General features: G+C 37.7%; 1 protein-coding gene across 1 annotated transcript; it reads right to left on the bottom strand.

Moving 5' to 3' along the window:
• Window positions 1–51,267: 51,267 nt before the first annotated feature.
• On the bottom strand, window positions 51,268–60,898 carry LOC131636849 (uncharacterized). The gene is made up of 4 exons (XM_058907437.1): window positions 60,811–60,898; window positions 58,822–58,885; window positions 57,225–58,248; window positions 51,268–51,553 (listed from the first exon to the last, which is right to left on the bottom strand). Exon 3 carries the CDS (start codon window positions 58,242–58,244, stop codon window positions 57,384–57,386), a length of 861 nt encoding a protein of 286 aa, XP_058763420.1. The 5' UTR covers window positions 58,245–58,248; window positions 58,822–58,885; window positions 60,811–60,898; the 3' UTR covers window positions 51,268–51,553; window positions 57,225–57,383.
• Window positions 60,899–72,089: the final 11,191 nt, after the last annotated feature.

Raw genomic sequence — 72,089 nt, 5'->3', positions numbered from 1 at the left:
CTTATGCTCCCAATCATCTACATGTTACTATTTGTAGCATGGGTTATCAATCGTCATTCTTAAAATTTGCCGTATTTCTTATTTCTTAAATGTACCGTTTATTCGTCGTACTGTTCAATATAGTATGTAATATTTGTACTGTCAGTATTAAATGTTGTACTATTTGTCATAATATTGCTTAATTACTCAGATAATATTTTATGTGTTTTCTGCCAGTCAAATATTTATTTTTCTGTGCATTAAATGATTTTCAGGGTTATTATCGGTAATTTTGCCCGCATACAGTAAATATTAGTTATTTATTATGTCTGTGTTTTTCTAACAAGTCATGTAAATAAACTTTCATTTTTCACATAAAACATAAAACAAAAACAACAAAAAAAGAAAATTAACTTTGACTGTTGATTTTTCACTCTAACTGCTACATCAATACCTGGACAGTCAGTTGACAGCCAAACTGCTGGCAGTACAATTCTCAGTGTTTTGTACCATCAATCAAATCAATCTTTCACAATTCAAAATTCCAAGATTTTTGTTCTAGAAGTCTTCTGAATATCACGCGATTAGCAGAGACTCAACACTGCACAAAAATCAGGTACGCTTAACTGTCTCCTACATAAACAGTCCCTGACTAGGGTTTTCTTGTTTTTACAGGAGAAACAAGTTTTTGAGAGCTCAAATGGATTTCATACACATCCATATATCTCAAAGTACCATCATACAAATTTTCAAACTTCAATTCATTCAGACGCACCGTCAGCAGCTCAAACAGTCAACAGACGACCCGTTTGACCAAAAAAGTCAACAGACAGTCAAAAATGAAATTTTTTGTCAAAGTCCATATTTTGTCAAAGGATTCATCATTTGATCATTGGATGATCATAATTCATCAAGGAAAGATCAAAAATCAACAAAACCCTAAGATTCAAAATTAGGGTTTTTGCCTGAAAAGTCAACTCAACTTTGACTGATCATAACTCTCTCATCCTTCATCCAAAAAATTCAAACAAAAGCTCATTTTGAAGGAAATTCAATTATCTTTCAAATGCCATTGATCCCATGGTCATTGGATTCACCATTTGAAAAATATGATCAAAGACATTACAGGTCATTTTCAAAGTCAACAAAAAGACACTTTTTTCAAAAGGACACACAAGGAGCATCAAAAATCATTTTGACATGAGACCAAAGACATTGGTTAGAGGACTCTTTGAGGTTTCCAAAAAGTGCAAGATCTCCTTCATATGACAAAAATTGAGGGATTTACACCTTGTTTAAGTTGGCTAAATTTTGGGAAAATGCATGAAATCAACATTGCTCAAAAATGTATTTTTTCCAAATGGGGCCAAGTTTTCATGGTTCAAACATCTTTGCCATGTTATTATGGGCCTCCCACGACCAAGACAAGGCCCACACCTTTTTTATCCATTTTTGGCATAATTTTATCTTATTTTAAGATTAAATTAAAAGGAAAATGAATGGATAAAGAGTAGCTTAATTTCTAAGCATGACTCATCAAAGGAATCAATTAAACTCTGCCCCAAGCCAAAGTACAGCAGAAGGAGAGTTGAAAGTCAAGCCATGGTAGCTTGAATGCAAAGCCATAAGTGTTGAAAAAGTCAAGAATTCAACAAAAGCACTTAATGCTTTTAGCTTAGTTTTTAAGCACTACAATGTCTATATAAGAGCTATAGAGCTTCAGTAACAAGGGGACACGAATTAAGAACCATTCTATGCTTGTAAACACACTTGTATCAAGTTGAAATTTTGAAGGAAATTTAAAATTCGAATTTTAAATTCCAGCTTGTTTTAACATAAACTAAATATTCAAACACGTTCCTTGAACTTCACTGAACCTGTCCAGATCAATTGCAAGCATTGAAACCTCAAGAACACACGCCTAGAACCCACGGTTTGTTCAAATCGAAACCCACCAAAATATAATCATACATGCATGTATAACAAGATGTAATTGCATATTTGTGTTTGGTTTGATGCTCTGGTCGTTTCTGGAGCTGGAATTAGGTTTTCATGGACGATTGAGACATGTGCCATTTTAGGGTTTTATGACCTCGAAACGGGGTTTTTCTTTTAAGGCAAAATCAAAAGAAAATAAGGCCATGGTTGTGTTCAGTGGATCATTTACAATCGATCCATGGTCTCATATGGTATTTATATTGCATATCTTGTGATTTTCAATTTGCAGGAGCTTTAGTGACGGAAAAAACCGTGGGTAAAGGCTTTACCTACGGTTGCAGAAATTTCAAATGAAGAAGATGAAGCGTGGCAAGCTCTGGTTGGTCAGAACGCGCGCGCCAGCTTTTTCAAATTCTTTGGATCCTGTGCTACGCTGTACACGCTTTTGCCATGTGCCTCGTTTCAGTGACCACACGATCAATCCAGTCACTCCATCAAACGCACCAGATCATGCAACCACACCATAGACCACACTTATCCACCACACCTGATCGTATCCTTTTAAATTTTATTTCTATTTTAATTTCTTTACAAAATTAATTAAAAATAGTTTTAAAAATCCAAAAAATATACAAAAAATATTTTTAGACTTCTAAAATAATATATTATTTTCTGAAATAAAAATATTTTATTTTTCTTCATAATTCCAATATTTTGCATAATTAATTAGTATATGTTTGTATATTTGCTTTTTAATTACTCTAACCAATCAAAAAATCATAAAAAAAATTGTTCTTTATGTTAAATATTGTTTATATATTATAAACTAATTTTGTACATATTTTGAATAATTTTATCTTTAAGTTTTAATTATTTGTATAATTATTTGTATAATTATGTTTTAATTAGCTTAAATCAATTTCAAATCAAATTTCAAAAATTCCAAAAAAATTAGTTTTGTTTTAAAATTAATTAACAAATATTTTGTACATATTTTAAACTTAATTTTTAGGTTTAAATCTATTTTCATCTTTTTTCTTCATTTTAATTTAATTAATCATGCATTAATTATAATTAAAATCAATCATAAAAAATCCAAAAACATGCCTTTTATTTTTCTTGCAATTTAAATTCCTAGATAAATGTATAGGATGTCAAATTCATGTAAATAGGCTAGTTTACATTTCCTGCACAATCGATGTAATAGCGTAGATTTACTTTCCGCACTTTACATTTCCGCATTTTAATTTCCAGCAAATATAAACTGCGTGTATGTCAAAGATAAAATTGAACCGTTAGATCACTAACTTCAAAGATAAAATATCTGAATCCAATCACAATCACACTTGCACCTTTTAAGGTAATCCCTTTCTCATTCTTTTCAAAATCAAAGTCAAAATTCTACTATTTTGAGTACAAAATCGAACCTTGCGTTTATATCCGGTGAAAGGATAGATTTTTAAAGGAAATAGGATAAAGAACTTACAACTCAGGGTAGACCTCCTAGTTTGCTTGCTCAAATCAAAACAAACAAAATTCTCATACACTGTTGTTTTTTAAAACAAAACTTTCAAAAAAGACAATACTTTGTATACATCCAAACACGGATTATTACAAAGTTAACGTTCTTTTCAAAACATCTTTCGAAAGATAAACAAGCATTTTGTATACATCCGCACACGGATCATTACAAAATTCAATTTACAAAAGTATTTGAAACCACATATGAGCATTTTAAAGCAATTGAAAAGTGATCGAAAAACAAGTGAGCTAAGCAAACTTAAGAGCCCATGGATAACCATGGATACAAAGGGTGCTAACACCTTCCCTTTGTATAACCTACCCCCTTACCCAGAATTTCTTAAAGGTCTTTTTTCTGTTTCTTTTATAAACCTTTCCTTAATTGGATAAAATAAAAGGTCGGTGGCGACTCTGTGAATTTTCAAAATGCGAAAGCATTAAGCGATAAAAAAGAGTCAGTTCACGTATCTCTCCCGAACAGAGGTATGGCCCGGATTAAAAAACGGAGGTCCACAGAACTGGCGACTCTGCTGGGGAGATACTTTCAAAAACAAAATGTTTGCAAAAGGGGTTACCTTAAGAGAATAGATCACTTCGATGTTTTCAATTGTTTGACTTGATTGCTCTATTTTTCAAAGGTTTGTTTGGGTATTTTGCTTGTGTGAAAGATTCTAACCCGAATCTCGAGATACCTTAAGTATATGACAATAGACCAAGGAAACTGTACGGCATGTACCGATACGGTTGATCTGGTAGTCATCGTTAGTGCGATACTTTGGTTTATACTGATGTCCCTTGAAAACGATCAAGGAGTATATTAGGCTTCCGAAATGTCATTAAACACTAATTTGTCTTAGAACCTTTTTAGTTGAACTTGACTTATGGCCTATTAAGTGGCTAGCTTTGAAATTGATCGAAGTTAGTTATCCTCGAGGAATATTTTGATCGGCCGCTCGAGCGCCGTATTGAGATGTTACTTCCAAGGATCATAGAACCCGAATACTATTCTAGGACAGGTTTTAACCAACTCAACTTCAGTGGGGAGGGTATCACCTATCAGCTCCATGCAAGCCTTTAAACCTAAGGCTATTGTTTGATTTGTTTTTGTGTGCCACATGTTTGCATCATAAGCATATCATTTTTTGCACCAGACACTTCAAGGATCAAAGAGTTTACCTTTGTTTTTGCAGGTAATGGCTCCCGCCACCAAAGATTACATCCGAATCAACATCTCAACGGTACCATCTGAACTAAAAGACTTAGTGTCAGAATTCCCCAGGAATGTTCAATTCACTGAAAGGCATGGTCACCTACTCCATTTGGTTACCTCAAAATTTGAAGAAGACATGATACGGGTCCTGTTCCAGTTCTTCGACCCTGAACATCATTGCTTTACCTTTCCTGATTACCAGTTGGTACCCACTTTGGAAGAATTCTCTGAACTAATGGGATTGCCTGTTCGAAATCAATTACCGTTCACTGGTTTAGAAAGGATTCCAAAACCTGAAGTCATTGCTGCTGCTTTACATCTGCGGAAATCAGAAATCGAGTCCAATTGGGAAACAAAGAGTGGAGTTAAGGGTTTGCTTGCCAAGTTCTTGTTGGAAAAGGCTAGACTACTGCTAGAAAACAAAAGTTATCCAGCTTTTGAGGAAGTTATGGCACTTTTAATCTATGGGTTGGTTTTATTCCCTAATCCCGACCAGTTCATAAGTGTACACATCATCAACCTTTTCCTAATCCATAACCCGGTACCAACCTTGCTGGGAGACATTCTACATTCTCTACACACTCGTACCATAAAGAAACGAGGAACTCTCATGTGCTGTATACCACTACTGGCTAGGTGGTTTACATTTCATCTTCCCCGATCAGTGTTGAGAAATGAACAAAGAATGCAATGGTCTCGCAGGATTATGTCTTTGTCTCATTCAGATATCCGGTGGAACAACTTCTTTCAAAGAGACATTACTATCATTGATCATTGTGGAGAGTACCCTAATGTACCACTCCTTGGCATCAAAGGAGGCATCACTTACAATCCCTCTTTAGCTCTACGCCAATTCGGATATGCAAGGAGCAACGGTCCTCATGACATGATTATCCATGGCATTGTGTTTGATTACGAGAATGATTCTCATAGACACCGACGAAGGTTCATACATGCATGGGGCAGTGTCTATAGAATAGAAAGCAAAACTCTGGGGCAATGGAATTCTATTCCTATGGAACCTTACCTCAGATGGGTCCGCACTCATGCTCAGAAACTCCTTATGCCATGTCTTGCTGTTCTACCTGTGACTATTGAACCAGAGGTCGAGGGATATGAACCTCAAGTTATTCTACACCCGGACATGCCAACTGACCTAGAAGAGTTGCAAAAATCTTGGGTTCAACTCAAAGAGGAAAGAGACACCTTCAAATCATACTGTCAAGACTATGAGAGAAGGATATTGGAGCTCACCGGACAGTGATCAGTGTATTTTGATACATGATCCTCTATGTTTATACTTTTACATTTCCATGTTTTAGTTTGGTTATTTTTCCCTTTTAATGTGTTTTTATAATTTAGTTTATTTTTATACTTATTTGATTTTCGTACTTAATTTTCAGCTTTAGCAGCTTTCACGAAAACGATCATAACTGGAGTTTCAGGAATCCGATTGAGGCGTTCTAATAATCGCCGGAAAGCTAAGAGAGAGAGCTACGACTTTCATGTTGGAGTCGAAATCAGATTCAGAACCTATAAATCCCAGATTTTCGTTTGAAGCTGCAACACTATTTTATTTTCAGTTTTTGGGGTCGTTAAGTAGTGGGTCGGATTCTGGATGTTTTTGACCCAGTTGGGTTTTTATGACCCGAATTTCCTTTTGTCTTCTCTTTAGCTAGGTCTGGCCGTACAACTACTATTCACTTTCACCATTCACGAAAAAATACTCTTTGCTCTATACGCTTGAATGGAGAACTAATCACCAGACTTATCTACTGTAATCGGTTTCCACCGCAACTTTGAGGTTCTATAATTTTCAGTAATCAATTTTCCCTTTCAATACTATGCTATATATCTTGTTTGCTTAATTCAAATTATTTAGAACAAGTATTGATTAATTTCGATTGTACCTAATATTCCTTTACTTTATCGCGTTTGCTTAATCCGCGTATGTTTGATCGTGTTTGCTTAATTCACGAAGGATTTAACCCGTTTGCTTAATTCGGGATTTAGGAATATAAGTCTTTTAGTGTCAGTTTCGCTTGTAAATTGATACTATTATCGAAAAGGGAATAGAATCCGCTTAGGACATGGAAATTATATGAATCAATGATAAGTTGGGAAACCGAAACAGTAGATTAGTCGTTTAGCTTATTTGTAGAATCAATTATTTTAAGCACTTTTTATAATTCGAACACCAAAAACCCCCAATTTCATTTATATTAGTTAGTAACGAAACAAGAATCCTTGTGAGAACGATATCCGAGTTGTCGTTACCGCTAAACTACGTTTTCAAAATACTCGTTTTTGATCCGTGCGCGACAGCGGATCAAATTGGCGCCGTTGCCGGGGATTCTTGTGAATATTAACTGATAATAGAGTCTTAGGTGTAGTGTTTGTGTGTTTTGGCCATAGTTTCCTCACGGTTTTGGCCAATTCGCGTTTAGAGTCGAAAAATTCAGTTTTTGAAAAAAATTGTGTTTGATTGTAAAAAGTTTTTTCTTACTGGAAGAAGAAAAATCGTACGATTAATACTCCCTTACTCTAGAAGAGTAAGGGAATTCGAGGCAAAATTGCCAAATTCATCGTTTTTCTATTTTTAATGAATTTTTTACTGTTTTCATAGAGTCAAAAAAATCCAAAAAAATTATCAAAATTCTTATTTTTCTTAATTAGTTTAAATTTCGTGTTTTTATATTTTTCTAAATTTATTTTAATCGTTTTCCTTCTTTCTATTTCTTTCTGCCTATATGAGACATAATGGGTATTTCTGTGTTTGTTGAAACCATGGCTGAACAAAGAACTTTGACGCAGTTGGCTGTCCCTAATGTGAACTATAATGGTTTATGTATTAACTATTCTGCGGCTGATGCACCTTTTGAATTGGAATATGGTTTAACACATTTGTTGCCTAGGTTTAATGGTTTTGCAGGCGAGAATCGACATAAGCATCTGAAGGAATTTCACTTTGTCTGCTCTGCACCTTCCGAACCTTCACTAGAGGATATTGTCAAACAAATGGCTGAAAATAATCTTCAGTATCAGCAACAGATAGATTTTACTCTTCAGACTTTACAAACACAAATTGGACAGCTTGCCACTTTGGTGAATGCCATGCAGCAAGCTCAAGGATCAAACCAACAATCCTTGGAAGAGCATTCTGTTTTTCAAATAGAGTTGCTTTCTGAAACTGTTGATGTTACTTGTACTGATTTGTTTGCAGATGATTTTCCATCATTGTGTGATTTTGATGATGTTTACTCTTGTGATGTTTGTACTGACACTAAAATTTGCTCTGTTTGTGCTGAAATTGAGGTTGCCTTGCAAAATAATATTCTTACTGCAGATGAGGTTGCAAATGAAGTTGTTCATGTAGATGAAGCTCTCGACATCCCGGATGCCAGGAAAAAATCATTCATAGAACAACCACATTCCCAAGAGCTGAAACCAATTCCTGAAAATCTTAAATATGCTTATTTAGAGATGAATGAAAAACTTACGGTTATAATTTCTTCTAAACATTATTTTGATCAAGAAAGTAAGTTTTTGCAGGTTTTGAAGAAGCATAAGAAAGGAATTGGATGGACCTTGGATGAAATTTATGATATTAATTCGTCCATGTATGTGCATAGGATCTCATTTGAAGATGCAACAAAAGTAGTGAGGCAGCCCCATAACCTTTGGTTCCTTGATGTTGTGAAAGATGAGAGCACCTTCACGTGCCCATTTGACACTTTTACTTTTAGAAGAACATTCTTTGATCCTGGAATAAAAGGCGAAGGAGCTAAACCACTTTTTAAGGACGATGAGCATTACCGAAAGCTACTCCATGAGAGCTCCACTTTAGAAGAAGAGAATATAGAAGACCTCTCTTTGGGAAAGGCAGCTTATGTGATCACTTATCCTCCTTGACTACTCGGGTGTGTTCTTTCCTTTCTCTCCCTCTTACTTTAATAATTATGTCCTTTCATTGAGGACAATGCTTGTTTTAGTGTGGGGGAGGGAATTCTTTGTTTTATTTTCTTTTGTTTTCTTGTTTTGTTTTCAGTTTAAAATAATAAAAATAAATATGCATCGTTTTGAAAGTTTTAGGCTATAGACTGATTTGAGTCGAGTTTGCGGAGACTTGAAAAATTCATAAGATCGGTATCGTTCTAACACCGTGAGTCTCCTGCATATGGAAATTGATTTAAATTTGTTATTATGTTTTAGCCTTAATTCTCATTCTCTGACAACTCTTGAGTAGTTTATTTCAGCAGTCGGCACCATCTCTCACACACTTTACGCAGGGAAGCCGATGAATATAAGTGAATGTTCCGGAAAAAAAAAAGATAATACACCTTCTAAGTTTGGTGACCCTCACCCGGTCACTTAACCCAACGGTTGTGTAATCTTCAAAAAAAAAGATTTCAAAACTCTTTGTTAGTTGGTTTAGCGGTTTCTGGTGCTGAACTTGGTAGGGAGGATTACGGTCCGATCCCCCGCAACTACATCTGAGTAAGCAAAAGGGTTATGCCACGTAAGTACCGGAACCCCATGCAAAAAAGGGATCAGAGTCACTAACCGGTAGCCTTGCTATAAGTGTGTGGAGATAACGGGCTTAATGTGATTGCGCCTGAATGAAAAAGAGCAAAAAGGATGAGTAAGTTAGGCTATGGTATAATAATATGATTTGAATTGGTTTGTGTATTTAGGAGGCTTATGTCTGCATAACTGTGGTTAGTGTTCTTACGATGTCCTTATTGTGCAATATTAGTACCTATCGATGCAAACTTAACCGAAGATGAGTTGTAGCCTAGGATGAGTAACTAATGATGTATTTGTGTGTTCCTTGTTTTGTTGTTCAGTTTGCTCGGAGTGCAAAAGTTCAAGTGTGGGGGAATTTGATCAGTGTATTTTGATACATGATCCTCTATGTTTATACTTTTACATTTCCATGTTTTAGTTTGGTTATTTTTCCCTTTTAATGTGTTTTTATAATTTAGTTTATTTTTATACTTATTTGATTTTCGTACTTAATTTTCAGCTTTAGCAGCTTTCACGAAAACGATCATAACTGGAGTTTCAGGAATCCGATTGAGGCGTTCTAATAATCGCCGGAAAGCTAAGAGAGAGAGAGCTACGACTTTCATGTTGGAGTCGAAATCAGATTCAGAACCTATAAATCCCAGATTTTCGTTTGAAGCTGCAACACTATTTTATTTTCAGTTTTTGGGGTCGTTAAGTAGTGGGTCGGGTTCTGGATGTTTTTGACCCAGTTGGGTTTTTATGACCCGAATTTCCTTTTGTCTTCTCTTTAGCTAGGTCTGGCCGTACAACTACTATTCACTTTCACCATTCACGAAAAAATACTCTTTGCTCTATACGCTTGAATGGAGAACTAATCACCAGACTTATCTACTGTAATCGGTTTCCACCGCAACTTTGAGGTTCTATAATTTTCAGTAATCAATTTTCCCTTTCAATACTATGCTATATATCTTGTTTGCTTAATTCAAATTATTTAGAACAAGTATTGATTAGTTTCGATTGTACCTAATATTCCTTTACTTTATCGCGTTTGCTTAATCCGCGTATGTTTGATCGTGTTTGCTTAATTCACGAAGGATTTAACCCGTTTGCTTAATTCGGGATTTAGGAATATAAGTCTTTTAGTGTCAGTTTCGCTTGTAAATTGATACTATTATCGAAAAGGGAATAGAATCCGCTTAGGACATGGAAATTATATGAATCAATGATAAGTTGGGAAACCGAAACAGTAGATTAGTCGTTTAGCTTATTTGTAGAATCAATTATTTTAAGCACTTTTTATAATTCGAACACCAAACCAACCCCCCCCATTCGATTTCAGTTAGTAATAACTAAGAGTCCTTGAGAGACGATACTCGAGTTACCGTTACCGTCGTTACTACAGTTTTGCAATTTAACTCGTTTTTGACCCGCGCGCGACAGCGGTTCAAATTGAGCTTCAAGAAGAACAGCAGATCAACACATTCCTGGGGGCAAAGAGAAAGCGTCCACGGGAGACCTGAAGGATCATTTATTTTATATCTGTCTTGTAAGCCCAAATGAGGCAAAGAAAAAGAAGCAAAAAAAAAGAAATAAATTGATTAACTAACGTTTGTTTCTTCTTTAACAAATCTAAACTCTAAGATCCTTGAAACATTGCACACACATTTCACTTCATGCATTGCATATACATTTCATACATTGCATTCATATACATTGCACATACATTTCATACATTGCATACACATGGCATCCAGTCATACACATTGCATAACAGGTTCACATGACGGATTTCTCATCTCCTCGCTGTTTATTTCAGTCAGAAGAGATGGAATCCGAGACAAGCATCAAGAACCTCGAAGCACAGAATGCCCAAGTTCAAGTGGCAATTCTGGAACTGGCAAAGGGGCAGCAAGAACTGAAAGCCCTGATAATCAAGAAGAAAAAGAAGCCCAAAGGATCTGTAGGCTTGAGTCACCTGAAAAGGAAGATCAAAATCCCAGTCAAAAAGTTCAAAAAGCCACCGATCCCTGAAACAGTCGGTGATGATGAACAAGAAGACAATCAAAGCAACCAGGGTTCTGCTAAACCCTCTCTCTCTTCAAATGAAGAAAATGATCATTCTGGGGACGAACCGGATGATGAAAAATACCAACAGCTGGAAGACCGTATGAAAGCTATGGAGATACAAAAAATACCTGGCTTAGATTTCAATGATCTAGGGCTCATCTCGGATGTTGTTATCCCTCCAAAATTCAAAGTTCCTGTCTTTGCAAAATATGATGGAGTTTCTTGCCCGAAACTACATCTGAGATCCTATGTGAGGAAGATACAACCTCATACAACAGATAACAAATTGTGGATTCACTTCTTCCAAGAAAGTCTGTCGGGTACACAACTCGAGTGGTAGTACCAGCTGGAAAATACCAAGGTTCATACTTGGGAAGAATTAGCTGCTGCTTTTTACAAACAGTACCAATACAATGCTGATCTTGCGCCAACCCGTACTCAACTAAGGGGCATGTCTATGGGACCAAAAGAAAGTTTCAAAGGATATGCACAAAAGTGGAGAGATATGGATGGAAGGGTTCAACCACCCTTATCTGATCGCGAACTAGTTGACATGTTCATGGGCACTTTAACTGGCCCTTTCTATAGCCATTTGCTGGGAAGCTCATCATCAGGTTTCACTGACCTGATACTGACCGGAGAACGTGTCGAAAGTGGCATTCAAAATGGAAAAATTCAAATAGGTTCCTCCTCTGGTACTACAAAAAGGCCCATCAGCGGGAGAAATGAGGTCAATGCAACACAAATTCAAAAAAGTCGCAAAAGTGAGCAGCATCAATCTGTAGGGGCAGTTCTGATCTCCGCATCTGCACCTCAAAAAGATCAACAGCCAAAATATACGCATCGACCAGATGCACCAAGAAGAAATTTCACCAGAATCAACATGCCAATCTCTCAGGCATTGCAGCACTTGCTAAAAGCAGATTTGATCACATTAAAAGGTCCTCCAAAGAATGTCAACACTTCCTCTCCGAATTATCGCCCTGATGCGACATGTGCTTATCACTCAAACTGTCCAGGACATGACGCAGATCACTGCTGGGCCCTGAAAAATAAAATACAAGATATGATAGATGCTGGTGAAATTGAGTTCGATCCTCCAGAAACTCCAAATGTCATCACTGCACCTATGCCAAAGCATGACAAAACTGTTAACGCTATCCTGGACACTGTTTACATCTATGATGTGAACGAATTATCAACTCCACTCTGCGAAGTCAAAGGAAAGCTAATCCGAGCTGGTTACTTCCCAGGATGTGACCCCGACTGCTTTTATTGCTCCTGCCTGCCCAATGGTTGTGAAAATCTGAGGATGGGAATTCAAAAGTGGATGGATCGCCGTATCATTATGTTTGAGAGGCTCCCTTCTATGGACGTGCTGTGCGAAGTCTTTGCAAACGGGATGAGAATAGAGGATGCCTCAGTGATCTCCAGCTTACCATTCAAAATCTCTGCCAAGGCTCCGTTCAAAATTTCTGCTACACTCAAAGTGGCATCAGTAGTCATTGCTAGTCCAACTCCATTTCCATACTCCTCAGACAAAGCTGTCCCATGGGGATACGACACTAATGTTTATGTCCAGGGAGTTAAGCAGGGTACCTCGACTGAAGAGGCCGCAAAGTTAACTACTCCAACTGTGGGTAATATTGTGGGTACCAGCAAAATCACGAGAAGTGGAAGAATCTTTTCACCAGAAATTTCTCCAAATGTTGCTGCTGGTCCAGTCCGAGTCCCAGTTCCTAATCAAAATATCAACGCTCGAGGCAAAGAGCCACAAGTTGAACAAGTTCAAACCCCGGTGGAGATCACTGCTGAGGATCCATCAAAGCAAGAAATGGAGGAAATATTGAAAATCATCTGCAAGAGTGATTACAATATTGTTGAGCAACTGGGGCACACCGCTTCAAAAATCTCAATGCTATCTCTGCTAAAATATTCAGAAGCTCATGCCAAAGCCCTGATGAAGTTCCTGAAAGCTGCGCATGTGCCTCAAGAGATCTCAGTCGACCAATTTGAGAATTGTGTTGCCAATCTAACCGTGAGCAATGGTCTCGGTTTCTCCGATGTGGATCTAACCCCTGCTGGAAAAAATCACAACAAAGCCTTACATATCTCCATTGAATGTAATGGCACCACTCTATCTCATGTGCTAGTAGATAACGGTTCTTCTCTGAACGTGTTACCGAAAACAGTACTAGAAAAGCTTGACTTCGAAGGAATTGTGTTACAACCAAGTGATGTTGTGGTAAGAGCCTTTGACGGTTCAACCAGAACGGTATACGGAAAAGTGAATCTCCCAATCAGAGTGGGTTCTCAAATCTTTGATTCTATCTTTTACGTAATGGAAATTCACCCAGCCTACTCCTGTTTACTTGGACGCCCTTGGATACATGGGGAAAACGCTGTAACTTCTACCCTGCATCAGAAGTTAAAATATCCAGTAAAAGGAAAGATTGTCACAGTCTATGGCGAAGAGGAATATGTGGTTAGTCACCTAAGCAATTCCAAATATGTTGAGTTGGAGGACGAATTCATCGAAACTCCATGCCAATCATTTGAGGTGGTCTCCCCAGATGTCTCTACCACCAAGCATATTCCTGCTACTCCAACTACAACTATGGCTTCTCTCAAAGATGCCAAAGCCATGATTGAACAGGGTGATTGCACAGTATGGGGACAGCTTCCCGATATACCCTACAAGTCTGACAAACTAGGTCTGGGCTATGATAGTGAAAATCAAAAGAATGATCAAGGTCCTCGTTATGGAGGATTAATGTCACACTTCGTCAGCCAAGAAGTAAACGCTATTGAAGATGAAGGAGTGTTCATGAACCATATCATTCAGCCATATCCAGATGAAATTCCACCTATTTCCATGGGAATGTGGGATGCTGTGGGAGAACCAAACGGCGGGTATAATTATCAGTATGCCGTACCTCAGAATTCTTATATTGCTATGGAAGACCTTACCCCGACTGGATGGGGTGATCAAATTGGAAATGAAGAAAGTTTCACAAGTCCCGTCACTGAGCAATATCAAAATCCACCCAAAGAAGTATGGGACACGCTAGGATAACCCAGCGGCAAATATGACTATATGGTGAAATATTCTGCTCCTCCGAGCTCACAAATTGCTATGAAGAACATTGTCCCAACTGGATGGGATGAACATTGCGATGACAATTTCGCTTTTGAAGAAGCCAGGGAAATACCAAATAACGAGGGTTTCTTTTTGTCAGCATACACTCCTCATCAGGATGCACAAGTCTCTATTCAAAACATCATCCCGACTGCGTGGGACGGCCTTATTGAGCATCTTGCTCAGCCAGCAGAGATATCTCAGCCTGGGCTCTCGTATCCAGCAGAGTATATCACTTATCCCGAAGGATCACCGGCTCGTTTTCCCACTAATGAAATCAATGCTGTGGAAGATGAAGAAGACAACTGCAACTGGAACAGCTGGATACCCCCTGCTCACAACAGTGGATTGAACAACTGGAAAGCTGAGGATGTGATCTCCTTTGACCAGGAGTAAATGCCATTTCCTGTTTTCTTTGTGTATATTGTGCAAAGATAAAAGTGGTTCCTGAACAATCGAACCATGAGCTTGAAAGCCGTGTGCCTTAGCACACCGGTCCTTCTATAAGGGCTTATCATATCATGATCATGTGCATTCAATAAAATAATGGGACGCTTGCATATTTAAATTTTGTGATCCTTTTTCCTTCTTTCTTCGCTTTCAAATAGCTATGTTTTTTCTTCACACACACTCACATAACTAACTTGCAGATTCACATACACTCTGGATCCAGTCAACAACGATTCTGCTATTGCCCGTCATGACTTTGAGAATCCGATCTACCAAACTGAGGACGAAAGTGAGGAAGATTGTGAAGTGCCAAGAGAACTTGCAAGGCTGCTAGAACAAGAAAACAAGGCCATACAGCCTCATGAGGAGCCAATTGAGGTCATCAACTTGGGCAGCAACGAAGAAATGAGAGAAGTCAAAATAGGGGCTGATTTAGAACACAGCGTCAAGCAAAGACTGATTCAAATGCTGCGAGACTACGTCGAGATATTCGCCTGGTCCTATGAGGATATGCCAGGCCTTGACACAGACATTGTAGTTCATCGCCTGCCAATCAAAGAAGGTAGCATTCCAGTCAAACAGAAACTACGAAGGAGTAGACCTGATATGTCAAAAAAGATCAAAGATGAGGTTGAAAAACAGTTCAATGCCGGATTCCTAAAAGTTGTAAGTTATCCTCCTTGGATAGCTAACATCGTGCCTGTACCTAAAAAAGACGGGAAAGTCAGAATGTGCGTGGACTACAGAGATCTGAACCGGGCAAGCCCCAAAGATGATTTCCCTTTACCACACATCGATGTACTGGTTGACAATACCGCACAATGCAAGGTATTCTCCTTTATGGACGGATTCTCAGGGTACAATCAAATCAAGATGGCACCCGAAGACATGGAAAAAATAACCTTCACAACACCCTGGGGAACCTTTTGTTACAAAGTAATGCCCTTTGGTCTGAAAAACGCAGGAGCAACCTATCAACGTGCAATGGTAGCGCTATTTCATGATATGATTCATCAAGAAATAGAGGTGTATGTCGATGACATGATTGCAAAATCCAACACCGAGGAAGAACATCTGGGTCATTTACACAAGTTGTTTGACAGACTCAAGAAATACAAGTTGCGACTGAACCCAAATAAGTGTACCTTTGGAGTAAGATCCGGCAAACTCTTAGGTTTCATCGTCAGCAGCAAAGGTATTGAGGTTGATCCCGCCAAGGTTAAAGCCATTCAAGAAATGCCTATACCTCGTACCGAGAAACAAATCAGAGGATTCTTGGGACGTCTAAATTACATCGCCCGATTTATTGCCCACATGACTACTACTTGTGTGCCGATCTTCAAACTGTTGAAGAAAGATCAAGTGGAAAGGTGGAATGACAAATGCCAGTTAGCCTTTGACAAAATCAAAGAATATCTCCAAAAACCTCCAATCGTGTTGCCACCTGTGGAAGGCAGACCTCTGATAATGTACCTAACTGTGTTAGAAGACTCAATGGGGTGTGTACTAGGACAACATGACGAATCCGGCCGAAAGGAGCACGCAATCTACTATCTTAGCAAAAAGTTTGCCGATTGTGAAACAAGATACTCACTACTCGAAAAAACTTGTTGTGCCTTAGCTTGGGCGGCTCGCCGACTAAAACAGTACATGCTAAATCACACCACTTTCCTAATCTCCAAGATGGATCCCATCAAATACGTGTTCGAAAAACCTGCTCTCTCTGGAAGAATAGCGAGATGGCAAATGATCTTAACAGAATATGACATTCAATACACTTCACAAAAAGCAATCAAAGGAAGTGTGGTAGCTGATCATCTGGCTCATCAAGCAGTGGATGATTATCAAGCATTGAACTTTGACTTCCCAGACGAAGACATTATGCTAGTCAATGACTACAAACAATCAGGACCAGAAGAAGGACCCGAGCCAGGATCCCGGTGGACTATGGTTTTTGACGGAGCTTCTAATGCACTTGGCAATGGCATCGGAGCTGTGATCATTTCCCCCGCAGGAAGTTACACACCGGTCACTGCCAGATTATGCTTCAATTGCACTAACAATATAGCTGAATACGAAGCATGTATTCTGGGTCTCAAAGCTGCAATCGATCTAAGAATCAAATTCCTGGAAGTCTACGGAGACTCGGCCTTGGTAATCTACCAAGTCAAAGGGGAATGGGACACGAAGCACCCGAATCTAATTCCTTACAAAGAATATGTGCTGAGTTTGATTCTTTACTTCGAAGAAATCACTTTCGAACACATCCCACGCGAGGAAAATCAACTAGCTGATGCTTTAGCTACCATGTCATCCATGTTCAAAGTCAGGTGGGACAACGAGGCGCCTATGATCACCATTTACAGGCAAGATGAACCATCCTATTGCAATGAGATCAATACCGAAGGAACCGAGGAAAAACCATGGTTCCATGAAGTAAAAAGATATCTCGAAGCTCAGGAGTACCCTGAAGGGGCATCCATTAACGACAGAAAGTTTCTAAGGAGATTTGCTGCCAAATTCTTTCTAAGCAATGGAACCTTATACAAACGCAACCATGACTCGACTTTACTTCGCTGTGTAAACAAGAAGGAAGCAGAACAGATCATGGAAGAAATACACAATGGTGCCTTCGGTACTCATTCCAATGGACATACAATGGCTAAAAAGATCCTGAGAGCAGGTTATTACTGGTCTACCATGGAAACAGACTGCCATCATCACTCCCGAACATGTCACAAATGCCAGATATACGCTGACAAAGTACATGTACCTCCAGTTCCATTAAGCGTCCTGACGGCTCCTTGGCCTTTTGCAATGTGGGGTATTGATATGATTGGAGAAATCAAACCTACTGCCTCCAACGGACATCGCTTTATCCTGGTCGCTATTGACTACTTCACAAAGTGGGTAGAAGCAGCTTCATTTGCTTCTGTTACCAAGAATGTGGTGGCCCGGTTCATCAAATACAATCTCATTTGTCGGTACGGCATCCCTGAACGGATTATCACGGACAATGGCACAAATCTAAACAACAGAATGATTACTGAACTTTGCACACAGTTCAAGATCAAGCATCATAATTCCTCTCCATATCAACCAAAGATGAACGGCGCGGTGGAAGCTGCCAACAAGAATATCAAGAAAATCATACAAAAAATGACAGTAACCTACAAAGACTGGCATGAGATGTTGCCTTTTGCTCTTCATGGTTATCGCACATTTGCGCGTACTTCAACAGGGGTAACTCCATTCTCCTTAGTCTATGGTATGGAGGCAGTTCTTCCAATTGAAATTCAGATTCCTTCCCTAAGGATATTGAAAGAAGCCAATCTAGACGAAGACGATTGGGTTCAAACACGGTTGGACCAGATAAACTTGATTGATGAGAAAAGGCTCGCAGCTATTTGTCATGGTCAGCTATACCAAAAGCGTATGATCAAAGCCTTCAACAAAAAAGTCAAAAGTCAAGCATACCAAACTGGTGGCTTGGTTGTCAAACGCATCATCTTACCACAAGGTGATCCCAGAGGCAAATGGACTCCCACCTACGAGGGACCATTCATAATCAAGAAAATATTCTTCGGCGGCGCCATGTTGCTTACCACCATGGATGGTGAGGATTTCCCACACCCTGTGAATGCTGACGTAGTCAAAAAATACTTCGCTTAAAAAGAAAAAAAAACAGCTCGCTAAGTTGAAAACCTGAAAGGGCATCTTAGGCAAAAATGAGCGTCTCGGTGGATTGAAAACCCGAAAGGGCGGTCCAGGCAAAAATTAGAGACTAAACAAATACTATCCCGGTAGGCTGAAAACCTGAAAGGGCAGCGTAGGCAAAAGTTAGGGAATGAAGCATACAACTGTGTTCCGTTCAGCTGCCTACTCACCATCAAGATTCAACACCTCAAAGACACCGATCAGTCCAATCACTTTCTTCCAACAAGTGAGGGATGAGATGCTCGAAGACAGATTGGCAATAGCAGAGTTGAAACTTGACTGGATCGTTTTCACATAGCTATTTATCTTTATAAACATTTTCCAAAACTTTCTGACAGTTTCCTACTTCTAGGATTGTTGTCTCCCTGTGCTAACCAGCCTATCATGGCTCTTTTTCAAAAATCAATGCAGCTTAGGCTCAAAAATCACCATTTTCACTTTTTCTGTTTAAATACGTAAGCATCCCAATGATAATTTTGAATGAGCATGTGCATTTGAATATGATTGATGTTTACCAGGAAAAACAGGAATAGCATTCAGGAAATGTCCCCAATTATCTGGACATCATCCCATCAAAAGAAAACCACCAAGAGAAACGCATTTCTCAGCAAATTCCTCAAAAAGATTTTCTCCTCAAAAGAAGTCTTATCCCCCAGCAGGGTTGTTCCAGATTACTATCTTCAGAAGGTGTGATCCCCGCACCCGGACTTGGTCAGATAGTGCATCGGAGGATTATGCATCTTCCTCATTCCCATTTGAAAGGGCATCAGAACTTCCAGCTACCTTTCATTCCCAAGAGATATTCAAAGATCCTTCAACAGAGTACCAGGGTTCTCAAAGAATTTCCCCAGCCGAGGGTACTCAAACAAGACGAAAGATCATCAAAAACCACAATACATTCATGTCCAGATGACTAGTGGGAATTTATTTTTCCAACTAAAAGCTTGACATCTCACATTCACATTCACATATTCACATTCATACATCATACATCATACATCATACATCATACATCATGCATCATGCGCATATTCATACATAACATCACATGCATATTTCTCCGGGAATATCTCACATTTACATGCATCATAATCATTGCATATCATTAACTTGATTTTTCAGGTAGACGGATATCTTTAACAAAGATGTTCTCAATCACATGCAGTGTTCACCTGAATTCCATGAACGGTTCTCTCAGATATAATCAAGCCGAAGATTCATTCTGATCACTTATCAAACTCAAAAACAGGCATCGCAGAGCTAAAGCGATACCTCAAACGGTTCCACAATGATCAACTTCCAAAATCTAAATCGGAAAAACTTTGGACAAGTTCCGTAACGATTATCTTCCAAGACTTAAAGCGGTAACCTTGGACGGTTCCGAAACAGTCAACACAAAGACTTTCAAATCCTTCATCAAGATATAATCAATGGATTCATTCTGATGAACAAACCATCAACACATTTACCAGGTGGCATCTGAAAGCCCATCTCAAGTAATGTTTCAATCTGCCAACAACATTTCGCAGACGACATTCAAATGCAACTTCCAACATCTCTTCTGATCAAGGTAAGTGCAAATTTTCAGGGCATCTAAATATTCAATCATCTTCTACCTTCAGATTTCAGACAATCTCTTCAGGTTTAAGAAGATTGAATAGGGGCAACTGTTATACCCCAAAATTTGCCCGCATCTTTTTTCAAGAAAAACTCCAATCTGAAAATTAAGAGTCTCATATAATCATGGATTTTTATTTCAACAAATATCCTGACATATGAAATACTTAGTTTTTAGAATTTTTCTTATACAGTAATTTGGCTTGCAGTTGAATTTATTCTTACGCAAACGCCAAATGCAGTTTATTACTTCACACATGCTATTTATTTATTTACAGATAAATAGTACTGACACAATTGGTGCAGAGTTAAATCTTTTTGCAGGCGCAGAATCAGGAAACTTAGACTGTACTAGTAACAAGTAGATTATTATTATCTTTTGTTTCCCACTAATTTTTGTACTATATTCCATTATTTTCAAAAAATCTTTTCAAATCTCTTTTTCAAAAATCAAATCCTAACTTTATTCTCCACATCTCTCTTTTTCCCAACACTATCATACACTTTCTTTCAAATCTTACTTCCACTCAAATTTTCCTTTTGTACGGAATCACATCATTCCCCAACGTCTCTATCCTTCTTTCCATTCTATAAATACCTCCCATTTTCTTCCATAAAATCTCACATCAAATTCTAATTCATCTCTCAAATTTCCACTTCATAATCCATCCTTTCTTCTTCCCCGACAAAATGGCGAAGCGGTGGGAAATGTGTTTTCTTATGGTCATCACCATTGCTACGGTGATCATGTCTTTCTTCTGTCTACATAGCCCGGAACACTGTGGACCTGGGATGCTTATGCTCCCAATCATCTACATGTTACTATTTGTAGCATGGGTTATCAATCGTCATTCTTAAAATTTGCCGTATTTCTTATTTCTTAAATGTACCGTTTATTCGTCGTACTGTTCAATATAGTATGTAATATTTGTACTGTCAGTATTAAATGTTGTACTATTTGTCATAATATTGCTTAATTACTCAGATAATATTTTATGTGTTTTCTGCCAGTCAAATATTCATTTTTCTGTGCATTAAATGATTTTCAGGGTTATTATCGGTAATTTTGCCCGCATACAGTAAATATTAGTTATTTATTATGTCTGTGTTTTTCTAACAAGTCATGTAAATAAACTTTCATTTTTCACATAAAACATAAAACAAAAACAACAAAAAAAGAAAATTAACTTTGACTGTTGATTTTTCACTCTAACTGCTACATCAATACCTGGACAGTCAGTTGACAGCCAAACTGTTGGCAGTACAATTCTCAGTGTTTTGTACCATCAATCAAATCAATCTTTCACAATTCAAAATTCCAAGATTTTTGTTCTAGAAGTCTTCTGAATATCACGCGATTAGCAGAGACTCAACACTGCACAAAAATCAGGTACGCTTAACTGTCTCCTACATAAACAGTCCCTAACTAGGGTTTTCTTGTTTTTACAGGAGAAACAAGTTTTTGAGAGCTCAAATGGATTTCATACACATCCATATATCTCAAAGTACCATCATACAAATTTTCAAACTTCAATTCATTCAGACGCACCGTCAGCAGCTCAAACAGTCAACAGACGACCCGTTTGACCAAAAAAGTCAACAGACAGTCAAAAATGAAATTTTTTGTCAAAGTCCATATTTTGTCAAAGTATTCATCATTTGATCATTGGATGATCATAATTCATCAAGGAAAGATCAAAAATCAACAAAACCCTAAGATTCAAAATTAGGGTTTTTGCCTGAAAAGTCAACTCAACTTTGACTGATCATAACTCTCTCATCCTTCATCCAAAAAATTCAAACCAAAGCTCATTTTGAAGGAAATTCAATTATCTTTCAAATGCCATTGATCCCATGGTCATTGGATTCACCATTTGAAAAATATGATCAAAGACATTACAGGTCATTTTCAAAGTCAACAAAAAGACACTTTTTTCAAAAGGACACACAAGGAGCATCAAAAATCATTTTGACATGAGACCAAAGACATTGGTTAGAGGACTCTTTGAGGTTTCCAAAAAGTGCAAGATCTCCTTCATATGACAAAAATTGAGGGATTTACACCTTGTTGAAGTTGGCTAAATTTTGGGAAAATGCATGAAATCAACATTGCTCAAAAATGTATTTTTTCCAAATGGGGCCAAGTTTTCATGGTTCAAACATCTTTGCCATGTTATTATGGGCCTCCCACGACCAAGACAAGGCCCACACCTTTTTTTATCCATTTTTGGCATAATTTTATCTTATTTTAAGATTAAATTAAAAGGAAAATGAATGGATAAAGAGTAGCTTAATTTCTAAGCATGACTCATCAAAGGAATCAATTAAACTCTGCCCCAAGCCAAAGTACAGCAGAAGGAGAGTTGAAAGTCAAGCCATGGTAGCTTGAATGCAAAGCCATAAGTGTTGAAAAAGTCAAGAATTCAACAAAAGCACTTAATGCTTTTAGCTTAGTTTTTAAGCACTACAATGTCTATATAAGAGCTATAGAGCTTCAGTAACAAGGGGACACGAATTAAGAACCATTCTATGCTTGTAAACACACTTGTATCAAGTTGAAATTTTGAAGGAAATTTAAAATTCGAATTTTAAATTCCAGCTTGTTTTAACATAAACTAAATATTCAAACACGTTCCTTGAACTTCACTGAACCTGTCCAGATCAATTGCAAGCATTGAAACCTCAAGAACACACGCCTAGAACCCACGGTTTGTTCAAATCGAAACCCACCAAAATATAATCATACATGCATGTATAACAAGATGTAATTGCATATTTGTGTTTGGTTTGATGCTCTGGTCGTTTCTGGAGCTGGAATTAGGTTTTCATGGACGATTGAGACATGTGCCATTTTAGGGTTTTATGACCTCGAAACGGGGTTTTTCTTTTAAGGCAAAATCAAAAGAAAATAAGGCCATGGTTGTGTTCAGTGGATCATTTACAATCGATCCATGGTCTCATATGGTATTTATATTGCATATCTTGTGATTTTCAATTTGCAGGAGCTTTAGTGACGGAAAAAACCGTGGGTAAAGGCTTTACCTACGGTTGCAGAAATTTCAAATGAAGAAGATGAAGCGTGGCAAGCTCTGGTTGGTCAGAACGCGCGCGCCAGCTTTTTCAAATTCTTTGGATCCTGTGCTACGCTGTACACGCTTTTGCCATGTGCCTCGTTTCAGTGACCACACGATCAATCCAGTCACTCCATCAAACGCACCAGATCATGCAACCACACCATAGACCACACTTATCCACCACACCTGATCGTATCCTTTTAAATTTTATTTCTATTTTAATTTCTTTACAAAATTAATTAAAAATAGTTTTAAAAATCCAAAAAATATACAAAAAATATTTTTAGACTTCTAAAATAATATATTATTTTCTGAAATAAAAATATTTTATTTTTCTTCATAATTCCAATATTTTGCATAATTAATTAGTATATGTTTGTATATTTGCTTTTTAATTACTCTAACCAATCAAAAAATCATAAAAAAAATTGTTCTTTATGTTAAATATTGTTTATATATTATAAACTAATTTTGTACATATTTTGAATAATTTTATCTTTAAGTTTTAATTATTTGTATAATTATTTGTATAATTATGTTTTAATTAGCTTAAATCAATTTCAAATCAAATTTCAAAAATTCCAAAAAAATTAGTTTTGTTTTAAAATTAATTAACAAATATTTTGTACATATTTTAAACTTAATTTCTAGGTTTAAATCTATTTTCATCTTTTTTCTTCATTTTAATTTAATTAATCATGCATTAATTATAATTAAAATCAATCATAAAAAATCCAAAAACATGCCTTTTATTTTTCTTGCAATTTAAATTCCTAGATAAATGTATAGGATGTCAAATTCATGTAAATAGGCTAGTTTACATTTCCTGCACAATCGATGTAATAGCGTAGATTTACTTTCCGCACTTTACATTTCCGCATTTTAATTTCCAGCAAATATAAACTGCGTGTATGTCAAAGATAAAATTGAACCGTTAGATCACTAACTTCAAAGATAAAATATCTGAATCCAATCACAATCACACTTGCACCTTTTAAGGTAATCCCTTTCTCATTCTTTTCAAAATCAAAGTCAAAATTCTACTATTTTGAGTACAAAATCGAACCTTGCGTTTATATCTGGTGAAAGGATAGATTTTTAAAGGAAATAGGATAAAGACCTTACAACTCAGGGTAGACCTCCTAGTTTGCTTGCTCAAATCAAAACAAACAAAATTCTCATACACTGTTGTTTTTTAAAACAAAACTTTCAAAAAAGACAATACTTTGTATACATCCAAACACGGATTATTACAAAGTTAACGTTCTTTTCAAAACATCTTTCGAAAGATAAACAAGCATTTTGTATACATCCGCACACGGATCATTACAAAATTCAATTTACAAAAGTATTTGAAACCACATATGAGCATTCTAAAGCAATTGAAAAGTGATCGAAAAACAAGTGAGCTAAGCAAACTTAAGAGCCCATGGATAACCATGGATACAAAGGGTGCTAACACCTTCCCTTTGTATAACCTACCCCCTTACCCAGAATTTCTTAAAGGTCTTTTTTCTGTTTCTTTTATAAACCTTTCCTTAATTGGATAAAATAAAAGTTCGGTGGCGACTCTGTGAATTTTCAAAATGCGAAAGCATTAAGCGATAAAAAAGAGTCAGTTCACGTATCTCTCCCGAACAGAGGTATGGCTCGGATTAAAAAACGGAGGTCCACAACGTGACATGTGTGTGAAACACTGTCGGTACTTGTTTGCTTTGTTGCAAGGATTGGTTTGATTCCAAGTGGGGGAGAAGTTTTACTTCTCGAAGATGTTTCTGTTGTAAGGGATGGTCAGGTATGTTATTGACAAGCAACGATGCAAGTGTTGTTGAGAGTTTTGGATGCTAACCAGAGTCGAAGACAATGTGAAGTTAAGGATAATTTTGGGAGACAGAAGTTAGAGAGTGACGATATTCAGCACGGTTGAGGACTGAGAGCTTGTCGGTGTGGTTAGCCTTTGCGTCTGATGCCGGTGTTTGACAAGTGTTAAGGTGATAAAGTTGCGGTAGACTTTTTGTTGGACTCGCATAAGTGATTAACGGACGTAGTCGATGTGTGAAGTGTTGTGAATCGCAAACCCGAGTTGGAACTCGAGAATGCGCGTAGCTTGAGTTTTGGATATCTGATTTGAACTCCGTTTGAAGCGTCAGAAAGATAACAAGATGAAGTGTATTATAAGAATGATTGCCGCAGCCGTAATAGATTTGATTTTGACGTGATGATGTTGGGATGGGGTGCAATTTATCGTCGAAGTTATTTGAGGAGTTTGGGAGATAACATAAAAATTATCGATGCTTGACGTCGATGTTTACAATTCAAATTAACGTCAGAGATTTGTATCTTGAGTTTCGAGTATCGGTTGGAAGTACCATTTGAGCCTACTAAGAGGTGAAGTTGTATTATACATTATGGAAATGTGTAAGCGTGTTGAATAAGAATGGTTATTACCGCAAATGTCTGAAGCGAAGTTAAGCAAAACTTGTTGATGATTAAGATGAGATAAACAGTTGTTCGGTATTAAATATGATTTGAGTACTGATGATTTTTAAGGAAGAGTGAAGTAGTAGCAAAGAAAAAGTCAGACTTAGGGATGATAGAAGTTGTATTTGGGATGCCAAAAGTGGCGGTGTGTATAAAAGAAGGACTGTATGGAATTTCTATTGCCAGTTTATCGTGAGGAGAACTTTGGTTGAGACGAAACGAATTGTGTGATGCTAAGTGATTATGAATCAGACTTTTGTATTATGTTTGGACATCGGTGTCTCATCGACAAAATCGATTAATAAGGTAAGATGTTGTGGGAGTTGTGAAAACCCAAAGTGAATCATTGGATTACGTCGTGTTATTGGATTTAAGTGGAAATTCGGAAAGAACGCTATTATGATGTAACAACGATTTATACTCCATTAAGGTTGTCGGATACTAATTGGCAAATTGGGGAACTGATCACCCTCAATCTATTGTTAATGGTAGACGAAACTCGTGTTGGACGTTATAGATTTGTCTTATTGTCTTAATAGTGTAGAAAGAGTATCTATATTTTATTGTAAAGATAGTCGCCCATCAGTTTGTGTAGCTTGGTAAGAGGGATGGTTGAGTTAGAATTAGATGAGATTAACAATCGGTGTGGTACGTTTTATGCAAGAGAGTGTCGCAAAGTGAAATATTGGAAATTTCAAATGAACAACGATGTGAGGATGAGTATAGAAGGAAAGTCTATTTTGGATTGAGAAATTATGAATCATATAAGTTGACAGTATTTAATCAAGAATGGTGACTTAAAAGAGAATTATCAGAGTTGAGCAACGAAAGCTTTAGGTGACACTGTTGTTGTAATGCTTGAGGGAGTAAGAAACTATACGTCAGGAGTCGGTAAGGATGAGTTATCTTGATATTTGGATTGATGGACTGTTGGAATAAGTGTGATGCTCCAGAATACTGCATTGAGTCGTTGATTATTGCAAAACTGGTAAGAACTGCAATGTGTTTGTGTTCATGATAATCGTTGTTGTGACGAAGAGGTAGTGATTGAAGTGTTACCAAGCGCGATTTGGAGATTTGAGATTCGGATACGAGGTTTGTGTTTGGATGGTGTTGAGCGAATTTTCGAGGACGAAAATATTCTAAGTGGGGGAGAGTTGTAACACCCCGAATTTAATTAAATTGGCTAATTAAATTATTGAAGGATTTAAATACTTGATTTAGTCGAATTTGGGTTGTCGATGTTATTTAAGGGCGTATTTGGAATTATATAAATCGAAGTCGGATAATCAGAAAATAATATTAAGAATAATATTATTTATAAGTCGGAATTATTATATTGAAGGAATTATTATTATAAGTGATATAATTGATTATTTGAGTTATATCTCTTATTGGGCCTAAATTGATTTTGGAGGATATTAAATAAAGAGAGGATTTAAACACTAAGCCCAATTGGTTTTATATTAGGGTTTTAGAGATTTTGGAAAGAGGGAGTTGTCATAACGAAGAGACAAGAATAGAGGAGAAAGAGGCAAGACTATGGAGAAGAAGAAGGGACTTGAAGATTTTTCATCCATGGTGTCAATTAAATATGCAACTAGAGACCCATTGAGTGCTTCCATTGAATAAGGTAAGGGTGGGGTTCTCTTCCTATAATGGAGCTTATGAACAATTGTATGTGGGAATTGGGTGTGTATATTTATTGCATTATCTTGTGTTGATGGTTGCTTAAAAAGAAATAGAATTTGTTTATGAAAATCTGGAAATTAAGTTGTTGTTCTGTTAACAATATTTATATATATGCTGTGTGAAACTGTGGATGATTCATTGCCAGTCGGAAGCTTAGAAACAATGTATATGCTGCGCACAGTGTAGTGACGGTCAGCGTTTGGCAATTGTGCCTTGACCACTTAGCCTTCATTTTCGTTTCATAGCCATACCATTATGTGTGTTGTGATTTTGTTTAGTTCATGTTTTCAAATTTATATTATGTAATTTATTTTATGTTTTCTAGTGCTATTTGAAATGAACATATATACTGACATGATGTAAAATGGAAATGGAGTACTCACTTAAGCTAGGATATTTGTGTTTCATTATATTCTATGGTGTTCTGACACTTTGTTTTAATTGCTACGTGTATACTACTTTTGCCTTCTATGCTATCAATTATGTGTTGTTCTTTTATATAATGCAAAACAGTCCCATTTGATCGAAATAGCCGAATTAAGCGGTATAATTAGTTGACCGAAATTTGATGAAAATTTACGTGGTAGCTAAATTTAATTAGTAGATTAACATGGTGGTGTTATTTTGTTAAAATTGTGATATTTTACGAATCGACTGAAATTGTGTTTGGTTTAAATATTCTTTATAAATAAATTATAATAATTTAATAGAATTGTCAATAGAGTTGTTAGAGTTGTCAATAGAGTTGTTAGAGTCGACAATAAGTTGTTAGAGTTGTTTTGAATTATTAAGAGTCATATTTTTATTTGTTTTGAGTAATTTTGACATGTTTAGAGTTGTCAGTTTATAACGTCGGTGTTTGTTTTTTTCATTGGAACCTAAACAATTCATATCTTTTGAACCGTAACTTCGTTTGAGTCTCCGTTCGAGGCGTTAGAAAGCTAGCGTGATATTCTTTTCAATAAAAATGGTTTTGAGCAATAGAATGCTAGAAATTGGAAATGGAGTAGAAATTGAAGTGAATTAAATTAATATAGTTTGATATTAATTGGTTAAATTAATAGTTAAATTAATTGAAATGAGTTTAATTGATTGGAATATACTTGAAGTTGGATCAATTATTCGGTTTGTCGGTAAATTACGGTATTTTGAGAATTCGTCCGTAATTGTGTTTTGGCTTGAATACGTATGTTGAAAATAATATATGTATATGCCATGATGTTGTGCTAATATTGATTCTCTGTGGTTAGTTGGTTAGCATTAAATTAATGATTAATTGCTCGATGTTGAAAGTGTGTGTTTATGTATAATTGGCAAAAATGAGAATTAACATGAGATAGTATGGTTACTAGTGTTAATTGGATTGTGTGAATCGTAATTGATTAATTGGCCTCTTATATGTTAATGATGTGTGTGTTGCGAATGTTGTGTACAATTGGTGGATAATTCATAGAGTTGAATTATTGAGATATGCGGAAAGTTAAGATGGTAGAGATGATCTTAATTGCATATATTTGTGATATTGTACATACATTCATATCATAGTGTGCCTTGAAACACAGGTGGATTTGCTTTGAAACACAAGCGGGCTTGGATTCTAGAGTGAATCGGAAGCCGTAAACTATATGTTTACAATTGGTGGACTTTGGTCTTGTCCGGATCGGAAGTGTGGCTTAGATTCTAGAGTTATGATTCGGAGGCCGGTGAAACTTAGAATTTCACATTGGTACCACATGCATAGTGTCACATGTTTCATTGAGTCACATTAGAGTTATGTGATAGTTTATTATGTGCATTATGTTGTGATAAGTGTACGAGTGAACAATTGATTATGTGCATTGATGTTGTGATGCTATGTGTATGAGTTTGGTAATTGATTATGTACACTTGGTGTTGTAGTGATAATTGTATTAGTTGATAATTGAGAAGAGGTGATGTTTGAATACGTAATTGGTTAAATGCGAGAATATGTGATAATGATGGATTGTGTATATATTTGGAATAATAGTATTGAATCATGTGATTATTATACGATTGAACTTCGTGCATACTTGAATATGTGAAATTTATTGGATGATACTATTTACATAATTATGACTTATTGTGCGATGAAAAGTATGAGAGATTAATGAACAGTGGAAGTATGATGTGTAGGGTAACTGTTGATACTTGCGATGTAATGATTTTATATGCCTGAATCCTAATATACAATTTATCAATGCGCCCACTTATATGATTTGATATCTCACCCCTTTCTCTTGTTTCGCCGTTGCCTTTATATTGGTAATGTGCATGTATTCAAGTATGAAGATTTAGTTGTCGTTACTCGAGTCGGTTGTCGCTCTGATACGTAGCACTCTGGGGGGAACGATTTATGTCATTCATGATGTTGTTGTTTAATTGTGTTATCTTGGTTGAACAAAATGATAAGTTAACTGAAGATATTTTATTGAATACTTGTTTAAGTGATTCCGCTGTGTTTTAATAAAATAAGTTATTTTGTTTCAAAGGTGCTATGTATCCGCTCTATGCGACGAGTTGATTTGTTTTGTTTTTAAAATGTGACGCCTCATTTGTTTATTGAGAAATTTTGAAAACTCTGATTTATATATATTTGTCGGGTAGAAATGGGGTGTTACAAAAGTCCTCCAGAACAGAGGACAACGGTCAAAGATGATGACCACTGAGTCAGAATATCTGGCTCGAATAACGGCTTACTTGGCCGAAAACAACGAAAGAGCGGCTTTAGAAGCCGAATTAGAGAAAGAAATGGCTGCTGAGGCCATGATGATGGTAAAGAATGAAAACAATCAAGAAGTCAATCACCAAGTCGAACGACTCGACGGGATATACGATGACGAACCTTTGGGTTTCGAAATGGATCCATCTGGATCGGTAAAAACGATGCAAGTTCAAGACCCTCTTGAGGAAATTGATTTAGGTGATGGGATCATTAAAAGGCCTACTTATGTAAGTACAAGGCTTACAAAAGACCTAAAAGCCAAGTTGATTCGAATTTTGAAAGAATATAAAGATTGTTTTGCATGGGATTACAATGAAATGCTTGACTTAAGTCGACAGGTGGTGGAGCATCGACTACCATTAAACCCAGGGAAGAAACCTATCAAGCAGCTTCCTAGGAGATTTGCGTCGAAAGTTATGGAAAAAATCAAAGTGGAAATTGAAAGATTGCTGAAAAGCAAGTTTATTCGAACTGTGAGGCATGTCGACTGGTTAGCTAATATAGTACCTGTCATAAAGAAAAATGGTAGCCTTCGTGTATGCATAGATTTCAGAGATTTAAATAAGGCTACTCCTAAAGATGAATATCCCATGCCAGTCGCTGAAATGTTAGTCGACTCTGCAGCCGGATTTGAATACCTCAGCTTATTGGATGGATATTCAGGTTATAACCAAATTTTTATAGCTGACGAGGATGTACCGAAGACGGCGTTTCGATGCCCAGGTGCTTTGGGAACTTATGAATGGGTAGTAATGCCTTTTGGTTTAAAAAATGTTGGAGCTACATACCAACGAGCCATGAATTCCATGTTTCATGATTTTATTGACAAATTTATGCAGGTTTATATTGATGATATTGTAATAAAATCTAACTCTGAAAATGGTCACTTGGACCATCTTCGACTGTCTTTTGAACGAATGAGGAAATATGGACTCAAAATGAATCCTTTAAAATGTGCTTTTGGTGTACATGCAGGGGATTTCCTGGGTTTCGTGGTTCACAAGAAAGACATTGAAATAAATCAAAATAAGACGAAAGCGATCTTGGAGCTAAAAGCGCCAGAAACAAAGAAACAACTCCAGTCATTGTTGGGGAAGATTAATTTCTTGAGGAGATTTATCTCAAATCTAAGTGGCAAGACGAAGATCTTTTCACCACTTGTGAAGCTCAAGAACCAAGATCAGTTCAAATGGGATCTAGAGCATCAACAGGCATTCGACCAAATAAAAGCTTATTTAACTAAGCCTCCTATTTTACTACCCCCCAATAGGACAAAAAGTATGAAATTATACATAGCTGCATCAGGCTCGACAATTGGGAGTATGTGGACCCAAGAAGATGATAATGGCGTCGAAAGAGCTATATATTATCTAAGTCGAACCCTAGTAGATGCTGAGACTAGGTATAATGATATCGAAAAATTATGCTTATGCTTGTATTTCTCATGTAACAAACTTAAGCAATATATAAAGCCTGTTGATGTGTATGTGTCTTCTCATTTTGATATCATTAAACATATGTTGTCTAAGCCAATTTTGCATAGTCGAATTGGTAAGTGGGCCTTAGCGCTAACTGAATTTTCCTTAACATATGTTCCTTTAAAGGCTATGAAAGGACAAGTTGTGGCTGATTTTATAGTCGACCATGGGTTAGTCGAATTGTCTGTAAATCAAGTTGAACAAACCAACTGGAAATTGTTTTTCGATGGTTCTAGTCACAAAAATGGTTCAGGCATTGGAGTCCTAATCATTTCCCCTAAGGGACTTCCAACTAAGTTCCATTACAAAATGAAAGAAGTATGCTCTAATAATGAAGTCGAATATGAAGCCTTTATTACTGGTTTGAAGGCCCTAATAGATTTAGGGGCAACCCAGGTTGAGATTCGAGGTGATTCTGAGCTAGTGATTCGACAAATCAAAAAAGAGTATAAGTGCATTAAAGAAAATCTAATAATGTATTATGCGATTGTGATACGCTTATTAGAAAGCTTCGAACATGTTGAGATCTTGCATGTACCAAGATCCAATAATTACATTGCCAATGAATTGGCACAGATTGCTTCTGGGTATAGAGTTTCTAAAGACAAGTTAGAAGATATGGTCGAGATCAAGAACAAAGAAACTCATGAAGTATTAGACAAATTGGGTCAATTGTCGACGTCAATATTCGAGGGGGTAGATGATGATGTTAAAATTGAAATTGAAAATTTGTATGCCTTGGAAATTTTTGCCATCGACAATATGACTGATGCTGATTGGAGAAACCCATTGGTCCACTACCTAAATAATCCAGTCGGAGGAACTGATCGAAAGATTAAATACAGAGCTCTAAACTATGTGATATTAGGGAATGATTTATACAAGAAAACAGCTGAGGGTGTGTTGTTGAAATGCTTAAGCGAAGCTGAAGCATATTTGGCTGTGTCAGAGGTTCATAATGGTGTTTGTGGAGCTCATCAATCAGGCCATAAGATGAAATGGTTGTTGTTTAGACAAGGTTTATATTGGCCAACAATGCTAAAAGACTGTATTGAATATGTAAGAGGATGCCAAGAGTGCCAGAAATTTTCAGGCATTCAACATGTTCCAGCCAGTGAATTGCATGCGATTATCAAACCTTGGCCTTTTAGAGGATGGGCTTTGGATCTAATAGGAGAGACCAAACCTGCATCTTCTAAGCAACAAAGATTCATCTTAGTAGGAATAGTTTATTTTACTAAATGGATAGAGGCAATTCCACTAGTTAATGCTGATCAAGAAGTAGTGATTAGTTTCATACAAAAACACATTATCTACAGATATGGGATCCCAGAAACCATTACTACTGATCAGGGATCAATTTTTGTTGGTCAAAAAATGCAAGCTTTTGCAGCAGAAACAGGATTTAAATTGCTAACATCTACTCCATATTACGCCCAGGAAAATGGTCAAGTCGAAGCTGCTAATAAGGTTATCATAAATTTAATAAAAAAGCATGTGGGGAAAAGGCCAAGAAATTGGCATCAAACGCTCGACCAAATCCTTTGGGCTTGTCGAACGTCACCAAAGGAAGCAATAAAAACTACCCCATTTCGTTTAACATTTGGGCATGATGCTGTGTTACCTGCAGAAATTCACCTACAGTCAACAAGAATTCAACGACAAAACAGTCTTTCGTCTGACGAATACTGGAACATGATGTTAAATGAGTTAGTCGAATTAGACGAAGAGAGGCTAATAGCGTTGGATAGATTAATAAGACAAAAGGAAAAAGTGGCGAAGGCCTACAACAAGAAGGTCAAGGAGAAGACATTCATGGTAGGTGACTATGTATGGAAGGTTATTCTACCCATGGATCAAAGGAATAAGTTATTGGGTAAATGGTCCCCAAGTTGGGAAGGACCGTTTAAAATTTTGCAAGTGTTTTCAAACAATGCATATGAAATTGAAGAACTAAATTCAGATGGTCGAATCTTGAGGATAAATGGTAAATATTTGAAAAAATATAAACCTACACTTCAAGAAATTCACGTAAGAGAATAAAACTAAGGAATTATATTAAACTGGCTAGAAACCTTGGCCAGTCATTACAAAAGCTCCTTCATAAAAGGCGCAGTCATTACAAAAAAAAAAAACTGGCAAACCCTAAAGCCACTAAAATTTCCAATATTAGTGAACTCTTCGGTCGATGTCCTCCAAGGATAGCAGAGGCAAACTTTCGGCTTCGAACATATCTATGCGCCCGGCCTTGCGCATTTTCCTCACTACACCTTGCTTGAGAAATAGGTAGGACAAGAATCTTCCATAAGGAAGACAAGTCACCATTCCTTGACGAGAGGCCGTCAAAGAGACAGTTTCCACGAGTTGTTTAAAAATCAATAGAGGAAAGTTGATTTTCTTCCCCTGAAGAGCACAAAAAATGAATTCCAAGTCTTCCACCATGATGTTGTTTTTATTATGGTTGCGCGGACGAAAGTTGCCTACCAAAAGTTGGTGCCAAATTTTGATGACTTTGGCACAAAAGGGGTCATTGTCAATGAGATCCCTTAACATATTAGAAGTGTTCATGTCGAAAATATTGTCAACAAAAGTTGCACCGGTATTGCTGCATTTCAACATATCGGAAATTGTTGAGGGAGTGATGATGACATGAGCCCCTCGAATGGTGGAGGTTATAGTAGTCCTCCCTTCTGGATCTATGCGCAAAGTTGCAAATCTCCAGAACTCAATCAGCATGCAGGGATAGATGTTTCCATCTAGAATTTCAGGATAAAATGCAAGCCCCTAGCTAGCATAGAGGGCACGAACATTGATATGATTCGCATCAAACTCTTCTGCAGAAAGCTTAAATTCTTTCTTAATACAGGATCTTATGTTGGCATTTGTTAAAGGTTGTGCCATGGTTTGAAAAGATTGAAAAGATGAAAAAGTTTAAAGTATTGTGCGTAAGGAGATGTAAAGAAGAAATGGAAGGAATGAGGCTATATATAAAGAATGTGTAGTTACTCCAGCAAGACAAACATGGGGGAAGGAAGTTAGAAAACCAAAAGTCGTATTAAATATCTTGGAAACTGATACAAGCAACCTGGGAGCAGTTAATAGCCCATTACCTAGCGTTTAGGTAATAATTAGTGCCTGGGAAAATGAAACGTAATCATGGTGTAATGGAAATTAACAAAAGTCGAAACCCAAGAAAGAACCGAAACGACATCTTTTCTCTTTTCTAAAGTCAGTTGAAAGAAGCCGCTTGGAGGGGCAATTTGTTACCCTAGGATTTCGACTTACTAATAAATGGGCAACTAAGGCCCAAAATTGGCAACTGGGCCTCAATTTGGTAAAAAGGCCCTAAATTGGTAATTGGGCCTCAAGTTAATATCTCCATTGCCATTTGGGTCGAAGTAGTTCGGCCAAATAACGCTTAGCAGTCGAAGCTGTTCGACTAGGAAGATCATCTGAGGTTTTAATGTTCGACCAGACCAAAAGGATGCGAAGACTTAAGGATTTTTTGGCTGCAGAAACTAAAGTGGAAGTCGAGAGGCAGTAGAAGTTAAGAGGCAGTTCCAGGCAGTTTTCTGGCAGTTCTCACAGGACGCGTGGAAGTCTCACAATTGAAGATCTTGCACGTCGAAGACACGTGTTGACTGATAATCAGTCGACCGTTAGTAGTAGTTATTTTATTTTTCTATTTAAGCAAGTTTCATAGGAATAGTTAGGGGTCGCATTTTCTACATAAACACAAGTAAACTCAAATCTCTGCGCAATGATGAGTAACGAGTGCAACTTTGGAATGTACGTATGCGTACCAGTTTAATTAATGCAATCATTTTACATTACATTTTATCTTTCAGTGCACATTTACTGCCTTTTTATTGCTTTGGTTTACTTTAAAGCCTTTAATTTCAGTGTTTACTTTTACGTTAAAGTCACTATTTGCATTTAATACAAACCAGATACATATAATACAACAAAATAAAGCAATCAGTCCTGGAGTATTCTAGTTGACTCCGCAAAGTAACCTTTAAAAAGGAAACTAGTGCTTGTTTACCAGTTTTCAGGGTAAACAAATACGCCTCACTTTAATCACCTTCTGATCCACTTGCAAGCTCATCTTACGTCCCTGACACGCCAGTCCATACCATGGACTCTCCAATCAACCACATTTGATTACTGCTTTATTTATTTTTCTATTTTATTTTAATTTCTTTGCAAAATTAATTAAAAATAGTTTTAAAAATCCAAAAAATATACAAAAAATATTTTTAAGTTGCTAAAATAATATATTATTTTCTGATATAAAAATATTTTATTTTTCTTCATAATTTAAATATTTTGTATAATTAATTAGATAATATGCATATATTTATCTTTTAATTATTTTCAACCAATCAAAAATCATAAAAAAAATTGTTCTTTATATTAAATATTGTTTATATATTATAAGCTAATTTTGTACATATTTTGAATAATTTTCTCTTCAAGTTTAATTATTTGTGTAATTATTTATATAATTATGTATTAATTAACTTAATGAATTTCAAATCAATTTCAAAAATTCCAAAAAAAAATAGTTTTGTTTTAAAATTAATTAACAAGCATTTTGAACATATTTTGAACTTAATTTCTAGGTTTGAAATTTATTTTCATATTTTTTCCTCATTTTAACTTAATTAATCATGCATTAATCATAATTAAAATTAGTCATAAAAAATCCAAAAACATTTCTTTATTTTCTTGCAATTTAAATTCCTAGATAAATGTATAGGTTGTCAAATTCATGTAAATAGGCGTAGTTTACATTTCCTGCACAACCGATGTAATAGCGTAGATTTACTTTCCGCATTTTATATTTCCGCATTTTAAATTCCAGCATATATAAACAGCGTGTATGTCAAAGATAAAATTGAACCGTTAGATCACTAACTTCAAAAGATAAAATATCTGAATTCAAACACAATCACACTTGCACCTCTTAAGGTAATCCCTTCTCATTCTTTTCAAAATCAAAGTCAAATTCTACTGTTTCGAGTACAAAATCGAACCTTTTGTTTATATCCTGTGGTGGTCGTTTTCTTTACCTCCCCGTTTCACTTGGGAGGACGGCACGCTAAACCCTTCACGCGAAATTTGGAAGGAGAATGCGCCCGTGGTGGGATGAATTTTATTTCAGTTCTTCCTACGATTATCACACGAACTTTCTTATTTGTCCTACGAGTAGGAAAGGGAAAAAAAGATCTCAACTAAACCCTAGGAGTTTGCTAAGTGTGGGGATTTCACCTAGACTAGAAATTCTGGAGTCCGGGAGGTCGGTTATACATAGGGAAGTGTTTAAACACCCTACATATCTGTAGTACTCTACAGGAACCTTCTCTGTGTCATTGTGTTTGTGCTTATTGCTAATGATTGGGAAAGTTTCTCCTTTGTATTAGGAGAGAGAATTGAATTGATTTTAAAAGACAGACAGACAGACAAACTGACTATTTTTGGTATTTTATTAGCTCGCTGAGATTCCTTGTGAACCTCATGCCTACATATCCCTAGGGGAACACAAGAGTTTTAAACAAACATGGCGTTGAAGGGTATAGTGGTCATGAAGTCAAAACGCAGTCTCCCGCCCCAATGGTAAACTAAGGTTAATGATTTTTGTACCTGTAGAACGGGTTCTAGGGGTCTCAGAGTTTTTGCTCAACCTTAAAGATACGTTGACTGGTATCTATAAGAGAGTTTTCTCTGAGTGTAGTATCTGCGTGACAATTACTTCCGTAATCACCGCTCTACATCCTAAAAAAAAGGCTTTAAGTGGGGTTAATGTGTTTCTAGGTCCTCCTGGTACAAATCAGTCTCGGAATGCAGTGGCGCAGTTAATCACAACCAGCCAGGCAAATCCCAAGAGTAGACTTGGAAACCAAGATTAGAGGGCCTTCACCGGGAAGACATCCTCCATCCTATCTTATGTTGCACTCAAATCCGGGTATAGGATTTCTCACCACAAGGGGGAATCAAGCCCTTTCCCGATACAGAATAAACAAAATAAACAAATATATATGCAATAAACACATGATATGACACAGAGTTTAGGCAGGACCTCTCTTGTTTGAGGGGGAATTTGGCATCCCTAATTCCTCATTGGGGCTGGACCAGCAACAGGTCAACCATTGGTTTGGATGAAAAACCAAGGTTTTTAACACTTATATCCCCAGCAGAGTCGCCATTTTTCTGTGGTGGTCGTTTTCTTTACCTCCCCGTTTCACTTGGGAGGACGGCACGCTAAACCCTTCACGCGAAATTTGGAAGGAGAATGCGCCCGTGGTGGGATGAATTTTATTTCAGTTCTTCCTACGATTATCACACGAACTTTCTTATTTGTCCTACGAGTAGGAAAGGGAAAAAAAGATCTCAACTAAACCCTAGGAGTTTGCTAAGTGTGGGGATTTCACCTAGACTAGAAATTCTGGAGTCCGGGAGGTCGGTTATACATAGGGAAGTGTTTAAACACCCTACATATCTGTAGTACTCTACAGGAACCTTCTCTGTGTCATTGTGTTTGTGCTTATTGCTAATGATTGGGAAAGTTTCTCCTTTGTATTAGGAGAGAGAATTGAATTGATTTTAAAAGACAGACAGACAGACAAACTGACTATTTTTGGTATTTTATTAGCTCGCTGAGATTCCTTGTGAACCTCATGCCTACATATCCCTAGTGGAAGTCAGAGCTTAATGTAGTTCGGGGAACTAACTAGGGAAATTAATTGTTTTTGGTGCCTTGTTTGAAGCTCAAGGTTGAAGCTTGGAATTAAATCTCTGTTTACAGTAAAGAGACATGAAATTATCTCTACAGAGAGGTATTTGTACTATTCTACCACAAACATTTTAAAGGAGTGACAGAATAACTGAATTCATTTCATTCAAGAGGGGGACCTTACTTGTGTATGTGCAAGTATACCAGTCAAATGCCTCTTAAATGAAAGAAAGATGCTCATCCAAATTAGGGAAAGTTACCACATGTCTGGGTTTTACTGCCAGCTCATGCCTTTCAAAATCCTAAATGGGAGACTTGATTAAAATTGAAATGAAATGTTTGTTTGTTTGAATGTGGTAGAGTAGTAAAAATATCTCTCTAGGGAGATAAGCTATGTCTATCTACTGTATAAAAGATTTGACTTTAGCTGGCTTGTATGAGGCCCAAGCTTGAGGCTTTTTGATTGATTTATTAATGATTATTTGACTCTGAGAGATGACTCCACTGGGGGGTTAATTACAGGGTATTTTTGTGTTCTGTACAAAGCCCAGAATTGAGGCTGACTCTGTTTAGGGAAAGTCTATTTGATGGATTTTATTTGGTGTTCTGTACAAAGCCCAGAATTGAGGCTGACTCTACTTAGGGAGACTTTATTTGTGTGCCTTGTACAAAGCCCAAGGTTGTGGCGGACTCTTTTTTAATGAATTGAGTATGGATGACTCTATGGGGAAAAGATCCTAAGTGTTAGGAATCTTTGACACATGAAAAATATGGTTTATCTGCCTTGTACAAAGCCCAAGGTTGTGGCTACTGAGTGGTGAAGGACTCACTGGGGAGACTCTATTATCTGCCTTGTACAATGCCCAAGGTTGAGGCTGACTCTTGACAGGGGAGTTTTATTGTTTGGGTGCCTTGTATGAAGCCCAAGGTTGAGGCTAACTGTTTTTGTTGGTTTTGTCTCTACTGAGGAGGTTTTATTTATTAAAAGACTGTTTTTCTTTGGAAGCTAACCCTTTCCAAGGATTTTGACTCAGCTGGTGAATTTGTCTGTTAGAAGACTGACTTTTATCATGTTTTTTGGAGGCTGACCCTTTCCAGGGGTTTTGACTCTTTTGGGGAAATTATCTCCTAAGAGAAATGAATCTTTATTTATTTTGACATTTAATAATTGACTTTGGAGGCTAACCCTTTCCAGGGATTTTTATTAAAAGTGATTGATTTGGGTAGCACTCCATTTATTATTTAAAGGATGAAAAAAATGGCAGGAAGATTATCTAGTGGAGACTTCTTGTTTAAAGCCTAAGATGAAGGCTGACTCAATGCTGAGGATGACCAAACATGGATCCTAGACTCTACTAAGGAAGATTGATGAAGATAAGGGTGACAGAGACTGTCCATGTTGTGGTGGTCGTTTTCTTTACCTCCCCGTTTCACTTGGGAGGACGGCACGCTAAACCCTTCACGCGAAATTTGGAAGGAGAATGCGCCCGTGGTGGGATGAATTTTATTTCAGTTCTTCCTACGATTATCACACGAACTTTCTTATTTGTCCTACGAGTAGGAAAGGGAAAAAAAGATCTCAACTAAACCCTAGGAGTTTGCTAAGTGTGGGGATTTCACCTAGACTAGAAATTCTGGAGTCCGGGAGGTCGGTTATACATAGGGAAGTGTTTAAACACCCTACATATCTGTAGTACTCTACAGGAACCTTCTCTGTGTCATTGTGTTTGTGCTTATTGCTAATGATTGGGAAAGTTTCTCCTTTGTATTAGGAGAGAGAATTGAATTGATTTTAAAAGACAGACAGACAGACAAACTGACTATTTTTGGTATTTTATTAGCTCGCTGAGATTCCTTGTGAACCTCATGCCTACATATCCCTAGTGGAAGTCAGAGCTTAATGTAGTTCGGGGAACTAACTAGGGAAATTAATTGTTTTTGGTGCCTTGTTTGAAGCTCAAGGTTGAAGCTTGGAATTAAATCTCTGTTTACAGTAAAGAGACATGAAATTATCTCTACAGAGAGGTATTTGTACTATTCTACCACAAACATTTTAAAGGAGTGACAGAATAACTGAATTCATTTCATTCAAGAGGGGGACCTTACTTGTGTATGTGCAAGTATACCAGTCAAATGCCTCTTAAATAAAAGAAAGATGCTCATCCAAATTAGGGAAAGTTACCACATGTCTGGGTTTTACTGCCAGCTCATGCCTTTCAAAATCCTAAATGGGAGACTTGATTAAAATTGAAATTGAAATGGAAATGTTTGTTTGAATGTGGTAGAGTAGTAAAAATATCTCTCTATGGAGATAAGCTATGTCTATCTACTGTATAAAAGATTTGACTTTAGCTGGCTTGTATGAGGCCCAAGCTTGAGGCTTTTTGATTGATTTATTAATGATTATTTGACTCTGAGAGATGACTCCACTGGGGGGTTAATTACAGGGTATTTTTGTGTTCTGTACAAAGCCCAGAATTGAGGCTGACTCTGTTTAGGGAAAGTCTATTTGATGGATTTTATTTGGTGTTCTGTACAAAGCCCAGAATTGAGGCTGACTCTACTTAGGGAGACTTTATTTGTGTGCCTTGTACAAAGCCCAAGGTTGTGGCTGACTGCTGAGAAAATTGGGTTTTTTATACTATGACTCTAGTTAGGGAAAACATTATTTTCTGCCTTGTACAAAGCCCAAGGTTGTGGCGGACTCTTTTTTAATGAATTGAGTATGGATGACTCTATGGGGAAAAGATCCTAAGTGTTAGGAATCTTTGACTCATGAAAAATATGGTTTATCTGCCTTGTACAAAGCCCAAGGTTGTGGCTACTGAGTGGTGAAGGACTCACTGGGGAGACTCTATTATCTGCCTTGTACAATGCCCAAGGTTGAGGACAGGGGAGTTTTATTGTTTGGGTGCCTTGTATGAAGCCCAAGGTTGAGGCTACTGTTTTTGTTGGTTTTGTCTCTACTGAGGAGGTTTTATTTATTAAAAGACTGTTTTTCTTTGGAAGCTAACCCTTTCCAGGGATTTTGACTCAGCTGGTGAATTTGTCTGTTAGAAGACTGACTTTTATCATGTTTTTTGGAGGCTGACCCTTTCCAGGGGTTTTGACTCTTTTGGGGAAATTATCTCCTAAGAGAAATGAATCTTTATTTATTTTGACATTTAATAATTGACTTTGGAGGCTAACCCTTTCCAGGGATTTTTATTAAAAGTGATTGATTTGGGTAGCACTCCATTTATTATTTAAAGGATGAAAAAAAAATGGCAGGAAGATTATCTAGTGGAGACTTCTTGTTTAAAGCCCAAGATGAAGGCTGACTCAATGCTGAGGATGACCAAACATGGATCCTAGACTCTGCTAAGGAAGATTGATGAAGATGAGGGTGACAGAGACTGTCCATGTCTCTCATTCCAAAAATGTACTCAATGTGAAATTGAGACAAACTTAGCTTGTTTAAAGTCTGGTTTAAATTGGAAGAAACTCACCAGGGTAGGCTAAAAGGTGACTAAAGACCTGTTCCTATGTTTATAAGAAACCTGATGGGTCCTTGTATACAAGCTCAAGAGAAAGCTGGAAATGCTTTTAAGAAGCCTGTGGGTCCTTGTACAAAGCCCAAGAGGAGGCTAATCGAGGGTCCTTGTTATAGCACAAGAGAAAGCTATGTAGTTTTGAACTTATTTTGGCTTTAAGCAAATGGGTAAGAGGTTTCACCGGGAATAATTCCTCTTTGGGTGGATGTGTCCTATTTATTTGGATTCTAAGGTATTTGCCAAGATGTTTCACCGGGAATAATTCATCTTGGGGGTTTGAACTACAGATCTCTAATTAGGAAAGAGCCTTCACCGGGAAGACATTCTCAATCCTAGGCCATATTCCTATAATATATATATAGTTTCACTGTCCTAAGGTTTATACTCAAACGTAGTTCTAAACTAATATATGCACAATTTATATTTGACAGTAATTTAAATAAAGACTGTAAATTGAAAGCTTGTAAAGCCTAACCTGGATGGAGTGGAGGCCATTGAAGAAGTATGTACAGAGCCTCAACAGTATTTTTATTGTTTTTTGTTGATAACAGTTGAATGTATATGATAAACAGTTAATGGTTTTTGAAAACAGAAGAAGTGAAGATGGACAAAGGTCACATAGGTATCTGAAGAGTTTCACCGGGAATAATGCCCTTCAAATACCAGAAGAATGTTTTGAAAACAGAAAGAAGATTTTGAAAATACAGTTTTGAAAACAAGCTAAGAAGAGAAGGTTTTTGGGACTTACACTCTATTAGAGGCCCAGTACTTTACAGTACTGGTGTAAAAGTAATTTAAAAAAAATGATCTGGAATGATACAAGGTTTTGTTGTTTGAAAACCTTAATCATCTGTTTAATCGGAGACTGATAACAGTTTTGAAAATTGACAAAAGTCAACTTAATTAAGATAAAAATAAAGATTTTTACTTAATTAAGACCTAAATAATTAGGGTTTTATCATAAAATTATTCACAAAGTAATTAGGTTAAAACAAAATGAAAATATATATATATAAGTATTTAAGAAAACATACTATTTTAAACCTAATTAAAATACATGAAATAAATAATATTTTTTATAATTTTTTGATTATTCACAAAGTAGGTATATTAAATAGCAAGTGTGTGAAAAATGAAGTGAAAATGATTTAATTTGATAGGTTTATTAATTGTGTGAAGTTTGTAAAAAAAAAGAAATGAAAATGGGTGTTAAAAAATTGGTTTGGCCCTAGAGAGGTTCGAACCCACGCCCTTCATGATCACATTTCAAAACTTAACCAACTGAGCTGCGCGCGCAGTTTGTCAACTATATACACTCAATATATTATATTTTCAGATAAGCCAGGAAATTCAAATTTTACGCGCGCCATGTTCATCTTCTTCCTCGAGCTTCAGATTTTCAAATTCCTAACTCTCTGGTTTCTCAACTAAATGGCATGATGTAAACATCAATCTCACTCGTTTTTGGACAAGGAACATGATTATGGGCTCAGAATTCATTTATTATAAGTGTAACTAACGAATTTCATCATGAACACGAAGAACACATAAACCCTAATTTTAAAATTAAATGATGCACAAGATGAATAAATGAACAATGATAGAGGGTTTTCAATCCTCTGATGATGCTGAACAAGATAGAATCGAGCTTTAACACAAAGAGTACTTAAATTAGAGAGGTGAAGTTCAGAAACTTACCTCTGAAAATGGAGGTCGTGAGGATGATTGAGAGCACCTGGGCTTGAATGAATGATCTCAATAGCTTCCCTGAGACTCAATGATGCTAACTGGATGCTTGTTGTAGCCTGAATCCTTCTGAATTGTTCTATGGACCTCCCTCGATTTCAGCTTCAAGTGAACATGGAGGTTGTTGAATTTGGAGTTACAGATGAGCTGCAGCCATCTGGTTAGCTTCACTAGGACCTGAGGAGTGTGCCTGGATGATTGGCTTGGCTCAGAACCTCCTGAATTACTCCATGGACCTCCAACTGCAAATGCTCCAAAGTGAGAGCAACAATGGTGTTCCTCCACTTACAGAAATGATCCAGGTGCTTGGATCACCTCAAATGACCTCCCTTGAGATGTTAGAACGCTCACTTCCCAAAGATAAGCTCTGGTTTGAAGAAATCGATTCTTCTTGCCAAAGAACTTTGAAAAACAATGAACAAAAGAAGAGAAAGAGAAAGCAAGTAATATGGTTGCTTTGGTGTGTTTTTGAATGAGGAATGCATCTGTATTTATAGGCAAATGGATCAGTATAGCTGCAGAGGAGTGAGCTTCCTTAGTGAAGTTGATTTGCTTTCTTAGCCATGAAGGAATTTTGCAAATATCTCTTATGCAATGATGAGAATTTTGATTCCATTTGATCAATCCCCTAGCCCTCGATTTTGCTTGATCTTAGGGGACAATTCTGAGCCAGAAATGAGCTCTAATTGGTTGGTGAGAAGATTCCTTGGGTGATTCATCAATTTGCCATAAATTCACAAATGTAATCATTACATAATCACATGTTCTTGTTTTTAGAATCTTCTTCAATCCTTATGGCATGGTAAAAATGAATGCATGGCATGGTTTCAGATGTGTTATGGGTCGTGTAGCATCCATAAGAGAGGTTATTTGCACAAAATTTGCAAAGTCCAAAAGTGTCCATGACCTATAATTTTACTTCATGAGGCCAACTTTGAACAAGCATAGCTCCTAGCTCAAATTGAATTTGGAGAAGGTTGAACACAATTTGGAAAGCCCTAAACATCTACTTCAAATCATTAGTTTATATCTTCTTCAGAATCATTTAGGAAATTTGTGAAAAATGAGCCCAAAGTTGGATGAAAACTAGGTTAAAACACTTAGAAAAATTTCTAAGTGTTTATGACCTAAACTTCAAAATTTCCAAAACTTCATAAATGGTTGATCTTTTGAAAAAAGTTCCTTTGTAAGATGTTGTTTTATTTTGCAAGATCTACAACTTTCATGTTGGAAGTTTTTTGAGTTGTGTAGGTGAAATTTTGAGATCTCACCATGCCTTCAAAAACCCTAATTCCCGACTTTTCGCTCCTTGATGAATTTCTTTGAATTTCTTTGGCCAAATGACTTTGACATCCATATATTGATGATATTGATCTTTGAAAGTCATTTTTTTGACCAAAAACCTTAAAAGTCAATGATGATCCTTCACAGTTGACTTTTTCCTGACAAAGTGAATTTTTGGGCTTTTGTGTAGAAATAAGATCTTCTCCCCAAATGGATGATATAAATGGATTATATGGAGGTAATAGAGATCCTTGAATCATGTCTTGAGTTTTGGATTCATGCCCTGATCAGAAGTCAACTATCTTGGTGAATTAGGTCAAAACCCTAATTTGTCGACCATGTGAAAGTAATGACTGTAGACTTTGAATTGAAGTGTGATGTCCAGTAGACCTTGTAATATGGGTTATTTGAAGATGATTGATGTCTTTGAATGACCCTCTGAGGTTTTTTAGGGTTTCCCAAATGTGATCCCTGATTTTAGTCCTTGATAGGTTCAAAACCCTAGTCTGGTAACCTGAGTAAACCTGTACTCATATGACTGGATGTCTAATCAATCATAGATGAGAAAAGTGAAGTTTTTGAGCCCCATGATTGTATTAGAGACTAGTCTTTGTATTGATTGATCCTTTGCCTGAGCTTTCTTGTCTTTGAGCATCCTCGATTAGGTACCAGATGGAGAAATGACTGCTCTGGGTACTTGTCTTGACCTGATGAACAATCCTGAAGGTATGTCATCTCAGTGGGGTCAAAAATTAGGGTATGACAGATGCCCCTATTTAAGTTTCTTTTATCTGGAGGGAGAGAGATTGATATCTCGATCTCTCCTGCGTAAAAGAGACTTAAATATCAAAGAATGCCCGAATTTTGGGCGCTCCTGAGATGATAAAATCTTTGCATGATTTGATCTCGTCGTCGCACTTGGCGGGGATGAGGAGACAAACTCCTGCAGAAATACTTGATGTGGATTCTGGTGAATGGATGGCAATGTAGGATGCGCAATCCATCTTCTTTAACTAAGTGTTGATACTTAGAAAAAGGTAAACAACCTCCTCTCGTTCCGGATGTCCAAATCTCGAAACTGGTTTTAGTTGCGTTTGGACAATATCTCAGATAAAGAGAAAATTTCCAACGGTTTGTTTCCTCATCAAACTTCTTACCAGCACTTGGAGGTAAGATACCATTTGACGGTAATAAAGAAACTTCAAAGGTTGGTTTCCTCATCAAACTTCTCATCAGCACTTTGGAGATGAGATACCATTTGACGGTAATAAAGAAACTTCAAAGGTTCGTTTCCTCATCAAACTTCTCATCAGCACTTTGGAGATGAGATACCATTTGACAGTAATAAAGAAACTTCAAGGGTTTGTTTCCTCATCAAACTTCTCATCAGCACTTGGAGATGAGATACCATTTGACGGTAATAAAGAAACTTCAAGGGTTTGTTTCCTCATCAAACTTCTCATCAGCACTTGGAGATGAGATACCATTCGACGGTAATAAAGAAACTTCCAGGGTTTGTTTCCTCATCAAACTTCTCATCAGCACTTGGAGATGAGATACCATTTGACGGTAATAAAGAAACTTCAAGGGTTTGTTTCCTCATCAAACTTCTCATCAGCACTTGGAGATGAGATACCATTTGACGGTAATAAAGAAACTTCAAGGGTTTGTTTCCTCATCAAACTTCTCATCAGCACTTGGAGATGAGATACCATTTGACGGTAATAAAGAAACTTCAAGGGTTTGTTTCCTCATCAAACTTCTCATCAGCACTTGGAGATGAGATACCATTTGACGGTAATAAAGAAACTTCAACATCTTCCCTTTTGACCTGGCATCTTTGAAAGATTGTCATATGGGCCCATGCTTTTGAGGGGCTAATGACTATGTTTTGAAGGCAGACGAACTGTTTTCGGGGTGAAAACTGCCATTCGTCGACTGGTGCCATTTGTCGATCTCTTGAGTATTCAACAGACAAACTGTCTTTCCTTGGGGAAAGACTACCATTTGTTGACTCCGCTGGGGATCATGAACTATCTTCTAGATGAAGACTACCATTCACTGATTCTGCTGGGGAATCATTTGTCGATCTGCTGGGAGATTCTGAATTATTTTCTTTGACGAAAAAGAAGGTGGCATCTCTCGACCTTGCTGGGGAAATGCCAAACTTTTGGGGAAGCCCAAAATGCGAAGCAAACTACCTTATCTGAAAAAGACTGTTGAATGTTGCTTTGCAGGAGAATCTCGGCAAAGGAATTCCAAAAGTGAACAAACTATTTCCTTGAGGGAGACTACCATCTGTTGACTTGCTTGGGGAAATCTCTCTACATGGATCGTTGTCTTGCAGGAAAAAGTTGCTCCAGGACTTGCAGGGGAAACTTGAGTTCATGCCCTCATGACTCGGGCATTCTCATGATTAAAAGCCTCATTTGACTGTGCAGTTATGATGTAATGTATGCATGAATATTATGACAATTATAAAATGTAAAGTGAATGTGAATAGAATTGTCGCGGATGTAAAATCCTAATGATACGACTTGAATTCTTGTTGATCAGAAGATGTCCTCTTCTTGGAGTTCGAACTCTGTTTGGAATATCTGGCTATCAGTTGTCCGCTGTCCGAAGTAAATAATATGAATTGAAGTAAAGACTCGTCATCGGGAGATGTTCGCAAAGCGACCTCATGGGGAAATATTGGTTCCCGGAGTCTCAACCGTTCTCGGAGCAACTGTTTGCATTCTTCCTATTGTTTGTAAACCTTAGAAAGAAATTTCACCTTTATTTTTGCAAGTAAATTCATTTTTATTTTATGAAAACATTTGTTTCAAGAAATTGACTGTTTAAACTTAAAATGCATTTCAGGAAACTGAATAAGACTAGATTGCAAAGGAAAAGCACAAGGCTCAAATTATTATATATGGAATGGTAATCAGCCAAATGCTTGATTCCATGGAGTATTTACAAAGTTGGAAATTGGTAATTTTCGGGAAAAGGGCTACGATGAAACGTGACGACCGTTATCTTTCCCTTCCACTCCAAGTTGCGTTGTATTCGTGCTTCGTAGAAGATGACCTACTGCTGATGAACACTCCGCTATGGATTTTGAATGATCAAGTTTGTCCTGAACACAGTTACTTGCCATATATCCCTAACTTTTGCGTAAACTACCCCTTTCGGGTTTTAAGTTTACCGGGATTGATTATTTATTTTTTTATGTCTCTAACTTTTGCCTGAATCGCCCTTTCGGGTTTTCGATTCACCGAGACGCTCTTTTTTGCCTAAGCCGCTCTTTGCGAGTTTTCAACTTAGCGAGCTGTTCTTTTATTTATTTAGGCGAAGTATTTCTTGACTGCGTCGACGTTCACAGGACGGGTGAATTCTTCTCCATCCATAGTCGTGAGTATTAAGGCTCCTCCTGAGAAAGCTCTCTTGACCACGTAGGGGCCGTCATAATTGGGAGTCCATTTCCCTATCGAATCTGTGAGAAAAGATTGAATCTTTTTGAGTACAAGGTCGCCTTCTTTGATTGTGCGAGGTCGAACCTTTTTGTCGAAAGCTTTCTTCATTCTTTGTTGATATAGCTGTCCGTGGCATAAAGCTGTCATGCGCTTTTCTTCGATTAAGTTCAATTCATCGAATCTGCTTTGACACCACTCGGCTTCTGTTAATTTGGCCTCCATCAAGACTCTCATTGATGGAATCTCAACCTCTATAGGTAGGACTGCCTCCATGCCATATACAAGGGAGAAAGGAGTTGCTCCAGTCGAAGTACGTACTGATGTACGGTAACCATGAAGAGCATATGGGAGCATTTCATGCCAATCTTTGTAAGTGATGACCATCTTCTGAATGATTTTCTTGATGTTTTTGTTAGCTGCTTCTACAGCTCCATTCATCTTTGGCCTGTAAGGAGATGAGTTGTGATGTTCGATCTTGAATTCTTCACAAAGCTCCTTCATCATTTTGTTATTCAAATTTGACCCATTGTCAGTGATTATCTTGCTAGGAATGCCGTAGCGACAGATGATGTGATTCTTGATAAACCTGACGACAACTTGTCTTGTAACGTTTGCATATGAAGCTGCTTCAACCCATTTGGTGAAATAGTCCATGGCTACCAAGATGAAGCGATGTCCGTTGGACGCTTTTGGTTCGATCATTCCAATCATGTCGATTCCCCACATGGAGAAAGGCCAAGGGGAAGAGAGTATGTTGAGCAGAGATGGTGGCACATGGATTCTATCGGTGTAGATCTGGCATTTGTGACACCTCTTTGCGTACTGGTAGCAATCTGACTCCATCGTCAGCCAATAATATCCTGCTCTCAGTATTTTCCTTGTCATGGTATGTCCATTGGTGTGAGTACCAAAGGAACCTTCATGTATTTCTCTCATGAGCATTTCTGCTTCTTTTCTATCAACGCATCTGAGCAGAACCATGTCGAAGTTTCTCTTGTACAGAACATCTTCATTCAGGAAGAATCTACAAGCTAACTTTCTCAAAGTCTTTCTATCTTTCTTTGATGCCCCAAGAGGGTACTCTTGCTTTTGAAGAAAGTTCTTGATGTCGTAGTACCACGGTTTGTCGTCGATGATTGCTTCTACTGTGAAAACATGAGCGGGCCTATCCAGGCGCATAACATCAATCTGAGGAATGTCATTCCAATGATTTATCCTAATCATGGAAGAGAGTGTGGCTAGTGCATCAGCCAAGTTGTTTTCTTCACGAGGAATGTGATGAAAATCTACCCTGTCGAAGAATGGTAATAATCTTCTCGCGTAGTCTTTGTAAGGAATTAGCCCTGGTTGGCGTGTTTCCCATTCTCCTTTGATTTGATTGATGACCAAAGCAGAATCTCCATATACATCCAAGTGTTTGATTCTTAGATCCATGGCTTCTTCGAGACCCATGATGCAAGCTTCATATTCGGCCTCATTGTTTGTGCATTTGAAAGTTAATCTGGCAGTAAATGGAATATGGGTACCCTGAGGTGTAACAATGATTGCCCCAATTCCTCGTCCATAAGCATTGACAGCTCCGTCAAAGATTAAGCCCCACTGGGATCCTATCTCAGGTCCTTCGTCTGGTAGTGGCTCATCACAATCTTTCATCTTGAGGTACATGACGTCCTCGTCCGGAAAGTCGAAACTGGTTGATTCATGACCATTGAGTGGGTGGTGAGCCAGATGCTCAGCTAGAATGCTTCCTTTCACGGCTTTCTGTGCGTGATACTCAATGTCATATTCTGATAACAACATCTGCCAACGGGCAATTCTCCTGGTTAAAGCAGGCTTCTCAAAGATGTACTTGATTGGATCCATATGAGAGATCAAACAAGTAGTATGTCGAATCATGTACTGGCGGAGACGCTTGGCAGCCCAGGCCAAAGCACAACACGTCTTCTCGAGCATGGAGTAGCGGGATTCACAGTCAGTGAATTTCTTGCTCAGGTAGTAGATGGCATGCTCTTTTCTCTTTGTCTCGTCTTGCTGTCCAAGGACACAACCCATGGAATCTTCTAAGACGGTTAAGTACATTATCAAAGGTCTTCCTTCCACTGGAGGAGATAAGATGGGTGGTTCGAGCAGATATTCCTTAATGCTGTCGAACGCTTTCTGACAATCGTCTGTCCAGACGCAACTTTGATTTTTCCGTAGAAGTTTGAAAATAGGAGCACAAGTTGCTGTCATGAGATATATGAATCTCGAAATGTAATTCAGACGTCCAAGAAATCCTCTAACTTGTTTCTCGGTTCTGGGCGAAGGCATTTCTTGAATTGCCTTGACTTTGTCTGGATCTACTTCAATTCCTCGTTTGCTGACGATGAAACCAAGGAGTTTTCCTGAGTAGACACCAAAGGTGCACTTGTTGGGGTTCAGGCGAAGCTGAAACTTCCGTAAGCGTTGAAATAACTTAGTCAGATCCTGTATGTGATCTTCTTCATTTTCTGATTTGGCAATCATATCGTCCACATAGACTTCCACCTCCTTATGCATCATGTCATGGAAAAGTGTAGTCATGGCCCTTTGATAAGTTGCCCCTGCGTTCTTTAGTTCAAAAGGCATAACACGATAGCAGAACGTGCCCCAGGGGGTAATGAAAGCTGTTTTTTCCATGTCTTCTGTAACACCCCTTTCTATACCCCAAAATATCTAACAAATAATCAGAGAATAACATGCATATAATTCAAAAGGGTGTCACATTGATGCTTTTAGAAGAACTAAAAACCTAAAAAAAACTGATAGCATTTATCTATACAGCACAATACTCCTGGTCATTTTCAATAACACTCAATATCAAATCACAATTTAACCTGAATATGCATTCACAGCGGAATTATATGACACTCATGTGATTTATAATGATTCATGTCTCATACCATGATCATACATCGACTAATAATCTCAATTCAACATAAACATAATCAAAATGGTTTGGCTTGTAAGCCTCTCAAAAGACATATAACCAATAAATAAGTTCACCAGTCATAGCATAATACATACGCAAATATAACATGAGTTCAATACACCTAGTCTACCCAGTGTTACATGACCAGAGCATCGACTCACTACCTAGTCTCCAATAACCAAGGAAGAACCTCCGGCTAGGTCACACGCGGCTACTAAACTCCAGAACCTGCATGTCGCCAAACGAGGGCAACATTAAAACAGAAGGGTGAGAATACGAACCATTATGAAGAAAGTATAATAGAATACAACGATTAAATCAATACTTCAAGTAATTAGTCATACTATATAAAACGAAATATATAATAGTAATCAACACATAAATCACATGTTATCAGGTATACAACAAGCTTAAATAGTATAATATTTCAATTCTACTATCATATTCCCAAATAAGTACACAATCATGATTCTCACATATTCACACATTTAATCAAATATGTATTCACACTTCACTCGTTTCAATTATCAAACTCATACACATATTACAATCACATCAACTTCACATACTCAATTATCGCATAATTTTAATGTGACTCAATGCAAGATATGTGACACTATGCATGTGGTACCGAATTGTGAACCCAAAGTTTCACCGCTTTCCGATTCAATATCTAGAATCCAAGCCACGCTTCCGATCCGGACAAGACCAAAGCCCACCAAACGTAAACATATAGTTTACCGCTTCCGATTCACTTTAGAATCTAAGCCTCGCTTATGTTTCAAAGCAAACCACCTTTGTTTCAAGGCATCCATGATATGAATGTATGTACAATATTAATCAAACATATGCAATTAAAATCATCTCTACCATCTTAATATTTAGCACATCACAATAATTCACTCTATGAATTATCCACAATATTGCACACAACATTCTCATCGCATACGCATCATTCATATATAATACCCAACATGCAATTTCAATCCACCATTTCAATTATCACTAATAATTATTATTATCATATGCTAGCATCACAATTTATTAATTATAAGATTCACTCCTTTCATTAAACTAAAAAAAAACATAAGAACTATGTCACCTAACTACTCCTAGGAGTTTTTAACCTTAGAATTATCCTAGAAACATGCCCATTTATTAATAGTATGCATGTTCCTCACATGTTACATATAGTAGGACAGCATTCACGTTTTTGGATGTCCAATAGTACATCCCAGTATTGTATTCAATTAAGTAAATAAAAAAAAATGTTTATTCAATTGCCATGTGACTAAGTTACTGATTGTATCAAATCCTGTTAACTATAGTAGGTTGGTGACTCATTTTTCATGTTGGTCAATGGACCTAGCATTCAACTCTTATGATGTCTCTATAGTGTAGCTCACACACTTGTTTCTAGACCAAACAGGCGCTACAGTGTGGAAGCACTACAATTGGTCCATTAACTAATGATATGCACCTCACATTTTCACTTGTTAACACAAGCACATGTAGCTTCTTTTCTTTCCTTTTAACAAAGCATGAACCGAATGGCTACAGTAAAAGAATACAACAAGTGGTGTTCAATCTTTCTTTTAATTGGCTAGCAGCTAGTTGACATGAGTGTGTTCCATTCAGAATTAAGTGGGTGGTTCACATTTCCATTCCCTGTGTAATAACTAGCACAGTAGCAATTCCATTAAGAAATATAATATGGGGTTTTTACGTTTCATATCATCAAAAGAAAAGGTTCACGATTTTCTTTAATTTCAAGAAAAAAAACAACAGGTAGCGGATAGAATAAGGAGTACTAGTGGCTCACGGTTCAAGGCCAGCTACTATTTCTATCAATTAAATACTCTGACCATTCATGTTGGAATGACCTAAACAAACAGCCATTGGTCTTCATCACCATATAGTGATGTTATTCGGGGCCTACACTTCTTCCTCCCCATTTCGTTTTTTTCAAAGGGGTATGAAGTGTTTGTTCCCAGTATTAAAAGAAGTCCAATTTCTCAACAGTTTCCGCATAGCAAAATAGAAATCAACAGATACATATTTCATAGGATTTATCTATAGGCAAACATAAATATATTAACCTACCCATTACCCCATTATACTATCCCACAATGATTAGGGATTCTCCCCCTTACCTCTTGTTTTCTCCTCCAAAAACCCTAGTTCCTCTTCTTGTTCCTCTCCTCCACTTCTATTCTTCAAAAACCAGCAATTGATAAAAATGATGTCTCTCTCTTGTTTCCTCTCTTACTATCTTTACTTATTATTTTGGGCTTTAAATTAATAACACCCCCCAATTGCCTATCACTCCAATAAATAGGCCCAATTAATCTAACTCTCTAAAAATTTAATTAAAACTATTAAACACAAATGCACTCGAGTTTAATTAATTAAATTAATAATTAAATCTCATAACTATTAAATAATTAATTTAACACACTAAAAGTATAAAATAATATAATAAAATAAATACTATAAAAAAACGGGTTGTTTCAACTCTCCCCAACTTAAAAGATTTTCGGCCTCGAAAATTTACCTCAAACGAATAATTCCGGATATGATTCCCTCATCTTATCCTCGAGTTCCCAAGTGATGTTGCCATCGGCGACTCCGCCCCACACCACTTTCACCAAAACGATTTCCTTACCACGAAGCTTCTTCACTTCCCGATCTTCAATCCGCATAGGTGTTGTATCAACCGTCAAATTATCTCTTACTTGTACATTATCCAACTGAACAACATGCGATGGATCCGCAATATACCTCCTCAATTGAGATACATGGAACACATCATGGAGATTAGAAAGAGACGGTGGCAATGCAATCCGATAAGCTACTTCACCCACTCTTTCTGAAATTTGGTAAGGACCAATAAAACGTGGTGTTAACTTACGTGACTTCAACGCTCTACCAACTCCCGTTATTGGCGTAACACGAAGAAAAACATGATCATCCTTCTCGAATTCAAGAGCTTTCCTCCTCTTATCATGGTAACTCTTTTGCCGACTTTGAGAAGCCTTCATCTTCTCTTGAATCATCTTAATTTTATCAGTAGTCGCTTGAATCAATTCGGGTCCAACCACAACACTCTCTCCCGACTCATACCAACACAAAGGAGTTCTACACCTCCTACCATAAAGCGCTTCGAAAGGTGCCATTCCAATACTCGAATGGAAACTGTTGTTATAAGTAAACTCGATCAAAGGCAAGAAACTATCCCAATTTCCTCCTTGTTCCAACACACAAGACCTTAAGAGATCCTCAAGTGACTGAATAGTCCTCTCCGTTTGACCATCAGTTTGCGGATGATATGCGGAACTCAAACGCAACTTCGTACCCAATGCACTTTGCAAGCCTTCCCAAAACCTCGAAGTGAACCTCGGATCCCTATCCGAAACAATACTCGATGGAATACCATGTAAGCACACAATCCTCTCGATGTATAACTTAGCAAGTCTCTCCATTGAATAATCCATCCTCATCGGAATAAAATGAGCACATTTAGTCAATCTATCCACAACGACCCAAATTGCCTCACAATTACTCGATGTCCTCGGTAAACCTGAAACAAAATCCATGGATATACTATCCCATTTCCACTCGGGAATAGATAACGGTTGCATCAAACCAGACGGTTTTTGATGTTCAATCTTTGACTTTTGACAAGTCAAACAAGAATACACAAATTCCGCTATGTCTTTCTTCATACCTTGCCACCAAAACATCTTCCTCAAGTCTTGATACATTTTAGTAGCGCCCGGATGAATACTCAAACCACTTCTATGTCCTTCCTCAAGAATCCTCTTTCTCAAGTCCGCAACATCTGGAACACAAACTCGATCACGACACTTCATAATACCATTCTCATCAATTCGAAAGTCACCACCTCTTCCTTGATTAATCAATGTGAATCGATCAACCAAACTCAAATCAGATTTCTGTCCTTCTCGAATCTCATCCAAAATACCACTAGTAAGCTTCAACATACCAAGCTTCACACCACTAGAAGTCTCTTCGCATAACAAACTCAAGTCTCTAAATTGTTCCAATAATTCAAACTCTCGAACCATCAACATAGACATGTGTAATGACTTCCTACTCAATGCATCGGCTACAACATTCGCTTTACCAGGATGGTAGTTTAGCCCAAAATCGTAGTCCTTCAAGAACTCCAACCATCTTCTTTGTCTCATATTCAACTCTTTCTGATCGAACAAGTACTTCAAGCTCTTGTGATCACTAAATACATCAAACCTTGATCCAAATAAGTAATGTCTCCAAAGCTTTAACACAAACACCACAGCTGCTAACTCCAAATCATGTGTAGGATAATTCCTCTCATGAACCTTGAGTTGCCTTGAAGCATAAGCTACAACTTGTCCTCTTTGCATTAGAACACCTCCCAATCCCAACAAAGAAGCATCACAGTATACCACGAAGGGTTCTAATGGATCCGGTAAAATCAAAATGGGAGCAGAAGTCAATCTTCTCTTGAGTTCTTGAAAATTCTCTTCACATTGCGAAGTCCAAATAAAGGCTTGACCCTTTCTAGTCAACTGCGTCAACGGTAACGACAACTTCGAAAACCCCTCAATGAATTTCCTGTAATAACCAGCCAAACCAAGAAAACTTCTAATCTCAGCAACAGACTTAGGTGCCTCCCATTGGGATACAGCCTCAATCTTCGAAGGATCAACAGAAATGCCTCCACTTGAAATCACATGCCCAAGAAAGCTTACTTCACTTAACCAAAATTCACATTTAGATAGCTTAGCAAACAACTTCTTCTCTTTCAACACGTACAAAACAACCCTCAAATGCTCAGCATGCTCCTCCTCACTCTTAGAGTAAATCAATATGTCATCAATGAATACTACAACAAACTTATCCAGGTAGTCATGAAAGATCCTATTCATATACTCCATAAACACACCAGGTGCATTAGTCACACCAAACGGCATCACAGAGTATTCGTAATGACCATACCTCGTCCGAAAAGCAGTTTTCTGAATATCCTCAGCTCTAACGCGAATCTGATGATAACCAGACCTCAAGTCAATCTTGCTAAACACACATGCTCCAACCAACTGATCCATCAAGTCATCAATTCTCGGAAGTGGATATCGGTTCTTAATCGTCACTTTGTTCAATTGTCTATAATCAACACATAATCTCATCGAACCTTCTTTCTTCTTGACCAAAAGAACAGGTGCACCCCACGGAGATACACTAGGACGAATAAATCTCTTCTCAAGTAACTCTTCAAGTTGACTCTTCAATTCTTTCAACTCTGAAGCGGACATCCTATATGGAGCCATCGATACAGGACTAGTTCCAGGAACTAAGTCAATCGAAAACTCAACTTCTCGTTCTGGTGGTAAATCAATTATATCATCAGGAAATACCTCTGCAAATTCACAGACTATAGGCAATTCCTCAATGGTTCTCTTCTCGCGCACATCTAGGGTTGCTAACAACATAAACAATTCAGCTCCACCATGAATCGATTCGTTGACTTGCTTAGCGGATAAGAATGAATCTTCTTTAATACAATTCTCAGGAAAGATGACCGTCTTATCAAAACAGTTGATATGCACACGATTAAATTCCAACCAATTCATGCCCAAAATCACATCAAGTTGTTCTAAAGGAAGACAAATTAAATCGATCCCAAAATCTCTACCAAAGATACTCAATGTACAATTCAGACATACATAAGAAGTAGAAACAGAACCCATAGCAGGTGTATCAATAACCATACTTCTACGCATATCAGATAATACAAGATTCAATCTTCTAGCACAATCCAAGGAAATGAAAGAATGTGTCGCACCAGTATCAATAATAGCAATCAAAGGTGTACCATTAATGAAGCACGTACCTTGAATTAGCCTCTCATCAGTAGTGGCTCCCGCACCAGACAATGCAAACACTTTCCCTTTTGCTTGCTCCTTCTTTGGCTTGTCACACTTTGTACTAACATGGCCTTTCTCTCCACAGTTGAAACAAGTCACGTTCGAACCACCTCTACAATTAGTAGCTATATGACCATACTTTCCACACTTGAAACAAGTGGTAACCTCCTTCTTGCACTCAGCAGCTTTATGACCCTCAATACCACATTTGAAGCACTTAGGTGAATTAGAAGATCCTCCCCAACTTGGATTCTTGCCAAACCAGCTTGTTTCCTCTTGTCATCATACGGTTTCCCACGATCCTGATTCTTTCCTTTCAAACTCTTGTAGATAGAGGCACTCTCTCTACTATCCTCATCATAAATCCGACTCTTGTTAACCAACTCAGTAAAACGGGTAATCTGTTGGTAACCAATAGCCTTCTTGATATCATGCCTCAATCCATTCACAAACTTCAAACATTTAGATCTCTCAGCATTAGCAGTATTATAGTGGGGACAATACTTGATAAGTTCTTGAAACTTAGCAGCATAAACAGCAACTGTACCATTTCCTTGCTTCAACTCAAGGAACTCCACCTCTTTCTTCCCACGACAATCTTCAGGAAAATAGTTCTCCAAGAAGACATCACGGAAAAGATCCCAAGTAACCTCAGTGCCATCTTCTTCAAACCTCTGAAGAGTGTTGTTCCACCAATCTTCAGCTTCCTTTTCCAGCATATGAGTACCAAACTGCACCCTCTGAGCATCAGTACAGTTCATAACTCTGAAGATCTTCTCAATCGCCTTCAGCCAAGCTTGAGCTTTATCAGGTTCATGTTCACCTTCAAAAACAGGAGGATTGTTCCTCTGGAATCTCCCTAAAGCACGGTACTCATCATCATCTCCATTTCGATTACCAGCATTCGCTTGAGGAATCTGACCAATGGAGCCAGCCAACATCCTCAATGCCTCAGCAATAGCATCATCATTCCTGCCTGCAACCATTGTCCTAGACAACCAAACAACCAGACAAACAGTATCGATCGTGTTAGGTACACAAATCAAATACAACTAGATAAGAAAACATTAACTACTATTGACCAACTGGTCGACCATGCTCTGATACCACTAATGTAACACCCCTTTCTATACCCCAAAATATCTAACAAATAATCAGAGAATAACATGCATATAATTCAAAAGGGTGTCACATTGATGCTTTTAGAAGAACTAAAAACCTAAAAAAAACTGATAGCATTTATCTATACAGCACAATACTCCTGGTCATTTTCAATAACACTCAATATCAAATCACAATTTAACCTGAATATGCATTCACAGCGGAATTATATGACACTCATGTGATTTATAATGATTCATGTCTCATACCATGATCATACATCGACTAATAATCTCAATTCAACATAAACATAATCAAAATGGTTTGGCTTGTAAGCCTCTCAAAAGACATATAACCAATAAATAAGTTCACCAGTCATAGCATAATACATACGCAAATATAACATGAGTTCAATACACCTAGTCTACCCAGTGTTACATGACCAGAGCATCGACTCACTACCTAGTCTCCAATAACCAAGGAAGAACCTCCGGCTAGGTCACACGCGGCTACTAAACTCCAGAACCTGCATGTCGCCAAACGAGGGCAACATTAAAACAGAAGGGTGAGAATACGAACCATTATGAAGAAAGTATAATAGAATACAACGATTAAATCAATACTTCAAGTAATTAGTCATACTATATAAAACGAAATATATAATAGTAATCAACACATAAATCACATGTTATCAGGTATACAACAAGCTTAAATAGTATAATATTTCAATTCTACTATCATATTCCCAAATAAGTACACAATCATGATTCTCACATATTCACACATTTAATCAAATATGTATTCACACTTCACTCGTTTCAATTATCAAACTCATACACATATTACAATCACATCAACTTCACATACTCAATTATCGCATAATTTTAATGTGACTCAATGCAAGATATGTGACACTATGCATGTGGTACCGAATTGTGAACCCAAAGTTTCACCGCTTTCCGATTCAATATCTAGAATCCAAGCCACGCTTCCGATCCGGACAAGACCAAAGCCCACCAAACGTAAACATATAGTTTACCGCTTCCGATTCACTTTAGAATCTAAGCCTCGCTTATGTTTCAAAGCAAACCACCTTTGTTTCAAGGCATCCATGATATGAATGTATGTACAATATTAATCAAACATATGCAATTAAAATCATCTCTACCATCTTAATATTTAGCACATCACAATAATTCACTCTATGAATTATCCACAATATTGCACACAACATTCTCATCGCATACGCATCATTCATATATAATACCCAACATGCAATTTCAATCCACCATTTCAATTATCACTAATAATTATTATTATCATATGCTAGCATCACAATTTATTAATTATAAGATTCACTCCTTTCATTAAACTAAAAAAAAACATAAGAACTATGTCACCTAACTACTCCTAGGAGTTTTTAACCTTAGAATTATCCTAGAAACATGCCCATTTATTAATAGTATGCATGTTCCTCACATGTTACATATAGTAGGACAGCATTCACGTTTTTGGATGTCCAATAGTACATCCCAGTATTGTATTCAATTAAGTAAATAAAAAAAAATGTTTATTCAATTGCCATGTGACTAAGTTACTGATTGTATCAAATCCTGTTAACTATAGTAGGTTGGTGACTCATTTTTCATGTTGGTCAATGGACCTAGCATTCAACTCTTATGATGTCTCTATAGTGTAGCTCACACACTTGTTTCTAGACCAAACAGGCGCTACAGTGTGGAAGCACTACAATTGGTCCATTAACTAATGATATGCACCTCACATTTTCACTTGTTAACACAAGCACATGTAGCTTCTTTTCTTTCCTTTTAACAAAGCATGAACCGAATGGCTACAGTAAAAGAATACAACAAGTGGTGTTCAATCTTTCTTTTAATTGGCTAGCAGCTAGTTGACATGAGTGTGTTCCATTCAGAATTAAGTGGGTGGTTCACATTTCCATTCCCTGTGTAATAACTAGCACAGTAGCAATTCCATTAAGAAATATAATATGGGGTTTTTACGTTTCATATCATCAAAAGAAAAGGTTCACGATTTTCTTTAATTTCAAGAAAAAAAACAACAGGTAGCGGATAGAATAAGGAGTACTAGTGGCTCACGGTTCAAGGCCAGCTACTATTTCTATCAATTAAATACTCTGACCATTCATGTTGGAATGACCTAAACAAACAGCCATTGGTCTTCATCACCATATAGTGATGTTATTCGGGGCCTACACTTCTTCCTCCCCATTTCGTTTTTTTCAAAGGGGTATGAAGTGTTTGTTCCCAGTATTAAAAGAAGTCCAATTTCTCAACAGTTTCCGCATAGCAAAATAGAAATCAACAGATACATATTTCATAGGATTTATCTATAGGCAAACATAAATATATTAACCTACCCATTACCCCATTATACTATCCCAAAATGATTAGGGATTCTCCCCCTTACCTCTTGTTTTCTCCTCCAAAAACCCTAGTTCCTCTTCTTGTTCCTCTCCTCCACTTCTATTCTTCAAAAACCAGCAATTGATAAAAATGATGTCTCTCTCTTGTTTCCTCTCTTACTATCTTTACTTATTATTTTGGGCTTTAAATTAATAACACCCCCCAATTGCCTATCACTCCAATAAATAGGCCCAATTAATCTAACTCTCTAAAAATTTAATTAACTCTATTAAACACAAATGCACTCGAGTTTAATTAATTAAATTAATAATTAAATCTCATAACTATTAAATAATTAATTTAACACACTAAAAGTATAAAATAATATAATAAAATAAATACTATAAAAAAACGGGTTGTTTCATCTTCAGGTGCCATTTTGATCTGGTTGTATCCTGAAAATCCGTCCATGAATGAGAAAACTTTGGATTTTGCTGTACTGTCTACCAACATATCAATATGTGGTAAAGGAAAATCATCCTTAGGGCTAGCTTTGTTCAAATCTCTGTAGTCGACGCACATGCGGACTTTTCCGTCTTTCTTAGGAACGGGAACAATGTTAGCTAACCACTGAGGGTATTCTGAAGTGACGAGGAAACCTGCGTTAATCTGCTTTTGAACTTCCTCTTTGATTTTCATGGCCATCTCCAGATGAGTTCTTCTCAATTTTTGCTTGACCGGAGGGCATTCGGCTTTTAACGGCAAGTGATGCTCCACTATACTGGTATCCAACCCTGGCATATCTTGATAAGACCAAGCGAAGACATCTGAGAATTCTTTGAGCAGCTGTATCAAACTCTCTCTGATCTCTGAACTGAGTGAAGCTCCAATCTTAACCTCTTTTCTGTTTCCATCGGAACCAAGGTTAATGATCTCTAGAGGCTCATTGTATGGCTGAATGGCCTCTTCCTTTTGTTGAAGTAATCGTGAAATTTCCTTTGATATTTCTTCGTCTTCTTCTTCCTCTGCCTCGAATACAGGAAACTCAAAGCTTGGAGAAGTCATATGGTCGTACGTTTCAACGGGGTATTTTATGATTAATCTGCATATGTGTGATAAGTTTTATTTAGACAACGAGGGAAGACTCGGTGTATGCAGTTAATAATTTTGATGTTTTTTAGGGGTGTTTTTTAGGATTACCAATTTCCGAAAAAAGAAAAGGGAAAACTAAACGAAGGAACAGAATGACATTTTTATTTATGGACAGTCATTTCTTGAAACAAAGACCCTATAAAACAAAACTCTATTGCTTTGGGCGAAGCAAAGAGGGACATTTAACTAAGAAATAGTAAAATGCAAAGCCCTATGAAACATCTCTTCACCCTGGGCTATGGTGAGAGGACAAAATAACGGTGAAAGTTCCTACTTAGGAGTGCGAACAACAGTTGAAACTTCAACAGCTGTCCAATAGTGGCGAACCCCATTGTGCACTAAGTAATCTGGAACCTTAGGCTTAAGTTGGCCTGTGGTAGGTCTTGATTTACCAACCACTGTCTTTGCAACACTCAGACGATCTTCTTCTACTTCAGCAGACTGAGCGGTGTGAGCATACCCATTTCCGAGTGGAGTATGTCGGTTTTTCTTTTGAGGAAACTTCCAATCTTCTGAATGGAGAGACTCGTTGTCGGAGACACTTTCAAGATCATCCTCTTCTGTATTTTGGTCTTGCTCTTCTCCCAAGATGGCATTGACTAGATATGTGAACTCTAGATCCTTAGCCTCGGAAGGTGACTTGGGGATATAATCCTCAATGATGATTTCACCAGTCGGTGATGCTGAATAGCAAGGGTTATACATCTCTTTTGGCTGAGAGAGGTACTCAAAATCACTGTTCCATCCAGTTGTAACAATATCTTCAAGAGAGATTCTTGAACTTTCAGGAGCGGAGTATTTCACCATGTAGTCGAATTTTCCGCTTGGTTCTCCTAATGTATCCCAAGTTTCTTCGGGGATAGGAGGAATTTCTTCTGATGGACCATGACTTCTGGTGGTGAAGCTGTCAGTAACTTCATCACTGCTTGGTTGAGTCTTACTTTCAGATCCTTCATTTGGATAACAACAAAGTGGTTCTGATTCTGATAGGGAGATGTATCCTGCTTTGTTAAGATAGGATAACCACTCCTCTTCATCGGTGCTTTCCGTATCGATGATATTGACTGTTTGTTGAACAGGTTGAAGGAAACCTCCACTGCAGAAAGTTTCTTGAATTGGGAGAACTATCTCAATCCCTGGGATAACTTTTGATGATGTCGGAAAGAATCCAATTCCTGTTCTGTTCTTGTTGTTGGTAGGAATATTAATGTGCCTCCAACCACTGGTAGTGCCATCCTTTACGACTTAGATTGCATCTTTGTATGAAGAGATAGACGCTGCTTTCTCCTTTCCTTTGTCTAAGAAAGTGCTTGGAATTTAGTTCCAACAACTTCTTTTGGTTCTATGTCGGAGAATGATGATAGGTTACTGGACTCATACGGTACAGGACCTGGTAAGTAGATGACTAGTGGTGCAACTGGTAAGTAGATGACTAGTGGTGCAACTGCTGTCTTCCCGCTGTCGTACTTGACTTGCATAGGTTCAACTTGATTAATTTGAGGAGATACGGTAAAGACTTCGTCATCTTCTCTGTTGGCAAGAACAGTAATGGTATTGTCATCCATCAACTTTTGAATGTCGTTGCGAACACGCAAACATCCTTGTGAATCTCTTCGGCAGATTCTGCATCTACTGTAAGCGTGGAAATCTGTTCCAAAGTAGGCAAGTCCATTTAAAGTTTTGTGGAACCTGACTATCGATCCTTCAAGGTCTTCAACTTTGTAGATTTTGTATTCTCCTGGACATCCTTGAACCATGTTGATGTCATGTTCAGTTCTGACTCGGATATGTTGAATCCATCCCAAGTCCATTTGTTCTTGTAATGCAGCTTGAACTACGGCACATCCTTGATTATTCTTTGGACAAATTTCGCATGTGAAGTAGTTGTGAGGTGGTACATGACCGTACCCAGCTTGTCTAGCGTGCATTTTAACAAGATTTTCCCCTATCTGACGAATGTCGTAGATTTGAATGATATTGGGGTGTTGGTCTACCAGATTTACTGAAGCTTCTTTGTGCTGCGGCAAAGGATTTGCTTGGACGTTTGGATTAGTATCTTTGAAAGATAGCATTCCGCTCTTCACTAATCGTTGGACGTCAATCTTGAAAGGGAAACAGTTCTCAATATTGTGACCTGGTGCCCCCTGATGATAGGGACAAGATTGGTCAGCCTTATACCATGGTGAGGAACTGTTTGTAGGATTTGGAGGACTTCTTGTCTGAATGAGTCCTTTTGCCAGTAATGTTGGAAACAATTCTGCATACAGCATTGGTACAGGGTCAAAGGCAGGATACCTTGGAGCCCGATTGTTGTAATTTGGAGGTCGAACCTGCTGCTGAGGTTGCTGCGACCTTTGTTGAATTTGTTGTTGCGAAACCTGAGGTTGATAAGCTGGCGCTGAGTTAACAACCGGAGTTATTGTTGCAACTTGAGGTTGGAATTTCTTCTTGATTTTGTGCAAGACATTGCTGACATCTTGATCCTTTTTCTTCTGGAAAGAACTTCCATACTTCCTTGGACCAACAGAGGATTCTGGTTCTTTGTTCAAGCGTCCTTCCCGAACTGCTTCTTCTAAACGCACACCCATGTTTACCATCTCGGTAAAGTCACTTGGTGCACTTGCAACCATTCGTCCGTAGTAAAATGGACTCAAAGTTTTGAGATAGATTTTTGTCATTTCTTTCTCTTCAAGTGGTGGACAAATTTGAGCAGCAACTTCACGCCATCTCTGAGCGTATTCCTTGAAGCTTTCTCTATCCTTTTGAGTCATGGCCCGGAGTTGGTCTCTGTCGGGAGCCATATCCAGATTGTACTTATACTGTTTGACGAAGGCCTCTCCGAGGTCTCGAAAAGTACGAATCTCTGAACTGTCCAAGTTCATGTACCATTTGAGTGCAGCACCAGTCAGGCTGTCTTGAAAATAATGAATGAGCAATTGTTGATTATCAGTCTGAGTTGACATTCTTCGAGCGTACATCACAAGATGACTTTGTGGGCATGAATTCCCTTTATACTTCTCGAATTCTGGTACTTTGAATTTGTGAGGAATCTTAACATTTGGAACCAGACAGAGGTCTGCAGCATTCTTTCCAAATAGATCTTGTCCTCGGAGAGTCTTGAGTTCCTTCTGCATTTGCAGAAACTGTTCTTGGAACTCGTCCAATCTTTCATACACGCCAGCGTCCTCACTTGGAGCGTGATGATATACTTGTCCGCCATGCGGGGGAAAAGTATGCATAATGGGCTGTGGAGAAGCCATGACAGCAGATCTTGGTATCTCAGCGTTCTGTTGTGCGAAACCCCTTGCCGTTGCTCTTGGAACTTCAATTTCCAGAGGTTTGTAACCCTCCGGTGGACGCATATCCATGGTGACTTTTGGAGCTTCAGAAGCTGGAGGTATGTACCCTTCTGGAGTAAAGTTATACGGCATGCCCCAAGGTCGATCAGGCGGCATGGTATACTGAGGAATAGGAGTAGAAACAATCTCGGAAACCACAGTCCTTTGTGGTTCTTCTGGCGTTGGTCGATTCTGCGCAACTACCAGGGCTTCTACCATACTATTGAGTCTTTCAACAGTACCTTTGAGAGTATTAATCTCTTCTCTGAGTTCTTCATTCTCTTGCTCAAAGTCTTCCATTCTTTTCTTGCGACTTGAACGAGTGTTGTATGGATGAGACAGCTTGAAAGTCTTGGTTCACCTCCTTCTCCTCCTCTCTTTCTGGAGAAAGGAAAGTGACTATTAGATCCGCGACAATTCTCGTGTCAGTGCGTACGACTAAAGCGATGCATGATATGCAATTAAGTTATTATTTTTCAAGGAAACACCATAATTACGTTATGAAACATCAAACTTTTATTAATTAAGCGAAAACGCCGTTTTACACACTTTGAAAAGGGAAATACAGAGAAACTGAGAGAAAGGACTCTAAAACTTTGATGAAGAGCCGACTTCACGTTCTAACATCTTCTTCTGTTTCTTGAGCTGAGCGTTCTCTGACGTGAGCTGATCGATGATCCAGGAAGCAGGAGGGATATGATGAGAAAGTGACGTTTGTGTCACTTGTCGATCGAGTACTTCAAGTAACTCATCCTTCCTTCTTAGGATGTTCTGAATTTCAACATTTTCCGTGTTGACAATTCGATACTTGTTCCTCCAAGCATTCCTTTCTTGGCATACCTTGTTTAATGCCGTTTGCAGTTTTTCAACATTGGTGGAGAAAAGGTAAATTGGTTCCCTTAGGGGAATAGGTTCTTGATGTTGATATGGCATCCTGAGCTTGAATGCTCTGACGCGTACCCATTGAAGGTAAGGATCCAGGGAGATGCAAAGATGTTTTCCTAACAATCTTCTCCCTTTGCTGTGAACAAGACGCCAGGCTTGGACAATTTCCTTCTTCAGCATGTTGCCATGATCGTCAATGTTCTTGAAGAACAGACCCTCCAATTGAATATTACTTGGAATGTTTTTCATGGGATAGCCGTATTGACGACGGGCTAAAGCTGGATTGTAACTGATTCCTCCCTTAGTTCCAATAAGGGGTACGTTGGGGAAATTTCCGCAACTGAAGATGATCTTGGTTTCGTCGTTGTCAGGACTACACCAATCAATGTCTGTATGAGTGAGAGACATGATTTTCTGTGACCAGTAAAGGCCATCCCTCATGTTCCAGAAAGTGCTAGACTTCGGTAGGTGTGAAACGAACCATTCGTATAACAGCGGTACGCAGCATGTGATTAATCCTCCTCGCTGCAGGTTTCTTGAATGCACAGAATGATAAGCATCCGCAAGCAAGGTTGGAACTGGATTTCCAATTAAGAAGATCTTAATTGCATTGATGTCGACGAAATCGTTAATGTTAGGGAACAAAAACAATCCGTAGATAAGCAAAGCCAAGACTTCCTCAAAAGCGCTCATATCTTGGATGCTGACGAAGTACCGAGCTTGATCAAACAGGAATTTGGAGGGCAATCCTTGAATTCCTCCTCTACTCACCATATGAGTTCTGATGTCGACTACGTTCAAAGGAGTAGTTGCAGCAATGATAACGTCGTCAGGATTCTTTTCCAAACCGGAGTACGGATCTTGCGCGTACACGGGTATTCCAATCAGACGAGAGTACTCCTCTAACGTAGGCATGAGTTGATAATCTGGAAAGGTGAAGCAGTGATACGTTGGATCGTAAAACTGTACCAATGTGGGAAGGATCCCATCCACAATGTTGGTATTGAGCAGAGGCAGAAGTTTTCCATACTTCTCCTTGAAAGCCTGGGGGTTGACCACCAGTTTTCCGAGCTTTCCCAGTTCCTCGACCTGGGGAATCTTGAAGGCGTATTTCCTAGCTCTCTTTCTTCCGTAATCCATGGTATAGATCCTTAAGTCCTTTCTCCGTTTCTCTCTTTCTATGAAGTTCAAAACGTTCGTTATTCAGTTTCCTTGAAAAATGACTCGAAAAAGACTCTCTTTTTTTTGTTTTTAGTTGTTTATTAATGAATGATGCATGAATGCATGAATGCACACACAAGAGTTTTAAACAAACATGGCGTTGAAGGGTATAGTGGTCATGAAGTCAAAACGCAGTCTCCCGCCCCAATGGTAAACTAAGGTTAATGATTTTTGTACCTGTAGAACGGGTTCTAGGGGTCTCAGAGTTTTTGCTCAACCTTAAAGATACGTTGACTGGTATCTATAAGAGAGTTTTCTCTGAGTGTAGTATCTGCGTGACAATTACTTCCGTAATCACCGCTCTACATCCTAAAAAAAAGGCTTTAAGTGGGGTTAATGTGTTTCTAGGTCCTCCTGGTACAAATCAGTCTCGGAATGCAGTGGCGCAGTTAATCACAACCAGCCAGGCAAATCCCAAGAGTAGACTTGGAAACCAAGATTAGAGGGCCTTCACCGGGAAGACATCCTCCATCCTATCTTATGTTGCACTCAAATCCGGGTATAGGATTTCTCACCACAAGGGGGAATCAAGCCCTTTCCCGATACAGAATAAACAAAATAAACAAATATATATGCAATAAACACATGATATGACACAGAGTTTAGGCAGGACCTCTCTTGTTTGAGGGGGAATTTGGCATCCCTAATTCCTCATTGGGGCTGGACCAGCAACAGGTCAACCATTGGTTTGGATGAAAAACCAAGGTTTTTAACACTTATATCCCCAGCAGAGTCGCCATTTTTCTGTGGTGGTCGTTTTCTTTACCTCCCCGTTTCACTTGGGAGGACGGCACGCTAAACCCTTCACGCGAAATTTGGAAGGAGAATGCGCCCGTGGTGGGATGAATTTTATTTCAGTTCTTCCTACGATTATCACACGAACTTTCTTATTTGTCCTACGAGTAGGAAAGGGAAAAAAAGATCTCAACTAAACCCTAGGAGTTTGCTAAGTGTGGGGATTTCACCTAGACTAGAAATTCTGGAGTCCGGGAGGTCGGTTATACATAGGGAAGTGTTTAAACACCCTACATATCTGTAGTACTCTACAGGAACCTTCTCTGTGTCATTGTGTTTGTGCTTATTGCTAATGATTGGGAAAGTTTCTCCTTTGTATTAGGAGAGAGAATTGAATTGATTTTAAAAGACAGACAGACAGACAAACTGACTATTTTTGGTATTTTATTAGCTCGCTGAGATTCCTTGTGAACCTCATGCCTACATATCCCTAGTGGAAGTCAGAGCTTAATGTAGTTCGGGGAACTAACTAGGGAAATTAATTGTTTTTGGTGCCTTGTTTGAAGCTCAAGGTTGAAGCTTGGAATTAAATCTCTGTTTACAGTAAAGAGACATGAAATTATCTCTACAGAGAGGTATTTGTACTATTCTACCACAAACATTTTAAAGGAGTGACAGAATAACTGAATTCATTTCATTCAAGAGGGGGACCTTACTTGTGTATGTGCAAGTATACCAGTCAAATGCCTCTTAAATGAAAGAAAGATGCTCATCCAAATTAGGGAAAGTTACCACATGTCTGGGTTTTACTGCCAGCTCATGCCTTTCAAAATCCTAAATGGGAGACTTGATTAAAATTGAAATTGAAATGGAAATGTTTGTTTGAATGTGGTAGAGTAGTAAAAATATCTCTCTATGGAGATAAGCTATGTCTATCTACTGTATAAAAGATTTGACTTTAGCTGGCTTGTATGAGGCCCAAGCTTGAGGCTTTTTGATTGATTTATTAATGATTATTTGACTCTGAGAGATGACTCCACTGGGGGGTTAATTACAGGGTATTTTTGTGTTCTGTACAAAGCCCAGAATTGAGGCTGACTCTGTTTAGGGAAAGTCTATTTGATGGATTTTATTTGGTGTTCTGTACAAAGCCCAGAATTGAGGCTGACTCTACTTAGGGAGACTTTATTTGTGTGCCTTGTACAAAGCCCAAGGTTGTGGCTGACTGCTGAGAAAATTGGGTTTTTTATACTATGACTCTAGTTAGGGAAAACATTATTTTCTGCCTTGTACAAAGCCCAAGGTTGTGGCGGACTCTTTTTTAATGAATTGAGTATGGATGACTCTATGGGGAAAAGATCCTAAGTGTTAGGAATCTTTGACTCATGAAAAATATGGTTTATCTGCCTTGTACAAAGCCCAAGGTTGTGGCTACTGAGTGGTGAAGGACTCACTGGGGAGACTCTATTATCTGCCTTGTACAATGCCCAAGGTTGAGGACAGGGGAGTTTTATTGTTTGGGTGCCTTGTATGAAGCCCAAGGTTGAGGCTACTGTTTTTGTTGGTTTTGTCTCTACTGAGGAGGTTTTATTTATTAAAAGACTGTTTTTCTTTGGAAGCTAACCCTTTCCAGGGATTTTGACTCAGCTGGTGAATTTGTCTGTTAGAAGACTGACTTTTATCATGTTTTTTGGAGGCTGACCCTTTCCAGGGGTTTTGACTCTTTTGGGGAAATTATCTCCTAAGAGAAATGAATCTTTATTTATTTTGACATTTAATAATTGACTTTGGAGGCTAACCCTTTCCAGGGATTTTTATTAAAAGTGATTGATTTGGGTAGCACTCCATTTATTATTTAAAGGATGAAAAAAAAATGGCAGGAAGATTATCTAGTGGAGACTTCTTGTTTAAAGCCCAAGATGAAGGCTGACTCAATGCTGAGGATGACCAAACATGGATCCTAGACTCTGCTAAGGAAGATTGATGAAGATGAGGGTGACAGAGACTGTCCATGTCTCTCATTCCAAAAATGTACTCAATGTGAAATTGAGACAAACTTAGCTTGTTTAAAGTCTGGTTTAAATTGGAAGAAACTCACCAGGGTAGGCTAAAAGGTGACTAAAGACCTGTTCCTATGTTTATAAGAAACCTGATGGGTCCTTGTATACAAGCTCAAGAGAAAGCTGGAAATGCTTTTAAGAAGCCTGTGGGTCCTTGTACAAAGCCCAAGAGGAGGCTAATCGAGGGTCCTTGTTATAGCACAAGAGAAAGCTATGTAGTTTTGAACTTATTTTGGCTTTAAGCAAATGGGTAAGAGGTTTCACCGGGAATAATTCCTCTTTGGGTGGATGTGTCCTATTTATTTGGATTCTAAGGTATTTGCCAAGATGTTCCACCGGGAATAATTCATCTTGGGGGTTTGAACTACAGATCTCTAATTAGGAAAGAGCCTTCACCGGGAAGACATTCTCAATCCTAGGCCATATTCCTATAATATATATATAGTTTCACTGTCCTAAGGTTTATACTCAAACGTAGTTCTAAACTAATATATGCACAATTTATATTTGACAGTAATTTAAATAAAGACTGTAAATTGAAAGCTTGTAAAGCCTAACCTGGATGGAGTGGAGGCCATTGAAGAAGTATGTACAGAGCCTCAACAGTATTTTTATTGTTTTTTGTTGATAACAGTTGAATGTATATGATAAACAGTTAATGGTTTTTGAAAACAGAAGAAGTGAAGATGGACAAAGGTCACATAGGTATCTGAAGAGTTTCACCGGGAATAATGCCCTTCAAATACCAGAAGAATGTTTTTGAAAACAGAAAGAAGATTTTGAAAATACAGTTTTGAAAACAAGCTAAGAAGAGAAGGTTTTTGGGACTTACACTCTATTAGAGGCCCAGTACTTTACAGTACTGGTGTAAAAGTAATTTAAAAAAATGATCTGGAATGATACAAGGTTTTGTTGTTTGAAAACCTTAATCATTCGTTTAATCGGAGACTGATAACAGCTTTGAAAATTGACAAAAGTCAACTTAATTAAGATAAAAATAAAGATTTTTACTTAATTAAGACCTAAATAATTAGGGTTTTATCATAAAATTATTCACAAAGTAATTAGGTTAAAACAAAATGAAAATATATATATATAAGTATTTAAGAAAACATACTATTTTAAACCTAATTAAAATACATGAAATAAATAATATTTTTTATAATTTTTTGATTATTCACAAAGTAGGTATATTAAATAGCAAGTGTGTGAAAAATGAAGTGAAAATGATTTAATTTGATAGGTTTATTAATTGTGTGAAGTTTGTAAAAAAAAAGAAATGAAAATGGGTGTTAAAAAATTGGTTTGGCCCTAGAGAGGTTCGAACCCACGCCCTTCATGATCACATTTCAAAACTTAACCAACTGAGCTGCGCGCGCAGCTTGTCAACTATATACACTCAATATATTATATTTTCAGATAAGCCAGGAAATTCAAATTTTACGCGCGCCATGTTCATCTTCTTCCTCGAGCTTCAGATTTTCAAATTCCTAACTCTCTGGTTTCTCAACTAAATGGCATGATGTAAACATCAATCTCACTCGTTTTTGGACAAGGAACATGATTATGGGCTCAGAATTCATTTATTATAAGTGTAACTAACGAATTTCATCATGAACACGAAGAACACATAAACCCTAATTTTAAAATTAAATGATGCACAAGATGAATAAATGAACAATGATAGAGGGTTTTCAATCCTCTGATGATGCTGAACAAGATAGAATCGAGCTTTAACACAAAGAGTACTTAAATTAGAGAGGTGAAGTTCAGAAACTTACCTCTGAAAATGGAGGTCGTGAGGATGATTGAGAGCACCTGGGCTTGAATGAATGATCTCAATAGCTTCCCTGAGACTCAATGATGCTAACTGGATGCTTGTTGTAGCCTGAATCCTTCTGAATTGTTCTATGGACCTCCCTCGATTTCAGCTTCAAGTGAACATGGAGGTT

Source organism: Vicia villosa, unplaced genomic scaffold (genome assembly GCF_029867415.1).
Source record: "Vicia villosa cultivar HV-30 ecotype Madison, WI unplaced genomic scaffold, Vvil1.0 ctg.001844F_1_1_1, whole genome shotgun sequence".
In the NCBI taxonomy this organism is placed as follows: Eukaryota; Viridiplantae; Streptophyta; class Magnoliopsida; order Fabales; family Fabaceae; genus Vicia; species Vicia villosa.
This window is presented reverse-complemented; position numbering and strand designations above follow the sequence as displayed.

Bases quoted from the DNA above. Each gene is read 5' to 3' on its own strand.
- LOC131636849 (XM_058907437.1), bottom strand. From the start codon at position 58,244: ATGGTTGCAGGCAGGAATGATGATGCTATTGCTGAGGCATTGAGGATG.